Below are 68231 nucleotides of genomic sequence, written 5' to 3' on the forward strand. Positions count from 1 at the left end.
GTGACAGAACAGTTTACAAAGGAAAAATCATCTATAATCCTTGTTTCAACACACTGTCTTCATCTTTTCAGTGTTTTCTTCCAGTATTCCCCTCTACACACACACATACACGCATATACACACACATGTACATATGCACATATGTATGCGTGTACACACATATATTCATACATATGTCTATATACATATGCTCTCTTTTTATATATATTCTGTCTATATATATAAATATACACTTTCTAAATGTATATGTATATACAGGGGACCCTTGAAAACATGGGTTTGAACTGTGGGTCCATTTAAATGCAGATTTTTTTCAATAAATACATTGGAAAAACTTTTGGAAATTTGTGACCATTAAAAAAAACTTGCAGACGAGCCACATAACCTAGAATTATCCGAAAAGTTAAGAAAAAGTTAAGTACATCATGAATGCATAAAATATATGTATATATACATATTACATACAAAATACACGTTAATCAACTGTTTATATTATCGGTAAGACTTCTGATCAACAGTAGACTATTAGTAATTAAGTTTCAAGGGAGTCAAAAGTTATGCTCAGATTTTCAGCTGTACAGGGGTAACTCCTGAGTTGTTCAAGGGTCAACTATACATACTCTGTCATAGATAGATAGATACGTAGATAGATAGACACTTTCTAAGTACACACATACACGCTCTCTCTATACATAAAGAGATAAGGAGATGGATAAACAGAGTGTGTATATATATATATATGCACTCCGTGTGTATACATAGATTTTACATATATATAAATATAATTTAATAAGTATCTGTTCACCCACCGGGCTTGTGTTTATCATTCTTATTGTCTGTCTGGATAACATCCCAATCTCTGGGTTTATTTCTCCTTGGATACTGAACGTTTAGTCCATTTTCAGAGTCGGATTCACTAATTGTGCGGCGCTGGCCGGCCTGGGCTCTGTGCAAACCTGCCCCTGGCACACGCTGTCTGGAGGGGATGGTCAGAGAGCAAGTGACCAGGCAAAGGGGACTGTGCCCTGAAGGGATGGAGAGGAGGCCGTGGCGAGAACAAGGGGGTTCCCTGAGACTGGGATCTGTTATGCTTGGGATGGGCGTCCTCTGGTGGGTGGTCTCTGTCGGAGGGCTGGGGGGCTTCAGCGGGGTTGCATGGAGCTCACCACTGTGGACATCAGTTACCCGGCAGCTTAGAGCCAGGCTGCAGGAAAAGCCGCAGGTGGAACAGAGCGGCCACCAGAGCCCCCCTGGGGGCCAGGTCCCCCCTGAGCGCCTGTCCCCGGGACCCCTGTGAGACCCCTGCCTGTGGTGCTGCCACCAACCTCCCAGAGGGGCTGCAAGTCCCGAGACAATTAACAGAGGTGAGGCGACCATCCTGGAAGCTGCAGGTTGACGGTCAGATGAGCAGAGCTCGGCTGACGGGGTGAATGAGGCTGCGTCCAGTCCAGTTCAGACCACCAGCCAAGAGCTCAGCCCCGCTCGGTTATCTCGACTCTGACCGTGTCCAGAGCACTGTCTGCTCCCAAGCCCACCAAGCCCCCGACACGTCCACCTGCACCGGGCTCTTCACTGCTTGTTAGCGATGACCCCCGACCCCGTCCAGGGGTCCAGCACGATACGGTATGAAATTCACACCCCTTGTTCACAAATTGTTATCAATTTCAGAACACTGACAGCTAAGCCTCCAACCAAGTGGGGGAAAATAAGACCTTTGCCAGCCTCGTGCAGATGGAAAGAGCGACGTTGGGGTCATGGCCAAATCCTGTCCCTGTTAAAGAAACAGGTACTCGTGACACTTGCTAAGGTGGTAAGGAACTTTATTCTAGGGGGACCCCTGCAATGGGATTTGCAGGAGGGTAGAGAGGTCCGGCTCAACTCTGAATACAACCTGGAAAGTGGGGATTTATGGCCAAGGAGGAAGGTGAGGCCAGTGGATGGAAATTACAAAGAGCAAACGCTGAGGTGAGGGGATGCGGCTAAGCCCCTCGACGGGACCCTTCCTGAGGGTGGGCCAGGTGACCAGCTATTGAGGGTGGGGATGAGAAATGCAGCAGATATCGAGAGACATCAGAGTCCAAGGGTGGGGTTTCCCCGAAACTGACTTGGCAAGATTCTTGCCAAAACTAAGGACCAAGGGCAGAGGCCAAGTCTGAGCTGATTCAGAGGAGCCTGAGCGGAGTCCGGTCAAGGACAGCGTCTGTGTCCCCACCCAACCCGCATGTTGAAGCCTCAGCCTGCAGCACCTCAGAACGTGGCTGTACTTGGAAGCAGGATCTCACGGAGGTGGCCAAGATAAATGGGGTTGTTAGGATGGGCCCCGGTGTCCTCATGAGAAGAGGAGATCAGGACACTGACCTGCACAGAGGGACAACCATGTGAGGACCCAGGGAAGAGACAGTGGTCTACATGCCCAGGAGGGGGACTTTGGGAGGGACCAGCCCTGCCGCACCCGGACCTCGGACTTCAGCCTCCAGGACTGGGAGAGAATAGACGTCTGTTATTTGAGCCCCCCGGTCTGTGGCACTTTATCACAGCAGCCCAAGAAACGAGCCTGGGGACAGGATGTACAAATGACACCGCTGACTGATGCCCTCTCACCCACTGGGCAGACACACGCTTCAGGGCGTTACGTAGCCGGCAGTCGTTCGGTGCTGGATGAGCAAGACCGGCTTCCAGCCCCACAGACAGACAGACGGGAGCAGGGGATGGGCGGTCGGCCCCTGAGGAGGAAAGCAACGCGCAGGGGCTGCAGCAGGGCGGGCCCTGCACTGGACAGTCGTCCTCTGGTCCTCATGTCCACTACGCTTAAAATGCGGGACAAACGCAGCACCAGCAAACTCAGGCTGCTGACGGCAGGGAAGGATGCAGCTCACGGCCCCTGCGTGCCTCCTGCTTCCCACACTTCCTTCCACGCACACCACGGACGGACAGACAGACGGACTCGGGACTGCCGCGAGCCCCCCCCCACCCCGTGCTCAACGCCCGACAGTGACATTTCCTGAACTTGTGGGAAGTGACACGGGTGCAGTGCAGGCCACCAAGGGGAGCACTGAGCCCCCGGTGGAGGGTCTCCGTGGACCCGTCCGTAGAAGGCTTCTGATGAGCCGGGTCTCCAGAGCCCAGCGTGAGACCCAGTGGCGCCGGGGCTGCCGCGGCTGTGCTCAGCCGTGCTGGGGCTCCTGGGAGGGTGTGACAACGACGCGCTGGGTGTCTGTGACACCTGGGTTCACCCTGGTCAGCTCCCTGGTATACCCCTCCAGCACTGCCGGGGCACCCACACCACGTCGTCCCCACCGGCCTCCGCAGACTTCATCCAGCCCTGCTTCGTCCTGTGGGTGGGTGGCGGCCGGGGGCAGAGACAGCAGCTGGCCTCTGTGGGGAGGAGCAGCTCTTGGGTAAGCAGGGCCCCCCCAGTCGGGAAGGGCCTCCGCTCCATTTCCCCCCTGCCTTCCCCCCGCCCCGGAGGACCCTGCTCGGGGCGTTCCCCCCACCCGCCAAGCCTCGACTCTGGTCTCCTCCCTCCTCTGGCTCTTCCCTTGTCCACAAATGTGACCTGGCCTCCAAGCTGGGACGCTCCACATGCGGCCACGGCTGCTGTGTCCCTCCTGCCATCACTGCCCACTTCCCTCTGTCCCACTGCTGCCCGCCTAGCCGGGCCTGGCCTGGAACAGCTGCCTACTCATTCATATGACACTAGTGTCCTCAGCAGTGGGTCCCTGTTTGAATAAACGACTCAGTCTTGTGGCCTGGGGCAGTCACCCCCTACGCTGGAGGGCATCGGCCAGCCCCTCCCCAGTGCTGTCCTGGGTGGGCCGACATGCCCTCTCCCTCCCCCGCAGAGGCTACCTAATGTGTGCCCGGCACAGAGGGGCTCCAGAGGGTCTGAGTGAGCCACGAGACCCCCAGAAGTCCAAGGGCTGTGTGTCCTGAGCTGGGACCCCCATTCCTGCTGCTACTCCCTGCCGGCCCCCCCGCCCGGGGTGGGGACACAAGCCACAGGTGCCAAATCAGCACACATCCCACCTCTGCCCCCAACGCACATGAGGCCTGCAGCTACCCCTCCCTCCCCAGGGCTCTGACCCCCTTCAGGGCTTCTACCACGGGGGGCTCTGCAGGTGGGGGCTACGACAGCCCTGCCATCTCCTTCCACCAACACCGACCCAGCAGCTGTGCCAGGTCCTGGGGACATGGCTGAGAACCACACAGGGTCCCAGGTCCCGCAGTGGCCGCTTTCAGGGGAGACAGACACCACTAGGAAAGAACTCAGTTCTGACGGGCTGTCTCCCGGTGGTGGGCGCCACGAGCAAAATAAACATAGCGCTGTCCACGGCGGCACACTGTGCCCCCGTCACCTGACCTGATGTCTGTCCCGGACACACCACTCTAGCTTCCAGCCCCTCCCCTGGCACACTCCGGCCCCCTGACCCCTGTCCCGTTTCCTGCTTCTGTCTGAGGTCACCTCCTCTTGTGAGTGATCTGTCACCGGAATGTCCCTCTAGGACCCCTAATGCTCAGCGTATAGAAGAGCCACAGTAAAGGTTTCCCGAATAAATGACTCTGAATGAATGAATGAGGAGCTGAGATCTCACAGGTGAGAAAACAGGCGCGCGAAGCACCGAGGCAGGGGAACTCCGAGCAGAAGGGGCAGCCCGTGCAAAGGCCCTGGGGTGGGGATGAGCTTGGCCCTGCGAGGAGCAGAGGAGGTAGGAGCACGTGGGGGGTGGGCAGAGGTGGGCGGGACCAGACCACGCGGGGCAGGGGCTGTGCTGGGGGCGGGGCAAGGCCCTGGGGGCTCCAGCAGAGGATGGAACAGAGGGATTCTGCTCACAGCATTCTCTTCCCGTTACAGCCAAATCGGCCTACACGACGGGCACCAGAAACACAGGGCAACAGACCCCCACCCCCGAAACAAGCACACTGTACTGGAGAGCATGTCGAACCCACACAAGTGACTTTAATTTCAGCGCACATGATGGCTTTGTGCCACCGCAGGCACGGCTGCTGACAAGCTGACTGTTGACGGCACTCGGAACATCTCAGTTCCTGGTCCTAACCTCCCCCTCGGTCCCTTTCCAAGCCAGTGGCCGTGCGTATGAGGTCTGCTCCGGCTCTGGCAGCGTCCTCCGGTGCCTCCCCTCCTCCTCCCATGCCGCCCGAAGGCTGGGGTCCTGGATCAGGAGGGGAAGGTGGGCGCCTCGGCCACCGGGCGGGACATGCTCTGGATGGCCCACTGCAGGATGCCGTCAAAGGAGTGCTGCGGGACAGAGCAGAGAGCGGGGCTTGGGCCCTGGCCAGAACCTCAGGGGACAGGTGTGCCTGCCGGGCCCACATCCGGCCTGCCCTGGCCTCCGGGGCCACCTGAGTCATAAACATCGTGATGGGAAGGCACCATCCAACCCAGCCCTCCTATTCAAAGGTGCGGAAACAGGCCCGAGGCCCCACCGGACGTCGGTCGGGGGGCACGCCTCATCCCACGCTCCTCCGAGCTTCCCGTAAGCCCAGGCACAGCCACCACGGCTGTTCTGCCAACTGGTGGCCTCTTCCCGGGTGTCTCGGCAGGGCCAGCTCCTTCCCTCACTCTGCCCAGCTCTGCGCAGGGCCTGGCCCTCCAGCGGGACTGGGGGAGCCGTGGGAATGCCCGAGATTCCAACAGAACGGGGGTGACCTGCTCCACAGGGGCTTGTGCCCCACTCTGCCCACCTATATTGGCACCTCGGGTCACCCCTGGCCCTCTTGGGGCCTCTAAAGACAGCTTCAATGTCTGGGACCTGCCCGTGCTTGGCCCAGCACCCAAGGCAGGGCCGCCGTGGTCAGCTGGGATCCCCACCGTGCCACGCCAGGCCCCTGAGGACACGTACTAGCCACCTGGGGCCTGGGGGTGGCTGGAGGACTTTAACCTTTTCTAAAAGCCACCTTTTCTTCCCCGTGATTCTAGCTGTTCATCGTCGGGTGGAGGGGCCTGGGTTGAGGAGGGGGAGGGAGGAATCTGCGAGGGGGCGTGGTCCCAGAGTGCCTAGCTCCCACCCCCACCCCGGGGGAGAGTCACGGCCTCCGCATCAGGCTTCAGTGGCCCTGGTGCCGGTTCCTGCAGCCGCCAGCTCTCCAGGGTCCAGGCCCCCGGGACCTCCAGGGCAGCTAGAAAGGGGAGCAGCTCGGGGCCCGCTCTGGGTCGTTGGTGCGTGGAGGGCCCAGCGCCATCTGGGGTGACGCGGGCCTGTGGTGTCCAGTGTGCCCAGAACAGGGGTCTCCAGCTGCTCCCGTGGCCCGGGAGCTGGCTGCTCCAGAGGCCGTGGAGGCGGAGGCAGAGGGGGGCAGGTGCAGCCCCAGACAGGTGACGTGTTACCTCACTCAGGAGGGACTCCAGGTCATCCCTGTGCAGAACCGGCTCATGAGCAGCAGAATCGTCCCCCGCCTGGAACCCAGAAACGGGAGGAGGTCAACCCAACTTCCGCAGCCCTGCCGGGCTCATCCCCTCGGAAGCAGGGCTCCCTACAGAGGCAGCAGCAGGGGTTAGGGCGGTGTCCGTGCCAGGGCAGCGGGGTGCTGCGCGCTCCTCCAGGCGGGACCCTGGGAACTGAATTCTAACATCCAGCTCCGGAGGCGAGGGGGCACAGGCGAGCTCGGGGCTGCCTGCCCAGGTCCCTGCCACCCCTCTGGGGCAAGGACCAGCTGGAAGGGACCCTGTCACCGATGGGAAACGTGAGGCCCAGACAGGAAAGAGCCTGCTCCCACTCCAGCCCTTCAGCCACCCAACAAGCCTGCGGGGCCAACCGTGCCCCTGAGGGGCGAGGGCCAGAGCCAGGGACGTGGCACACTCCCGCTGGCTCGCAGGCTAGGAGGAGCGAGGCCATACTAAGTGGAGCCATATGCAATCGCCCAGTTTGTAGCTGAAATCAGCCAAATCTCGGCACCTCCTCCAGCCCTTGACGCCACCAGCCCTGGGTGAGGGCTTGGCACGCACAGTGCAGAGGGGTGGGGATGAGGAGCGAGGCTTCCAGAAGGAGCGGAACGCCAGTAGGTGTGAGCCCTCTTGTGCCCAGTGCCTGGGGTGCCCTGTCACCCACTGTGTGTGCAGGGGATTACGAGGCGGGACTGGGAGGTAGGATGGACCATGGACGGGGGCAGGACATCACCACCCTGGGCCCCCGAGGATTCTTCAGGGGCAGGGATGTGGGCAGGAAGGCCCCTGCTGCGGGCAGTCGGGGCAGATGCGCCACCTTCTGCAGGCCTCTGAGCAGGAGACACACAGGACCCCCCCCCCCCCGCCCCGGCTCTGAGGGAGCCCTGGGAAGTGAAGGTTCAGTGAGGCTGGTCACTCCTCCCCAAGGTCCCAGGGCCCAAGGCTGCTGGAGGATTGGAGGCGAGATGACACGGGTGGAGCCACACGTGCTCACTCCTGGTGTGGCGCCTCCTTCCACTCTCCCCTGCCCCCGCCCCACCCCGAGGACGGCGCTCCCTGCACGGGGCACTCTGGGGGGTGCGGAAGGGGCCAGGGCAGCTGGGGGGTTAGGGGAGCTCTGGGCCTGCAACCAACCGGCGGCTTCATAGCCACTGTGGCTTGGGAGGGTTGCCTTTTTCGGCAGATTTAAGTTATCAGACGGGAGTCGATTTAAACAAATATATCGTAAGTACAGAATGAACACACGGTCAGGAGGTTTGGGGCACACCCGCGAAGCTGGCGCCCGGGGCCTCCCCTGGAGATGTGCTTCCCCACCCCCAGCCCCGCGGCGTCGCCCCTCACCTGCGCCCCAGGGCCGGCGGCGGCGGCTTTGGCGATGAGCTTGGGGGTCCCGGGAGCCGGGCGGGCGGGGCTCGGGGCGGTACTCGCGGCGGGCGCCCCCTCCCCGGGGGCCGGGGCGGGGTCTCCGGAGCAGGATCTGCAGCGCAGGGTGGCCCTGGCGAGGGGAGGAGAGGCTGGACGCTGCCGGGGCTGGGGCAGGGCTGGGAGTGCCCTCTGGACACCGGAATCTTAAAGCCGTTGGGGGGCGCCGGGCCTCCCCCCCTCCCCCTCCCCCTCCCCCTCCCGGTCCCGGCCCCGCACTCACCCGGGCCGGGCAGCGCCGGCGGGGTAGTGGCAGCGCCAGTGGAAGGCGGCGGCGCAGTGTGAGCACCGAAGCGCGTCCGCGCCGTCCCCGCACACCCCGCACCTCGCGCCGGGCGCCGGGCCCTGCAGACGGACCACGGCGGGGTGACCGGGGGCCGGGGAGGGGCGCACGGCCCCGGGACCCCGCCCGGGCTTGAACGGCTGGGAGGGGCGCACGGGGTGGGGGGCGAGTCCGAGGTTTCGGGATCCAGGCCTGGAGAGGTCAAGGGCGCCCCAGCACCTTTGGGCTGCAGCTTGGCGAAACTAGGTGCCCCGTCTCGGTCCCCCTTGGTGGACCCGGACCCCCTTCAGGGCTAGTCAAGGGGACGCAGAAGGGCGTCCGCTCCAGAGGAGGCAGGAGGGGCTGGGAGACCTGGGGCTGCGAACTCTGCCCCCTTTATCGTCCTGCCCTTGTGAGGGGGCTTTCAAGAGCGATGAGAGAACGGTCGCGTCCTCTGGAATCCCTCCAGCAGCCCCCTTCCCTTCACCCTCCCCCGCAGAGCCCGCACCTTGTTCTGGGTAATCTAGCAACCCCAAGAGCCCCTGGGCCTCCCTCCAGCCTCCTCCACCCGCCCTCCCCCGGCCAGCCTGGCTGCTCCTGGCAGCCCCCCTCCCCCGGCCCCCACCCCCACCCCTAACCTCCATCTGAATCCTGCCTCCTTACCCCCGCCTGTCACGGTCCTGTTTCAGGCTCGCCTGGCTGCCCCTGTAGACCCTGAGCTCCCTGAAGACAGCCACCCTGACCCCAGCACCCCGCTCACCTGCTGCCCCTCAGGGCCCACACACAGCAGGGGGTGCAGGGCCGAGGGGTCCAGCACAAGCGGGGGGGCTGCAGGAGGTGAGGCCAGCAGGTGCTTGTAGGTGACCGCAACATCCATTCCAGCGGGGCGCTCCCTGGGCGGTCCCCTCGCCTCCTCTCCCGCTGACCTCAGTGCCAGGAGGACCTGGAACCGGAGGGTCAGTTCTCAGAGGTGTTGCAGGGGACTTACCCAGCATCACCCAGGAGTTAATGACCGCTGGGGCCCCGGGAACCGGGGGCTGGTGTCGGGGGAAGGAGCGCCACACTAGGTGGGAAAGGCCCGGGTGCGGTTCCTGGCTTTGTGGTCCCAGCAAGTTCCCTGACCCTTTCCCCATCTAAAGGCGGGGCCCCGTGGCCCTCACGGGCTGTCAGAGTACACACTCGGCGTATGCTGGGGCACGCATCGTATCCGTTGGGACTTTGCGGTAACAGAACACTTAAAACATTTTTGGAGAATGTTATCGGTGGTCGAAGTGCGTCCCCTGTGTTGGGCTGACAGAGCTGAAGGCCCCCAAATCAGAGTACTGAGAAGCGGGGCCGTTGTAAGGGCCGCTTCCCGGTGGCCTGCGCCCCCGTGGCCCCACAGGCGAAAGTGGAATTGATGGGGCCAGGCCAGGGTGGGGGGCACATGGCTCTCTGGCTGGGGCAGGCCCGACCCACAGGAGTGGCCAGGAGGCAGGCAGCCGGCGGACAGAGGGCCTGGGAGTGGGCCTGTGTGTACCGGGGTCTCTGCAGGCGGCTCCTGGGGCCGGGGCTCCTCAGCCCGGGGCAGGTCCCGCTGGGCTCTTCCCTGGAGGCAGCTGGCGCACCTCCAGGTCCCGCTGCTCGCGTTGTCACCGGCCAGAGACATGCAGGGCGAGGCAGAGGGGACGGTAGACTCCCAAGCCCGCAACACAGGGGAGGCCTGAGGGCTCCTCCAGGTCACCCTTTCCGTTTCCCGATGGGGAAACTAAGGGGAATGGGCGGAGCCACAGGGGAAGGGCCTGCCCGGCCGGTGAGCAGGAGAGCCCAGGATGCTGGGGTAGTTACCCCAGTGGGGCAGCCCTCGCCAGCCTGGCACGTCCCCCGCGTGCTTCTCAGATGAGCCCCAAGAATTCCCGACACCCGCAAACCTGCAGCGGCCTGTGCCTGTGCCTGGCTCTCACGGGCCCTGCCTTGCAGGTGGGGCCTCCCTAGGCTGGCCTCGTTACATCCCTGGGACCCTCCCTCGATTCCCCGGGGGGACGGTGCCCAGTAGAACAGGAGCCGGTCAAGGGCAGGAAGGAAGAGAATGGAAGACAGGCAGCATTGAGCGGAGACGAGGGATGGCCTGGCCAGAGCCCCTTGTTTTAGCTCAGAGAGATGTGACCCGGTCAAGGTCATGCGGTGAGCAGGGCAGGGTCGGGGCGAGAGTGCCCACCCAGTGCTCCTCCCCGCACCCAGGTCGCCCTGACCTGCGGAAGCTGCTGGTAGTGACAGCGCTCTCCCGGGGGGCCAGGGCAGGGGGCCTTGTGCTGGACCTAGGATGGGCACCCCCCGGCCCTTGGGGGGCAGCTCTGTGGCCTCTGTGCTCCCCAGCCCGACTTGGAGTCAGACTCTGCTTAGTGCTGGTGGTCAGCTGCTTGTGGCGGTTTGGGCTGGGGGAAGATGGGGCGAGATGGGACGGGATGGCCATTCCTTGCCTTGGGCCTCAAGGCCCTGCCGGTCAGGCTCGGGGGACAGCGTGGCCACGCGGGGAGGTGGGTGGGAGGATCCCGGGCCCCAGCCCCACCGCCCGGCGACCTGAGCCAAGGCCCCCTCCCAGGCCGGCCTCACTGCCCATCCCTGGCGTGGAGAGACTTCTGGGCGGCCTCCCACTCAGGGCGGGCGAGTGAGGAGGCTGCGAGGCCGGGCGGGGAGGCCGGTGCCGGGCCCACCTGGGGATCCGGTGCAGCGGCGGGGTCAGGCAGGCCAGGTGGAAGGCGCGGGGGCAGCCGTCGCAGCAGAGGAGCTCCCCGCCGTCCCCGCACGCCGCGCACTCATCCTCGTTCTTCTGACACAGGGGAGAGACACGCGGCGTCTGGGAGACCCGGGATGGGGGAGACTCCCCTCGCCTGCTCCCTGCTGAAACCCCGCCCTGGCTGCCTGCTCCCCAGGGCTCCCCAAGACCCCTCCGCCTCTGAGGCTCTAGCCCCGAACCCCTCCTGGGCCGCCCCTCTTGGGAAGAACGGTCCCTAAGGGAGGCTGGTTCCTCGCGGGTGCCTGTGCTCCAGGCGGCCCCAAGACCGCACGCCCACACCCACGGGGCGGCGGAGGGGCAGGCCCAGCGGTGTTCCCGTGGGCCCTGGGCACCCGCTGTCCCCTCCGCCTGAGGCCTGCTTGCGCCCTCGCCTGGATGGCACCCACCGTGCCCCCCTGGACGCCACTTCCTTCAGAAGCCCCCCGGGGACTACAGAGCTGGGCAGCCCCTCACAGTGACGGGCGCGCTCATGGTAGCAATCCCCCCCAGACCCCACCAGCCCAGGAGCTCCTGGGGGCAGGCACGAGTCCTCCTGATTTCTTGGTTCCCCGGGGCCCAGCACAGCGCCTGGCGGATCCATGGCAGAAACGGTGCTGGGAGCCCGAGGGCGTACGTGGTGCTTGGGTTCCTGGCTGCTGGCAGGGGACACAGCCACACCAAGGGCCCACCTGTGAGGCGTGGGACAGCTGGCAGCTGGACCAAATGCTGTGGCTTTAAGAGCCCGGGAGGACTCACTTGCTCTAACTTACGTGAATTTTTACAGTTGGGTATTATCAGAAGAAAATACTATGAAAAATAAGGTGCTCCATCCTGTGAGCAGAAGCTTAGACCTCTGCCCTCCCGCCCCTGGAGCGACTGCCCTGGACACGTGGCAAACCGGCAGGAGGCCCCGCCCTCAGGACCCTGGGGGTGCTCTGGGCGTTACCTGGTGCAGCTGGGGCTCACTGGGGAGGGCAGGGGGGCCCGGGGCCCTGTCCGGCTGGCCTGCCCTCGAATCGCCTCCACCCTGCCAGGGAGAAGAGAGAGGGTCACCAGCAGGGGAGGCATTCGGGCGGGAGGGGCAGTCCCCAGCCCCAGCAGAGCTCCCCACCGGAGGTGACCTGAAGCTGCTGCCCCGGGTGCTGGGGGAGGGGGCCGAGGGCCAGGCCTCCCCAGGGGCGGTCCCAGCAGCGCTTACAGGGGCAGGAGCCTGGGTCCCCTTGGCTCGGACCAGGGTCTTCAGGCTGCCGCTTCGGGTCTTGTTCTTTCCCCCACCGGGGTCTTCAAACTTGCTGGGAGCGTAAAACTCCCCCCCAACCTGGATGCACTTCTTGGAGCCACCTGGGAGGAGACGGGTCGGGGGGCCTGGCAGGGAGGCTCTACAGCTTGCTGTTCCTCCCCCACAAACCCCACCCCTGTCAGCTCTGGGCCCAGGGTCCTGGACACAGGAGGGATTCTCTGCTGGGGGAAGCACGTCTCCCAAAGTCTCATCCGCTTGGAGTCTCGGAATGCAGTCTTATGTGCAAGTAGGGTCTTTGCAGATGTTAAGATGGGCTTGCCCTGGACCGAAGTCTAAGGACAGCATCCTTATGAGAAGAGAAGAGGACGCAGAGAGACACAGGGAGGAGGCTCTGTGGCGACGAGCTGGAGTGATGTGACTACAAGCCGGGGCATGGGGGTTGCCATGAGCTGCAGGAAGCAGAGAAGACTCTGCCCTAGAGCCTCTGAGGGAGCAAGCCTGGCCCCGCCCACACCTTGATTTTGGCGTTTCTGTTGCTTTAAGCCACCCAGTTTGTGGCAACTCATCATAACAGCCCTAGGAAACTGCTGTAGGGCTCCTTGGGACCATCCCTGGTGGGTGAGACTGGAGCCCGCATCAGCTCCCAGGGTCCTCGGCGTCCCCAGAGCGTGTGCAGCACACAGAGGGGAGGAAGGAGGAGATGCAAGGATGGGGCGGGCGGGGCCGGGGCCGCAGGTTGTCCAGCTTAGAGTCCAAGGGTGCCCCAAGCCCTGCCCAGACCATCCCCTCCAGAGACGGCAGACCGCCTGCAGGGAGTGGGGGCTGCCTCGTCCATGTCCCAGCTGCTCTGGAGCCACCAGGGAGCTGAGCGGGGACGTGGATCCCCTGGCAGCCCCTCCCCAGCGCCGTCTACCTGCCTCAAACACCTGCTGGATGAGGATCCCCTCCACGGCCCCGCGGGCTCCTGGGACGTCCCCAGATGACACGGCCATGGCTCTCTGGACCGAAGCGGACATGGTCTGAATTCCTGGGGAAGGGAGCACCAAATGGGGGGTCATCTATTGGGACGACGGCTCCTGAGCATGGGCAGTGGGGAGTGAGGGGTGTCTGGGCAGCAGAATCCTTCCTTCTTTCCACGCAGGGCAGGCCGGGGAGGGGGTCCAGCCCCTCCACAGACAGACAGACAGCCCACATGTAAGTGCAGAGACGGGCCATGGAGTGCGTGTGCGTGTGTGTGTACACGTATGTGGTGTGGTCTGGTGTGTGGTGTACGAGCCGTCCGAACCCAGCTGGCAGGAATGAACAGAGACGCTGGGATGTGGCCCTGGGCTGGGCTGGGAGGGAGGCAGGGTCCCCAGGGCCTGCCCTCAGGCTGGCACCAGGGGCCCACGGGAGGTCTCCGGGTCCCAGGTTGCATCTGGTCAAGGGACAGGGGGGATTCTCCGGAGGAAGCAGAGTCCGAGCTGGCCCTGAAGGATGGGGCACTCAGATGGGCACAGGTGGGGTGACCCCAGGCCAGCATGCTCCCAGCTCCCGAAACGGGCCCCTGACCCCCAGACCTGGGGCCTGGCTCACCGTTGCCCAGCGGGAGGCGCTGTGGCTCTGCGTTGCTCTCTGACTTCTTGGAGGGCTTGGCCTTGGCTTGGGATCCTGTGGGGGAGCAGGGACAGCCTGGCCCTCCTCCCGCTGCTGGGCCAAGGTCAGGGGGCAGGTGGGAGAGTGCCAGGTGGGGTCTCCCGGACTCTGGTGCGTCCTCTTGCTTTACCGGGCTCTGGTGTCCACATCAGGAGAAAGGAAGTACACCCACCTGCCTACTCACAGGGCCCGGGGGTCAACAAGGGCTGCGGGGCTCACACAGGGTGTCCATCCAAGTCCCCAGAGGGACCTCTGCCAGGCTGGCTCTGGGCCAAGCAGGAGGGACAGATGCTCCCGGACCAGGTCGGGGAGGGGGTGTGGTCAGGGGGTGTAGGGCTCCGTGAGGGGATCTGTGACCCCACCGGCTCCTCAAGCTGGGTACCTGGGCTGGAGGTGCCCCTCGGGGACAGAGCTGCTGGCGGGGTGGCCCTCGGCTCCTCCAGGGCCTTCCTCTTGGTGGGGGGCCTGGGCAGCAGCACGGTGGCCTTGGGGCCAGCCGGGGGCCTCCTCCCCTTCCGGGGCTGGCTGAGGTCCACATCTGCGGGCGTGTGCAGGGCCGGAGGCTGAGCTTCAAGCCCAGAACTGACGCCCCGTTCGGGCAGGTGAGGCCTCAGCTCTTTGCTCTTAGAAGCCAAGATGGTCCAGGTGATGTCCGGGGCTCCCTAAACAGCCCCGCGCCTCCCCTCACACAGTCCAGCTGGGGCTCAGAGGATGACTCCAGCCGCCAGCCCCAGTGAGGGAGGCTGAGCCGGCCGGGACCCCAGCCCCCCGTGCCCCCCACCTTTGGGGAAGCTGTCCAGGATGGGCTGCAGCCGGGTGTATCTCTCCAGGTTGTAGTCCTTGAAGAGAACCCTCCAGAAGTCCAGGATGACGGCCGTGTCCTGGGTCAGGAGCCACGAGAGGAGCGCATGGAAGGCCTGTGGGCAGCCCTGCTTCTCCTTCAGACGCAGCGTCTCCTGAAGCAAAGTGGGAATGGGGGCCCTGCCCTTCCCAGGTACCCCCCTTCCTGCCACCTCCACTGCGGGACCAGAGGGCAAATGCTGACCCCGAGGAGGCCGCTGGAGACTTGGGCACCTGTGTCCATCCCCTTGACTTGGGGCAGGTGTGGGGATGGCAGGGGGGTGCTGGGGTGAGGTGGGGGTCACCTGGAATTCATCTTAGGGGACTGTGCTCAACCTGGAGGGAGGCTTGGGAAGGGCTGGGAGGGGGCTTTGGGGATCTGGGGGGGGGGGGCACCGGAACTTGTCTTGGAGACCATTCTCTCCGCTGGCGGGTGGGGCGTGGGGCAGGCTGCGGCGTTAGCGGCAGGGACCTTACCCCTGGCCCTGGGGCTTGTGGGCGGGGAGGGGCTTGGGGGCGGGAGAGTGGGGAGGGGAGGGGCTGGGGAGGGCCCCTCTGGAGCGGGTCTTCCTCGACCTTGCCGGCTCCTGGGCGCGGGCGCGGGGAAGGCTGGGGCGCATTGCTGGGTTGCTGGTCTGGTTGGGGCCCACCTGGAATCTGTCCTCGGGGACCACGTCGTGGTCGACCAGCGCGTGCAGCAGCGGGAAGGCGCTGTCCACGGCCACGGCGATCTCCGTGCGGTGCAGCCTCAGGAGGCGGCGCAGCGCCGTGTCCCCACCGGCCCGGGCCTCGCCCGCCATTACGGGGTCGGGGACGCGGGGCTGGGGGCCCCCTCTCCCCGCCTGGGGTCCCGCGGCCTCGGGGTGCCGCCGGACTTGTGGGGTGTCTGGGCCGTGTCAGCCTCCTGGCCCTGGCGCGCCCCCTGCGCCGCCGGGCACCTGGGCGGGCACACCTGGCCCGGGAAGAGGGAGCCCCAGGCGCTTCCTTCGGCCTCCGCGGGTCTGAGCTCACGGCCCGGGTCTCTATTATACGGGGCTCTCCTGGGAGAGAGCAAAGGCCGCTCAGCCCGAGCCAATCAGGGCCCAGGGAGCTTCCTCAGGGGCAGGAACGGAAACTTCCCTGTAACCCGAGTGCGAGATGGTCCCAGCCACCTGCCAGCCCCCTTGTGCACCCTCCAGCAGGCTGCTGGCTTTTCTCTCCTTTTTAAAGAAGCCTCTGGACTCAATTCCCAAAATGTGGTTCCAGCCAGCATCCCACAGGGCCCTGTTCAAATGGGGAAAAGCCAGGACAGGTGTCTTCACCTCACCTGGAGCCCAGTGTCAGACACGAGCAGGGGTGCCCAGGTGCCCCAGCAGCTGGGGGAGGCAGCACGGGAAGCCTCCACGGGGCTGCGCGGGGGCAGAGTCCCTGGTGGGGAGTGGGCACCGCTGCCCCCGCCGCAGCAGCTGCTCAGGGTCCCAAGCCTGGGGCTGTAGGAGGAGGCACCCGCCTGATGGAGGACCTGGGCTATGACTAGTGCATGTCAGTGGGTTCAGAGCTGGGCATCGCCTGGAGGCTGGTGATGCTGGGCAAGTTGCTTTCCTTCTTTGACCTTCACTCCTCTCATTTTTTGTTTGTTTGTTTTTTTATTATTGGGCTATAGTTGTTTTACAATGTTGTGTTAGTTTCTACCGTACAGCGAAGTGGAGTTCCCTGTGCTATACAGCAGGTTCTCATTAGTTATCTATTTTATACATAGTACTATATATATATGTCAGTCCCAATCTCCCAGTTCATCCCACCCTCCCTTTCCCCCCTTGGTGTCCATACGTTTGTTCTCTCTGTCTGTTTCCACTTTGCAAACACAGGTTCATCTGTACCATTTTTCTAGAGTCCACATATATGAGTTAATACACGATATCTGTTTTTCTCTTTCTGACTTACTTCACTCTGTATGACCGTCTCTAGGTCCATCCGCATCCCTGCAAATGGCCCGATTCCGTTCCTCTCCGTGGCGGAGCACTATTGCACCGTACGTGTGCACCACATCCCCTCTATCCACTCACCCGCCAGTGGGCACCTAGGTCGCTCCCAGTCCTCTCATTTTTAAAATAAGCACACTCCACTGGGAGTCCCCAGCTGATAGCCACCTTCTACTTCCTCCAGGTGTGTTAGAAAGTAAAGCTTCTAGAAGGCAGCTGGCCCCATGGACAGACATGCCTGTGTATGGGCCATGGGAACCTCTGTCTCTGTCTGGCTCACAGCTCAGGAAGGGGCGCCCCAGGAGTCTTCCTAGGTGGGGGACAGAGGCTGGGGGACAGAAGCTTCCGGGGGGAAGTAGGGAAGGCTTCCTGGAGGGTTGCAGCAGGGGTCCCTAAGTCCACGAGATGGGAACAGCATCCCAGGCAACTCGTGGGCAGGGGCAGTGGACTGGGGCGTCCAGGGATGCCGAGCTTGCGGGGGCCCAGACAGCATGGCCTGGGTAGGGGGCAGGGATGCAAGACACAGTGGGAAGGACCATCCCTGTGGTCAGCCTGCAGAGTTGGGAGGACTTTTGGAGGAAGCTGTCTGGCCAGGTTGTGTTAGGGAGAGAAGCTGGGCGCCTGGGGACGGGGCTGGAGGGTGAGTGGGGGCTCCAGGAAGCCTGGGGTCAGGGCCAGCACTGGGCTGGGACCGGCCACATGGGGCAGGGGGAGGGACTCGTGACAGATGAGATGGGGGTGTCACCGAGCCTTCTTACATGCGTCGGCCCTCATGTTTTACACTGAGGTGGGAGCCCAGGGTGGGGCACTGTGAGTCCCCTCCTGACCTGGGAGCCCTGCCTTTGTGTCCCCACCTCCAGGCCCGGGCCCCTGACGGTTCAGTTCTGGGCCTCGGGCTGCGCCAAGCCTGGGGCAGCAGTGTTGGAGGTGGAGACGTGAGCTCCGTCAGCCTGGGGCCGGCTCAGGGGGTGGTGGTGAGGGCTGAGGGCATTGTCCTCTCAAGGGCCAGGACCTGAGCGTGGAGCTCTCGGGCTAGCTCTCCTGTAGACTGTTCTGGGGACTGAGTCAGGAGCAGGGCCCTGGCACTGCCCACCTCCAGGGCGCCGAGCCCACAGGCTGCAGTGCCGTGGGTGCAGCCGTGGAGGTGTGGGGCTTGGGGGCCATTCCTGCCTGTCCTGCGTGACCCTAAATTTCACACACAGAAGCACCCAGATGCCAGGGAGCTGTGTTTGTGGCCTTGGGGTGACCGGCCCACAGCCCCGATTCAGCATCATGATGGCCATCGTCACTCTACACCCAGTACATTTTCTCCCTGGGGGGCTGAGTGGTCCCTAGGGAACGCTTTAGTCACAAGCCAACGGTTAAGGGAAATTAAAAACTGCCAAGAAGAGCAAAGTCTTCACTTCACTGTTTAAAGCCCTGATACCCTTGCAGGTGCCTCTGTCGTGAGGCTGGCCTGGCTGCTTCGGGCGTCACGCAGGCTCTGGGTTGGAGATTAGCAAACAGGCTCCTGTAGAGTTTCGGACTTTCCACTACGCCGGGGGTTTCCATAGCAGCCCCTTACCTGCTAGCAACCTGGAGCGGCCCAGGGTGTGTGGAGGCGGCCTGCGCGACCACAGAGGGGCCCCTCGAGGGCCGGCACCACCTTCAGCCAGGTCACTGCCTTCGGGGCCTGAGCCTCAGCTCCTTCTCCAGACAGCAAGCAGCCCAGCAACTTGCCCACCCCTCAGTAGCGAATCTCTGAGCCTCTGTCCTCACCTGCAAGGGAGTGAGCACAGGAGCTTCTACGTATGAGACACGCCGGCCCCACTACACACTAGGCACTGTTCTGAGTACTTTGCAATTGCCCTTGCTTAATCCCAGAACCACCCTGTTTGTTCAACATTATTAGCGTCCCCATTCTACATATAGGGAGATTGAGGCACAGAGAGGTTAAGGAACTTGACCAAAGTCACACAGCTAGTAAATGGCCTTAGATGGATGGTGTCCAGGTCCATGCTCTCAGCACATAGGACACTCCTTGGGTGCCCAGGTCATGTCAGACACTCCCAGCTTGCAAGGAGGAGGAAATGCTCCCTGAGTGATATGCCCAGATATCAGGGAGGAGGAGGCCCCTGTGGCAGGGTGGGAACAGGAGGGGGTCCTGTCCCTCGGCTGCTGGCCTTGGCCCCTCAAGGAAGCCTGGACACTACAATCTTCTCCTTTTGCCCCGGACGGAGGCTTCAGTCTCTGTGGCTCCCCAAAAAGGGCTGGGGTCCCAGGGGTCAGGAATCCTGAGTTAGAATGCCCTCAGTGTCCTCAGAATGCCAGCCCAGGCCTCAGCTGGAGGAGCAGAGCAGGAGAGGCCCTTGGCCTGCCCCCTGAGGCCTTCTTGGGTGGTGGGGCACCCGGGGAGGCTCAGTCTCCTGGTGACTCTCTGCCAGGACTTTAGCACCCTCTTGTCCTCCAGCTAGCTGTGTGACCCTCTCTGCACCTGTTTCCCCGAGAAAAGATGCTCAACATCATTACTCACTACGAAAATGCAAATTAAAACCAAATGAGATACCACCTCACACCCACTAGGATGGCTATTATCAAAAAACAGACAATAACAAGTGTTAGAGAAGATGCAGAGAAATCGGAACCTCACACGTTGATGGTGGGAATGTAAAATGGTGCAGCCATTCTGGAAGAATGTTTGGTGTCTCCTTAATGAGTTAAACATAACATTACCGTGTGACCCAGCAATTCCACTCCTAGGTGTACGCCCAAAAGAATCGAAAACAGATACTCAAACAAAAGCTTGTACACAAATGTTTATAGCAGCACTACTCACAACAGCCAAAGGATGGAAACAACCCAACTGTCCCACTACAGAAGAATGGATAAAGTGGGATCCATCCATACAATAAAATATCGCTCCGTTACAACATGCATAAACCTCAAAAATACTAGACTAAGTGTAATAAGTCAGATATAAGACGCCACCTATTGTGTGACTTCATGTATGTGAAATACCCAGAATAGGCAAATCCACAGAGAAAGAAAGCAGATTTCCAGGAGGTGGGGGCAGGGGAAGGAGGAGTCACTGCTTAGTAAGTATGGGGTTCCCGTTTGGGATGATGAAAACGTTCTGGAAATAGACAGTGGTGATGATTAATACAACATTTTGATGTACAAATTGCTCCTGAATTTTAAACTTCCAAATGGTTAAAATGGTAACTTTTATGTTATGTATATTTTACCACAATAAAATGTAATTAATTTTTAAAAATTCAACTGGGCATATTTGTGTGGATCTATTTCTGGGTTCTCTATTCTGTTCCATTAATCTCTGTGTATGTCCGTCCATCCATACCACAAATATTTGACTACTGTAATTATATGATAAATCTTGAAGCCCAGTAGACCAATTCCTCCCATTTTATTTTTTTTCAAAATTGTTTTAGCTACTCTTGTTTCTTTGATTTTCCATATAAATTTTAGAATAATCTTGTCTCTGTCTACAAAATTATTGCTAGGATGTTGATAGAAGTTACAATTTGGGGAAAATTGGCATCTTTATTACGTTAAGTCTTCTAATCTATGTGTGTATGTTTCTCCATTTATTTAGAACTAAATTGATTTCCTTTATCAATGTTTTGTAGTTTTCAGCACACAAGTTCTATACCTGTTTTGTTATACTTACACCTAAGATTTAAATTTTTGAGCAAATGTAAGTAGTTTTGTGCTTTTAATTTTAATTTTTGTGTCTCTATTCATTGTTAGTATTTAGAAATACAAATGATTTTTCACATGTTCATCTTACATCCTACAACCTTGCTGAATTCATTTTATTTGTTCTAGGAGTGTTTTTATTTTGTTTTGAGATTTTCTACAAAGACAATTTTATCATCTGTAAATAGGAACCATTTGATTTCTTCCCTCCCAAGCTGTATGCCTTTTTCCCCCTTTACTTGCCTTATCGCACAGGCTAGAACTCCCAGTACTATGTTGAATAAAAGTGATGAGAGTGGACGTCCATGCCTTGTTCCTGATCCTACAGGAAAAGCTGTAGGTTTTTTGTAGATGTCCTTTATCAAGTTTACAAAGTCCCTTCTATTCCTATGTTTTATCAGAGTATTTATGATGAATGGGTATTAAATTTTGTTATATGCTTTTTTGGCATTCATTGATATGATCATATGATTTTTCTTCATTAGGCTGTTAATATGGCAAATTACATGGATTGATTTTTTGAATATTGAACCAAACTTGCATCCCTGGAATAAACTCCACTTGGTCATAGTATATCTTGTTGAATCTGATTTTCTAATATTTTGTTAAGGATTTTTGCATTTATATTCACAAGGTATTTTGGCTTGTAGTTTTCTTTCTGTGACTGTCTGTTTGGTTTTGGCATTAGAGTGATATTAGCTTCATACAGTGAATCAGGGCGTATTCATCCTCTTTTATTTTCTGGAAGAGATTGTGTAGAATTAGTGTTAATTCTTTTTTAAATGTTTGGTAGAAACTCCAGTGAAACCATCTGGGCCTGGAGATTTTTTTTTTGAGGGGGGTTAAATTAGGAATTTAATTTCCTTAATAGTTATAGGCTATTTTCTAATTATTTTATATCAGGTTAGTTGTGGCAGTTTGTGGTTTTTAAAGAATTGGTTCATTTCATGTAAGTTGTCAAATTTATGAATGCAGAGTTGTTCATAATCTCCCCTCATTTTCCTTTTGATATCCTTAGGGTCCACAGTGACACTGCCTGTGTCAGTTTTAAAATTGGAAATTTGTGTTTTCTCTGCCTCTTTTTTTGTTTTTGTTTTTATTTTTTGGGGTCAGTCTTTCTGGACATTTGTTGATTTTTTAAAAATTTTCTCAAAGAACCAGCTCTTTGTTTCACTGATTTTCCCTGTTGTTTTTCGATTTTTAATGTTATTGATTTCTGCTCTTATCTTTACTATTCTTTTCCTTCTGCTTGCTTTGGGTTTATTTTGCTCTTATTCTTATAGGTTCCTGAAGTGAGTGCATAATTATAACCCTCTCTTCTAAAGTCTGCATTTAGCGCTATAAACTTCTCTCTCTCAGCACCGATTGAGCCACATCCCACAACCTTTGATATGTCGTGGTTTCATTTTTCATTCAGTGTATTTTTTGAGACTTTCTCTTTCATCCATGGATTATTTAGAAGTGTGATGTTTAGTTTCCAAGCGTCTGGAGACTTTTCTGTTATTTTTCTGCTATTAATTTCTAGTTTGATTCCAAGAGAACACACACTGTGATCAGAGAACACACACTGTATGGTTTCAATTCTTCTAAGTGTGTTGAGGTTTGTTTTAGGTCCTAAGAGATGGTCTATCTTGGTTTATGTCTGTGGACACTTGAAGAGAATGTGTATTCTGTAATCTGGGGGGCATGTTCTGTAAATTTTAATTAGATCCTGCTGACCAATGGTGATGTTGAGCGTCTCTGTTTTTTTGTCTCATGGTTCCATCAATTGCTCAGAGAAGGATTTGAAGTCTCCAATTACACTGGATTTATCTATTTCTTCTTTAGGTTCTATTAGTTTTTCTTCATGTATTTGCTGCTCTGTTGTTTGTTGCATACACATTTGGGCTTGTATGTCTTTTTGGTGGATTGACTGTTTTATCACATGATGATAAAGGGTCAATTTTCATTGTTCTGGTCATTTTCTTTGCTTTAAAGTCTACTTTATCTGGTATTAATGGAGCCATGCCTACTTTCTTTTGATCAGTGTTTGCATGATATACCTTTTTTTGTCCATCCTGTTATTTCTGATCTACTTTTATGGTTATATATGAAGTGAATTTCTTGTGCACAGCATACAGTTGGGTCATTTTTTTAAAACTACTCTACCAAATTCTTTTAGTTTGTGTGTTTAGAACATTTACGTTTAATGTAATTATTGATATGTTGGGCTTAAATCTGGCATTTTACTTTTGTTTTTTGTTTGTTTTCTCTGATTACCTTTTCCTGCCCTCCTGTGGGTTACCTGAACATCTTACAGAATTCTATTTTGATTTACCTGTAGTGTCTTTGAGTGTATCTCTTTGCAGAACTTATTTATTTATTTATTTTGAAGTATGGTTAATTTACAATGCTATGTTAGCTTATGCTGTACAACAAAGTGGTTCAGTTTTATATATATACATATATTATTTTTCACAGTCTTTTCTATGATAGTTTATTACAAAATTTTGAGTATAGTTCCCTGTGCTATACAGTAGGACCTTGTTGTTTATCTATTTTATATTCTTTGCATAAATTTTTAGTAGTTGCTCTAGGTATTACACTATCCATTCATAACTTATCACTATCTACTGGTCAAGATTTTACCAGTTTCAGTAAAGTGTAGAAAGCTTACCTGTCTTTACATCCTTTTAGCTTCCTCATTTATAATGTAATTTTCTTAAACATTTATTCTAAATACTTTTAGAACTACATCAGAGTTATAATTTTTGCTTCCACTGTCAAATATAAATGTATAAAACTCAAGAGAAGAAAGAAAATGTTTTTACTCATATTTTTAGTCTTCTCATTGTCCTTTCTTCCTTTCTGATGTTCCAGAATTCCTTCTTTATCATTTTCTTTCTGTTTAGAGAACATTCTTTAGCCACTCTTTTAGGGTCGGTCTGCTGGTGACAACTTTTTTCAGTTTCCTTTATCTGAGAATGACCTGATTTCTCTTCATCCCTGAAGAAGGTTTTCACTGGATGTAGAATCCTGGGTTGGGAGGGCTCTTTTTTCAGCACTTGAGAAATACTGTGCCCCTTGTTTCTGACCTCCATAATTTCTTTCTTTTTAAAAAATAATTAATTAATTAATTAATTTATTATTATTATTTTTTTTTTTTTTTTGGCTGCGTTGGGTCTTCGTTGCTGCGTGCAGGCTTTCTCTAGTTGTGGCGAGTGGGGGCTACTCTTCTTTGTGATGTGTGGGCTTCTCATTGCGGTGGCTTCTCTTTTTGCAGAGCATGGGCTCTGGGCATGCGGGCTTCAGTAGTTGTGGCATGCAAGCTCAGTAGTTGTGGCTCACGGGCTCTAGAGTGCAGGCTCAGTAGTTGTGGCGCACGGGGTTAGTTGCTCCGTGGCATGTGGGATCTTCCCGGACCAGGGCTTGAACCTGTGTTCCCTGCATTGGCAGGCAGATTCTTAACCACTGCGCCACCAGGGAAGTCCCTGGCCTCTGTAATTTCTGAAATTGGTACCATTCAGATTTTTAAAAAATAAATCTGTATTACTTTTTATCAAACTGTTTTTTTTTTCTATTATAGGCAAGATGTCAGATCTCTCTCATTGCTTTCAAGAATTTTCCATGTCTTCAGTTTTTAGAATCTATGCTATGATATGTCTGGGTGTGTATTTCTTTGGTTCTATCCTATATGTTCAGCTTCCTGAATGTATAGGGGTTTATGACTTTTGCCAAACTTTGGGAATTTTTCAGTCATTGTTTCTTCAAGTACTTTGTAGCCCCATCCTCTTTCTTCTCTCCTTCTGGGACTCTAAGGACACAAATCTTTTATGTAGCCCCGCAGGTCCCTTGGGCTCTGTTCACTTTTTTCAGTCTGTTTTCTCAGTGTTGTTTGAACTGGGTAATTTCTATTGTTCTGTCTTCCAGTCTGCTTATCCTTTCATCTGATCCCTCCATGGTGGTTTAAAAATTTTAGTTATTTAGTTATGTTCATTTGGCCCTTCTTTATATCATGTATATGTATATATATTCATATATATATTTTTTTCTTTTGTTGAGACTTTCTCTTTTTTTTTGACCCTGCGGCATGTGGGATCTTAGTTCCCTGACCAGGGATTGAACCAGTGCCCCCTGCAGTGGAAGCACAGAGTCTTAACTGCTGGACCATCAGGGAAGTCCCCCAGAGACTTTCTATTTCTTAACTGAGAGTTGCTAACTTTCCATTTGTCTCTAATCTGTTTGTAATTGCTCACTGAAACACTTTAAATAAGGCTGCATTAGTCAGAGTTCTCTAAAGACACAGAGATTATATAAATAATACGTATTTGTTATAAGGAGTTGGCTCACATGGTTATGGAGGCTGAGAAGTTCCAAGATCTGCAGTCAGCAAGTTGGAGACCCCAGAAGAGACAAGGTTTCAGTTCAAATCCAAAGGCCAGAAAAGATGTCCCAGCTCAAGGCAGTCAGGCAGGGGGACTTCCTCTCACCTGTGGGAGGGTCAGCCTTTTTATTCCATTCGGGCCTTCGACAGATTGGGTGGCTCATTTTGGCTGTGCCTGTTGGTGTTTCTGCGTTGCTGCCATCTCCAATAGCAGGTCTGGGGTATGAGAGGCAAAAATTACAAACAGAACAAAAGAGGGGACTCATCACCATGTTTTTCTGAGGGCCCTGGCTGGTCTGCCTTCCTCTCTCTGCCTTTCAGAGTTTTCTTATATTAGTTTTGTATATAACATCCAGGGGTTTGAGTTAGACTTAGCAAGAGGAATAGAGAAAAGCACATCTATCATTTTCCCAGACTAACACTGCTGCTTTCGAGTATGTGTTAAACGCACGCTTGTCCAGCCCGTGCACAGCTGCTCAGGTGGTTTTGCCATGACAGAAGGTTCTAGGGTTTCTTCACTTCCTCCTTTGAGTAAAAGGCGTCAGCGAGAGGGCAGCAGACATGCTCCCTTCCCCGGATCCCAGCTGTGCCAGGTGTGCCGCGTGTGGACAAGGGCCGAGGAGCCCCACCCGTGCCTGTCTGAGTCTGGCAGATGGGCCCACCCATGTAACTCACACCCCTATCACCATACAGAACATTTCCATCTCTCCAGAAAGTTCCTTGGTGCCACCTCCTGGAAGGGACCTCTGATCTACTTTGGGTCACTGTGGATTCATTTTGCCTGTTCTGGAACTTTCTGTAAAGGGAACGGTCTGGTATGAAACTTTACCCATTTGACTTCTTTCACTCTGAGTACGTCTGGGTTCTTCCATGTGGCTGTGAGTACTGGTTCTTCATTCCTTCCACTGTCCGGAACTCCCAAGCTTGTTCATCCGCTCACCTGTTGAGGACATCTGGGCTGTTGTGGACAAAACTAATGTGAACCTTCTTGTCCAAGTCCTTGTTGGACCAAGGTTTTCATTTCTCTTGGGTAAGTAAATAGCGTGGAATTCCTGGGCCATAGGGTAGATATGAATTTAGGGAATGCAGAGTTTTCCAAAACAACTGCGACATTTTGCATTCCCACCAGCAACATGTGAGGGTTCCAGTTGCTCCACATCCTTGCAACTCCTGGTGATGTCTGATTATGGCTATTCTGCTGGGTGTATGGTGGCATCTCACTGTGGCTTTGATTTGCATTTCCCTGATGACTAACGTTCTTGTGCTATTGGCCGCTGGTGTATCCTCCTGTGCAAAATGTCTGTTCAAGTCTTTTGCCTGTTTTAAAAAATGATTTGTTTGTATCATTGATTTGTCAGAGTTCTTTACATATTCTAGATACAGATTTTTGTCAGATATTGTGAAAATGTTTTGAGTATTTTCTCTGAGTCTGGGAGTTGCCATTTCATCTTCTTAGGTTTTGGTATCTCCTGGCCACAGCCTGCAGCCCCGCCCAGCCCCTGCCAGGCCCGTCCTCTGCAGGATCAGGACATGTTAAGGGGACAAGAGGATGAGCCCTCGCCCGGCTGGGGAGCCAGCCTGGGACGTGTCGATGGCCTGGCGCTGGGAAGAGCATGACCTTGGAGTGACGGGACGGGGACCCAGCCGTCACTGTGCAGGAGTGGAAAGCGTGGAGGGAGTTTCCAGGTCAAAGAGCCTCTGGTTGGCACAGCCACACCAGTGTCCCCAGCCTCCGCCTGTGGCCCTGAATCCCCCGTGCAGATGCTGGCCACCCACTGGCCCCACTGGGAGTCTGGCAGGCTGGGACCTGGGCCACGGTGGGCCGTGAAAACGCACACTGACACCAGTGTTCTTTGGGGACATCCCTTCCAGCAGGTCCCCACCAGCTCCTGTCCCGTTGAGCGTGCAGGGAATGAAGCAGAAAAGTGACCTGCTCCGGGGTCAAAGGGGAGTCCCCTGAGGATTACGTGTGAGGGTGAAGGAAGGGAAACCCCCAAAATGTCCCTCAGCGGAGACAGGTCAGCATCAAGGCCACCCTCCAGACAATGGCCGAGCCAGGGGGAAGGTGGGGCGGCTGCAGGGCCCTGCACGGTGTTTACTATGTGCTGCAAATTGCAATGCGGTGTGTACAGGGTGACTCGATTATTGTGGTGAAAACAAGAGAAGGAGAAAGAAAACCTCTCCGTCTGGAAGGAGACATAACAGGTGTGAGCCCTGGGGCAGGCGGGAGATGGTGAGATGGGGCTTCACTATTTCACCTGTACACTTAAGTATGGTTTGAATTTAATAACATGCACAGATTAGTTTTTACATGAAAAATAGGAAATAAAGTATAATGGAAAATATTCATAGCACCAAGTAAAATATCAGATAATTAGGAATAAAAATAGGAAGAGATCTGCTGTACCCACATTTTACGTTTTATTTATTTTTATTATTTATTTATTTATTTGCTTGCATCTCTTTTTATTAAGGTATAATTAACATATATAATTTTTTAAAAAGAAGAAACAGAAAGATACACCATGCTTCTGGATTTCATTTCTTAATTGCATTTTAAAAGGCAGTTCTTCATATCTACGGAACAGAAGCAGACTCACAGTCGTAGAGAGCAGACTAACCACAAAGACCATGAATTGCCAAAGCAATCTTGAGAAAGAAGAACAAAGCTAGAGGTGTCACACACCCTGATTTCAAACTATATTACAGAGCTACTGTAATTAAAACAGTATGGTACTGGCACAGAAACAGACACATAGATCAATGGAACAGAATAGAAAGCACAGAAGTAAACCCACATATATATGGAAAATTAATTTATGACAAAGGAACCAAGAATATACAATGGGGAAAGAACAGTCTCTTCAATTAATGGTGCTGGGGAAAACTGGACAGCTACATGCCAAAGAATGAAACTGGACCACTATCTTACACTACACACAAAAATTAACTCAAAATGGATTTAAGACTTGAACATAAGACCTGAAACCACAAACTCCTAGAAGAGAACATAGGTGGTAAACTCCTTGACATCAGTCTTGGCAATGATTTTTTGGATTTGACACCAAAAGCAAAGGCAACAAAAGCAAAAATAAACAAATGAGACTATAATCATACTAAAAAATCTTCTGCACTACAAAGGAAACCATCAACAAAATGAAAATGCAATGTACTGAATGGGAGAAAATATTTGAAAATCATATATCTAATAAGGGGTTAATATCCAAAATATATAAAGAATTCATATAGCTCAATAGCAAAACAACAAACAATTTGATATAAAATCTAGGCAAGGAATCTGGATAGATGTTTTTCCAAAGAAGACATACAGATGGCTAACAGGTACATGAAAATGTGCTCAACATCACTCATCAGGGAAATGCAAATCAAGACCACAGTGAGTTACCACCTCACACCTGTCAGAGTGGCTAGTGTCAAAAAGACAAGAAATAACAAGTGCTGGGGAGGGTGTGGAGAAAAGGGGATCCTCGTGCACGGTTGTGAGAATGTAAACTGGTGCAGCCACCACGGGAAACAGTATGGAGGTTCCTCAAAAAAGAAAAAATAGAACTACCATACAATCCAGCAATTCCATTTCTGGATATTCATCCAAAAACAAGGAAAACACTAATTTGAGAAGATATCTGCACCCCCATGTTCAGCATTATTTACAGTATTCAAGACATGGAAACACCCTAAGTGCCCATGAATGGATGAATGGATAAAGAAAATATGGTGTATGTATACAATGGAATATTACTCAGCCATAAAAAAGAATGAAATTTTGCCATATGCGACAACATGGATTGACCTTGAGGGCATTATGCTAAGTGAAACAAGTCAGACAGAGAAAGACAAATACCATATGATCTCACTTACATGTGGAATTAAAAAAAAAGCAAAGCTGGGACTTCCCTAGTGGTCCAGTGGTTACAACTCTGCGCTCCCAATGCAGGGGGCCCAGGTTCGATTCCTGGTCAGGGAACTAGATCCTGCTGCAACTAAAGATCCCACATGCCACAACTAAGACCTGGTGCAGCCAAATAAATAAATAAATATTTTTTTAAAATCATAGAAACAGAGAAGGTGGTTGCCAGAGGTGAGGACTGAGGGATGCGCGAATGGGTGAAGAGGGTCAAAAGATACAAATTTCCAGTTATAAATAAATTCCCATAGATAGGGATATAATGTACCGGCATGGTGACTATAGTCAATAATACTGTGTTGTTAAAAACAAAAACTATTTTAGAATAGTTTGTATCTATGGAACATTTGTGAAGCTAGGACAGAATTCCCCAAAACCCCACCCAGTCTCCCCTATTATTAACATCTTGCATTAGTGTGATACAATTGTTACAATTAATGAACCAATACTGATACAACATTCACTACACTGATAAGCCATAGTCTACTAGATGCCCTTGGTTTTCCCCTAATGTCCTTTTTCTGTCCCATTTAGTCATCATGTCTCCTTACGCTCTTCTTGGCTGTGACAGTTTTCCAGATTTTCTCTGCTTTTGATGAGCGTGACAGTTTTGAAGAGTCCTGGGCAGGCATTTTGTATGCTGTTCCTCCCCTGGAATTTTCTGGTATTTTTCTCACGGGTGGAGGCAGGGTCATGCATGGGGAGGGAGCCCACAGAGGTGACAGGCCATCCTCATCTCAGCGCCTCCAGGGCAGTACTGTCCACTCCACTCTTGACGTTGACCTTGACCACCTGGCAGAGCTGTGTTTGTCAGGTTTCTCACTGCAAAGTTACCCCCCCCCCCGCCTCACACTGAGCTTTTTACGGGAAGATCGGGAGGCCCAGCCCACACCCCAGCAGAGGGGGGGGAGTTATGCCCCCTCCAGGCCCCAGCTGAGCCCCTCCCCCCCACTGCCCCTTGGCCCCTCCCACCGCAGTAAACCCCCCCCCCCAACCTTCACCCGGCACCTTCAACCCCACCCTTGAGCTCCCTAAGCCCACTGAACTCCCTCTGCCCACGCTTGCCCTCCTGCCCCCTCCCCCAGCCCTAAGCCCCGCCCCTAAGCCCACTGAACTCCCTCTGCCCACACCTGCCCTCCTGCCCCCTCCCCCCAGACCTCAGCCCCGCCCCTAAGCCCCCCACCCCCCACCCCCGCACTCAGTGCCCCATTACTGAGCCCCCCTCGCCCCGCCCGCAAGGCTCTCTTCACCCCTCCCCACGCTGGGGACTCTCCTCCCCCTCCCCCCTCCCCAGACTCCCTAACCCCACCCAACAGGAGCACACCCACACGACCCCCCACCCTTCCAGCCAACACTCAGTGGCACTGAGGGCTCCCCCGACCCTCCCCCCCTCCCCCACCCCCGCACGTCACGTCACCCTTCGCACCCCCCACGCCCAGCGGGCCCAGCACCCTAGGTTCCTGCTGGTTTCTGGAAGGCCCCTTCCCAGGTTCCATGGCCCTCTCCTCCCCGGGAACCCTGAGCCTGGAAACCCTGGATGACGCGGACCCTGACCCAGCCCCGCTGCTGGATGGGGAGCCGTGGCCCCCGCCCTGTGAAATCAGTGAGGCCCTTTCTTCTTCTCCTTAGTCCCCCAGCCTTTGAGGGTTGGGTGGGAGAGACCACAGGCTGGGGTCTGGGGGACAGTGGGGCGGCAGGAGCATGGGGGTGGCTGAGGGGTGCACAGCTAGGGAGGACACAGAAGGAGGCAGGGGCCGTGGTGGACCCTGGGCCATTCGAGGCCCCCTGCCCTCCCATTTGTGGGGAGAAGCGGCCCACCTGACCGTGCCCGCCAAGTCCCCTCTCGAGGTTGGCACTCCCCACCGGTCTTCCTGCTCCTTGACCCTGGGGGTCGAGAGGGGTGAGTGTCATGGTGGGAGGTGGGTAGGGGCTGGGCTGGGTGGTCTGCTCAGTCCCCGTGCTGGGGGTCTGGGGCTCCAAGACGGAGGCTGATGGGACACTTTCTCCCTGTCTGGTGCACGTCCTGTCTCCTGGTTTGGTGTCCCCACGGCCACTGCTGCAGTCCTGGACCCAGAAGCAGAGCACAGCATGGACGTCATCCTGGTGGGCTCCAGCGAGCGGTCATCCCCACCGTCACCCAGGCTCCGCAGAGGTGAGGGCTCATTTAGGTACTGGATCCATCACTTGGGGTGCTGACCCCAGGCCTGGGCAGTGTCTAGGGCTCCCGGCTTCTGGAATACTCCCACATCATTCAGGAGCAAAGCCTCCCCCACCCCACCCCACCAGCTCAGATGTTTAATATGTCACCATGAAAGGTGGAGGGGACGGGGGGAGGGGGGAGGTGGTGCTGATCCTCTGGTTCCTGTGACTTCAGAAGTCCTTCGCCAAGGACTTGTGAGGCTCATCTCTTGAGGTGTTTAAATTAGGAGACAGGCAGAGGAAGGGGCTACTTATTTTCTTTTCCAGATCTTATTGCATATGAAGTCAAGGTTAAGCAGCGAGACATAGAAGGTGAGCATCGCACACCTGCCCAGGTGAAGGGATGTCAGCCAGCTGAGGAAAGACTTGCAGCCTCACTCATTGTCCATCCCTGGAAGAGGGCAGTGGACGCCGCTGGTGCCCAGCTCGTATCCCCTCCACCTGTCCCAAGGACCCTGACACTTCATTTGAAGTGTACACTTCAGTGTCTTTTAGTGTAATCACAGATATGTGTACCCATCACTACAATCTAATTTTAGGGCATTTTCGTCATCCACAGAAGAAACTGGTACCCATCAACAGTCAGTCCTCATTCCTCATCCCTCTGCCTCCCCTCTTTCAACCCTAGGCAACCACGAATCTACTTTCTTTCTCTTTGGGTCTGCCCATTCTGGATCCCCTGCATTTACATATAAATTTTAGGATCATCTTAGCAATTTCTAAAAAAAAAAATAAAAAAAGGAAAGAAAGAAAGGAAAAGGCCAGCTGGGATTTTGAGAAGGATCTGGTTTCTCAAAACCAGATTTGGGGAGGCTCTCCATTTTAACACTATTTAGTCTTCTGATCCATGAACATGGGATGCCCTCCCATCTGTTTGATCATTAATTTCTTTCAAGACTAGTTTGTGGTTTTCAGTGTACACGTCTTGCACTTTTTTTGTTATTGTTAAACTTGTTCCTAAGTCTGTTGCTGTGCCTGACGGCATCGTGACATGTTGCCCTGTGGGTTTTCGCCTCAGACATGTGTATCTGCTGTGGAAGTTTCCAGGTGCACACGCAGCACCCTCTGTTTGAGGGAGGGATGTGCACGCCGTGCAAGGTAAGCAGGGAGGCATGGGGCAGCTCTGTGGAGGCCTTGGAGCAGAGGAGGCAGCCTGGCTTTGCCCTCACCAAGGACAAGTTCCTGGAGTGCCTCTTCTTGTACGACGAGGACGGGTACCAGTCCTACTGCTCCATATGCTGTGCGGGAGAGACGCTTCTCATCTGCGAAAACCCCGACTGCACGCGGTGAGGCCAGGGGCCCCGGGGGTCCAGGCAAGGGGTGAAGGACCACTGCCCACAAGCCTGGGAAACCCTCATTCTTCTCAGCTCCGCATCCTGGAGTCCAAGGGGGTTCACCCCCCAAAAGTATGACTTTCTCCAAAGCTTTCCATTTCCATCTCAAATGTTTCATTTAGTGTATAGCCTTGACTTAGGGGAGGGGGGTGTCAGAAGATCTGTGCTTGTGATTTTTCTTTCTGTTTTTATCGCCAAGACATAGCTGCTCCCTCCGTGGTTAAGTAGGGCAGTGACAGGAAACCCACGCGGCTGGGGTCAGGCAAGGCGTATTCATTCCCTGCTACATGCCAGCCTGAGCTTCAACCGTGGTCCCCTCCCCTCAGTCCTTCTGGGCCATCCTGGTATTTACTGCTGCCCCGCCCCAAGTCTGCAGCCCCTACCCGACCCCGCAGTGGGTGCTCCTGCAGAGATCTTGCCTGGTTTCTCAGGATCTGGAGTTTGGAGGAGGGAGCCAGCTGGCTTAGGGGAGTCTTTGAAATCTGTCACTGCCCACAGCCCCCCTGCTGTCTTCTGCAGATGGCTGGGTTCCCGTCACTCTGGGTCCCCAAAAGGGACCGGTCCCCCTTCCCCGGGCCACAGCCTCTCCTCCCGCCCCTGCCAGCTCCGTCTTTTCACCTGAGCCCGTGTGTGGCTTCCACCCCTCACTCCGGAGCAAGGAGCAGGCTCGCCTCTGCCTGCAGGACCACCGGGGTTTCACCTGGCGGCCAAGGCAGCGGCAGTCCTGTCGCTGTGGTTCTCTGTTTGACTCCAGGTGCTACTGTTTCGAGTGTGTCGACAGCCTGGTGGGCCCCGGGGCCTCGGGGAAAGTGCAAGCCATGAGTAACTGGGTCTGCTTCCTGTGCCTGCCCTTCCCCCGCAGTGGGCTGCTGCAGAGGAGGAAGAAGTGGCGGGGGTGGCTGAAGGCCTTCTGCGACCGGGAGTCGGTGAGGACACAGCGGGTGCTTGGCGTTCCTATCCTCTGGTGACGGGCTGCAAAATGCCCGTCCGCTCCCTTACGCAATGAAGTTAAGGGCTTTTAAGCAAATGCGCTTTTCCCATCTCTTTGTCCGCTAGATGCTCTCTGTCTTCTACAAGTCACTTTCTTTTTTTTAATTTTTTTCAAATTAATTTATTGATGTTTGGCTGCGTTGGGTCTTCGTTGTGGTGCGTGGGCTTCTCATTGCGGTGGCTTCTCTTGTTGCGGCGCACAGGCTCTAGGCGCACGGGCTTCAGTAGTTGTGGCACATGGGCTTCAGTAGTTGTGGCTCACGGGCTCTAGAGCACAGGCTCAGTAGTTGTGGCTCACGGGCTTAGTTGCTCCGTGGCACGTGGGATCTTCCCGGACCAGGGCTCGAACCCGTGCCCCCTGCATTGGCAGGCAGATTCCTAACCACTGCGCCACCAGGGAAGTCCCTCTACAAATCACTTTCGCATGGCAGTTTTGTTTCTTCCAAGCCTGAGAATGAGGCATTTGTAGGACGTAGGAGAGGGGCCCAGCAGAGATGTGCCTCTAGGTCCAGCAAATGGGAGCAAACGCCCGGGCAGGGTCTCCTGCTCCAGCCCGGACAGCTGGCACGGACGTGGGTCCTTTCCAGGATCAAGGCCGGGAGCCGGGAGCTAGGCAGGAGTATGGGCTCATCATGGTGCGTTGAGCTCTGTCCCCCAAAGATACATCCAAGTCCTAACCCCTGTTACCTGTGAACATGGCCTATTTTGGAAATGGGGTCTTTGCAGGCTCAATTTAGTTAAGAATCTTAAGGTAGGGTCATCCTGGATTAGGGTGACATGAAATGCAATGATTGGTGTCGTCTAACAGGAAGGAAGGGGACAGAGACGCACAGAGGGAGGGTGGCCACGTGATGGGCAGGGCTGGGTGCTCACCGGGGCGGCCTGGGGTCTCGGGCTGTCTCCCCTGTGGTGCGTGGCCAGGCTGGTTCTGGAGAGTCGCCACGCACACGGCATTGCTGGGCCACCCACGGGGCCACATGGTAGCCCCACCACCCTGCGCTCCCTGGAACCAGATGGGAGCAGGTGCCTTTATGGTGCTCTTCGGAACAAGGCGCCTGCACTCCCCGTAGAGCCTTCTCTAGGTCCGGTGAGCCGCAGAAGCCCTCCCTCTCAGTGCAGACAGACCCCGTGCTGGCAGACTGCAGGACGGCTTTCTCCTGAGGGAGAAGGGGCTGATGCTCAGAGCTGGTATCACTGCCACTAGAGCCGGAGCAAGCGGGAAGGAGGCACTGCTCCTGCGGCTGCCGCAGGGGACCAGGATGTGTGTCCCCAAGTGTCCCTCAGGGCTGTGCCTGCGCCGGATCGCCCTGCCCTCCTCGCCTCCCCACGCCTCCCCTGGGCAGCCTGCCCTCCCCCACACTTGCCCGCCACTTCACTCGCTGCTTGCGTTGGGCGCCGTCCACCTGCTCCAGCCCTGGGCAGACCCTTCCCCCTGGGGCTCAGGGTCTCCTGGGACCCCCCCCCCCCCCGCCCCCAGGCAGTGCCCCTGCCTAGGCCTGGAATCCCATCCTCAGTTCGTGGGAGGCCAGGCACTCCCAAGTGCAACCTCCTGGGGGTCAGGGGGCGCTGGGGTGCTTGTTTCATGAATGGATCCATCGGGTCTCTGCCGGCAGGGTACCCTGCGGGGGAGGGCGGGTGTTACCCGAGGCCTTCCAGACTCCTTGTCCTCAGCCGGGCTCCTTCATGGCAGGACTCAGGGGCTGGCTCAGGCCTGGCCTGGGAGACGCCTGACACTGGTAACCTTCAGGAGTGCTGTGTGGCTTGAGGCCCACGTTCAGAGCCCGCAGAGGGGACGGAGAGGGGTCGGGTGAATTCCATGGCCGTGCGTATTCAGAATCCCCCAGGTCTGAGACTCTTCCCAAGAAATACAAGGGAAGTGGTTTCTCTCGGGATAGAATTATTTTCTTCCTCCATCAGGAAAATCCCCTCGCACCTGCCTTTCCTTTGCTAGAGATGGCCCAGGTTGGGGGGTTGGCGTGGAGGGCAGAAGCCCTCGTCCTGGGGGATGGGTGGGGTCTCACGGAGGCCTGGGGGTCAGCGCAGTCAGGGCGGGGCCAGCTGCCTCGGCGGGTGTGTCATCATTCATCAGGGGAAAAGCTTCTGCAGAGCCAGAAAGAAGTTTTCTTGTCACTCATGAGCTCTATAACCAAGAGTCATCAGGACATCATGTTTTTTAAAAAATAAATAGGAGAGTCCCCTTGAGATGTACAAAACTGTGCCCGTGTGGAAGAGAGAGCCCGTCCGGGTGCTGTCCCTTTTTGGGAACATCAAGAAAGGTGGGTACAGTGATGTCTGAGGACTGACAATGGAAGATGGGTCTGCCTGGAGTGAGACCCACGGGGGACTGGGGGGGTGGGCGGTGGGCGGGGTCGAAATGTCCCCTATGTTGCACTTGCTGCATGTTTGAGGCTGGGGGCCTGAGGGTCATTTTCAGGAGGGGAGGGTTGCAGGAGCACCTGGGGCTCCTTCCTTCAGCAGAGATGCCTTGGAAAGAAAATTCACGTAGCAAGACGGTGGGTGTGAAATGCTGTAGTGAGGGCCGTGGGGCCCAGGCCCTCTGCCTAGGACAGCCCTGCCCACGGCCACCAAACCTCAGACACCTCCACGTACCTGGCCACCTTATAGGGCTGCCCCACCCCTCGCAGGGTTCCCTGCACCCTCCCTCTCTACCCAAATCTCCCAGATTGCCCAGGCTGGTCACGTGCTGCATTCCAGCCTTGCCTGGGTGTCCTGCCCCTCTGTACCCTGAGCAGACCCCACCTGCTGGTGCCTTTGGAAATCCTGTGGATTCTCCTGGGCCCGGCAGATGTAAGAAGAATCCACGAAAATACTCCTTGTCTCTGGCCAAATGGAATGGGGGGTGGGGGTCCACCCCGCTTCTGGCACTACGTCCCGTGTCTTGCGTAGTGTGGTCACAGCGGCCTCATGCACACCCGTGTTAGGGATCTGGGGGCTGAGACGCACAGAGTGGGCACAGCTTTCCCCTGAAGGAAGCCCATGGCCGCCCAGCCTTCAAGTCCCTGCCCGGACGATGCATCCTCAGTTCAATTTGTTAAGATTCTTTCTGGGCTAGTTGTCCCATGCCCAGGCTGCAAACACCCCTGCAACTCAGCAGTGTCACACAGCCCAACCAGGTGACATCAGCGTGGACTGCCATCACCCAGTGGTTTCCTAACCCAGAGAGTGACATTGCAGCCAGGAGAGCCTGGTTTTGCAACAAATTGCTTGACTTTCTGAAATCAGTGCTCGGCGGAGTTTGCCTGCTCAGCCCTGTCACGCTGTTGAAAAGATAAAGTCTGCTTGCTAACGGCAGCCCTTCAGTTCCACATTCGGTCAAAAACCAACATCAGCCCTGTGTGTCCCCTTTGCTCCCCACGCAGAGCTGATGAGTTTGGGCTTTTTGGAATATGGTTCTGAGCTGGGAAAACTGAAGCATTTGGATGATGTCACCAACGTAGTGAGGAGGGACGTAAGTACTGCTGTGTTTCTCCAGGCACCAACGTGAGAGCAGACGGCGGGGTTGGGGGGGGGTGCTTCGGGGGGGGGGACTGGACGGGAGGAGGAGGAGGTGCAGCCCGGATGCTCTGTCCCCAGCAGGGCCCACCTGGGGGGTGTCGACCCCCCCACGGTGGGAGAGCTGAGAGAGGCGTGTCCGCGGCCCCCCGCTGCCCACCGCCCAGAGGAGAACCATTGGCCAAACCTCCTGCCCGACGTGTTGAAATCCAAGGGGCCTATCCCACCACCTGTGATGGTGCCGCCCAGGAGGGGGATTCCCCCCCCAGCCCTCCCTCTAAAATAAAGTGCTGAGTCTTGAACACAACCACCACTGATTGTTTGAAAACGTTCTCCGAGCGCTGTCATGAAACGTTCTGCCTCCCTCGAAGGCTATTTCCTGCTGTCCTGGACGGCGGCCTTGGAGGAGGGGCCTAAAGATGAAGCAGCAGCTGGGCCAGAGCCGCTGCAGATGGGAGAGGGCCAGGACGCCTCCTCTGTGGCCTCAGGGCAGGAAGACCTGGTCCGTCACCCGCTCGCCCACACAGCCTCTCACACGAGAATTAAAGCCTGTCATCCCCAGAGCCCGACAACCACAGACACGGGGTCAGAGGGGCCGGAGCACTGGCCATAGAAGGTGGTAGCAAGGAAGCAGCCAATGTGGGGGGACCTACTTCGCCCCCCGGCTGCCAGCAGGGCCTCTCAGCTCTGCTCCCCGTCTGGCCGGGGGGCCGTGTCCCAGGGGCCAGCCCTCCTCTCTGGCTGAGACTGGAGACGCCCCCCTCCTCCGTCCCCCTGGGGTCTGCCCTGCCCCAAAGCCCAGGACAGCTCTCTTCTTGCCCCTCCGGCCCCTTCGGACGTCCCACCAGGAAGCATTTCTGGAGCCTGCGCCCACCCGCACACTCGTCCCAGGCCCCCCAGGGCAGGGTCCTCCCTCCCAGGGCAGGATGGTCAAGGCGGGACCGGAGAGTGACACGAGCCCTCCCCAAGTAGCAGAGCTGCAAGCACAGATCAGACACGGAGGGGCTCTCGCTGGCGCAGCCGAGGGTCTAGACACCCGCTCCCGTAACGAGCTTTCACGTCTCAGGGGCGACAGTGGCTCACGTGTGTCCTCATCACTCGGTTCCCCAGCGACCAGTCCTGGCTTCACTCCTTTTTCACGAGGCCTGTAAAATGGGCTTTCCCACCGTGCAGCCCACCCTAGAGATGGGGGTGTCCGGCTTCCGCGTCTACACAGCCACACCTGGCTGCGGGTGTTGGGGGATTTAAAGTGCACACTGGTGGGTTCTCAGGGACAGCGGGGTGTTCCCTCTAAGACCTTGCTTCCTTCACGACCTTTCCTGGGGTCATTTCAGTAGCCACCTTCATGGAGAGTGTTGGGATGCGGGTCCCGGGCCCCCAGCCTATGCTCACCTCCTCTAGCCCCCTTGCCCCTTTCCTGTCCAGACCCCCTGCTGTACTTGCGCCGGTCAGCAGGCTTCACTGGAGCCCGGTGCGCAGTTGCCACCAGGAGCGCGCCCGGGTCAGGGTCAGAGCTGACTGCGACAAGGCACGTGAGGTCAGGGGCACGTGAGGCCGGGGGCTAAGGTCGGGTGTTGGCTTCTGTTAAGTGACTTGGGGAGGGTCCAGGGAAGCCACATCTGCTCTGGACGGGCTGCTGTCAGAAAGCCAGGGATCCAGTATTTGGGTCTCTCAATTGTTTTTCAAGAAGAATGACACAGGCTAGAGTCTCTAACCGGGTCCCTCAGTCACCTGGGCCCCTGATGGGGGAAGGGCATCCTCAGCGTCTCCGCTCAGGTGGGATTGTAGGGGCCTGGACAGGGCTGGGGGGCGGGGGAGGTGCAGCAGGGGCGGCTCGCGCTCGCCAGGGAAGGCTGCCTGCTGCCCAGTGACCCATCAGGGCTTCCACCTGTATTTCCCAGCAACACACAGAATCCGCATGAATCCTTGGGGGCCCCGTGTCACCCTCCCTGGAGGGTCTGTAAGGGCGACGCCCAGCACAAAGGTTCCCAGGGCTCTGCTGAGGGCCGGCCTCCCTGAGATGATAGAGAAAGCGGGGCTCCCTACACCCCCTGAACCAAGGGGCGGGTCTGACCCGGTGGGTTTCACCGCCCCCCGACCCCTTCCATGAGGGTCAGCCTGAATCACACGGTCAGACAAACAAGGTGCCCGGCCCCGGGGGGAGGAGCTCTCTGCCCTCCTGAGCCGCCCGTGTTCTCCTGCAGGTGGAAGGATGGGGCCCCTTCGACCTCGCCTACGGCTCTACGCCCCCGCTGGGCCACGCCTGCGACCATCCCCCAGGTAAGAGACCATGGCGTTCTGCAGATTCCAGAGTCTCCTGTCCGCCACGCCCTCCTCAGGGAGGGCAGGAATTGCAAACTGTCTGCATTCTTAAAAAATCAGCTTTATTGGGGTATCAGAGACATACGTCAATTGTCCGTATTCAGTGAGTACAGCGTGGTGGGTTCTGAAGTGCGTACCCTGTGAGCCATCACCACAACCAAGACAGCGAGTGGGTCCGTCACCCCAGGGCAGCCTGGCGCCCCTCCCACCCTGTCCGCAGGGCTGTGTGTCCCTGTGGGGCGTCGCCCAGCCTCCCGCACCTGCATCGTCTCGTACCCAGCCCGCCTGTGCCCTCGAGGCTGCGGGGAGCAGGCGGCCCCGCCCCCACCAGAGCCCCGCCCTTGCGTCCCAGGTCCCTCCAGGCAGAGCCCAGACCCACCTGATTGCCCCCCACCCCAGCGTGGTACCTGTACCAGTTCCACCGCATCCTGCAGTACGCGAGGCCCCGGCCAGGCAGCCCCCAGCCCTTCTTCTGGATGTTCGTGGACAACCTGGTGCTGACCAAGGATGACCGCATCGTGGCCACTCGCTTTCTGGAGGTGGGTGCGGGCCGCGGCCTCCCCGAGGGACACTTGGGGCCCCTGGGGGGCACCGCTTAAGTCCCGGTCCCGAGGCCTGGGTTTTCAGAGTTCACAGGGCCCGCGAGGGCCGTCTCACCACTGAGGTCCCAACAGTGTCTTTGCACTGCTCTGGATTTAAGATCCCGCCACCTCGGGTCATGTCCTTCTCCTCCCTGCCACCCCATCTGTGCACACGCACACTCACACGTGCACACACATCACACTCGCACACCGCAATGCGCAGTGCACCGGTCAGTCACACACACACACACGCTCAAACCCATCCTGAGGCACCGACGGCCTTGCTGTTTCTGTCCCCAGGCCCAAGTCCTGACCGTTAGAGCAGCCACTTTTGGACTCAGTGACCGGTTTGTCCAGGGCTGACCTGGCCCATCCCTCCCAGCTGACCCCCACACAGGACAGCCCCAGGCCAGGCCCGGGGTCCCCGCAGTGAAAGTCTCCTGGCTTCCCCACCCCTGCTGTCCCCACTGCACTTGTCTTCGGGTCCTTGGCCACCTCCAGGACGTCTTCACAAACCTACACATCTGCCCGCCCCGCTGCCCTGCATCGGGCTTTTTTCACTTAACCGTTACCTTGGAAATCGTTCTGTTGGAAAAGTACCCTTCTCACTCTTTGTTTTGACGTATGTGTTTTGTTTTGTGCAGTTTTACTTTGTATGGATGTGAAAAATGCCTTTAACCTGTTCCCGGGAACAGATAGTTGGGCTGTTTCCAATCTCTTGCTCTTACAAACAATGCTATGAGGAGGGGGCGTGAGTGGGGACGTCTGCGGGGTGGATCCCGGAAGTGAGATTGCGGGGTCCATTTGCCGTTCTCAGGGATGCTGCCGCTGTCCTGGGAGGGTGTCCGCGCAGACCCACCGGCGGCCGAGCTGCCGTTTCCCTCACCCGGCCACGGGGTGTCCCCAGCTCTCTGCCCTCCCTCGCCGTGGCTCCCAAAAGTCCTGTTCTTCTTCCCTCCTCTGCAGTTGGGATTTTCCATTTTGTATCTTACTGGTTTTGTATCTTACCGGTTTGATTCAAGAAACTATTGATCTCTCTACATTAATTTAGCTTCTGCTGCCTTCTTGGATTACTTTGTGGATGATAGTGGTTTATAGTTGATTCAGTTAGACTTTCTAGGTATTTGAGCAGATTATCTGCAAGTTGTGATAGTTTTTTCTTTCTAATTTTGTACCTCAGATACGTTCTCTTGTCTCACATTGAATCACAGTAGTGATGGGACATGCCTGCCTGGTCCCTGACTTTCACGTAAATGTTTCCAGTGTTTCTCTACTAAGCTGATGCTGGCTTTGAGGTCGAGGTTGATAAATTTCACTATGTTAAGGAAATTTCCAGAAGTTTCCCTTGATTTCTATTTTTTGAGCCATTTTATCAAGAATAATTGTTGGATTCTGTCAAATGTTCTTTTTTACGTCTAAGGAGATAATTAAATTCCTTCTTTACATCTATTAATAGGATATAATATACTAATAGATTTCCTAATAGTGATCCGTCCTTGCATTCCTGGAAAATGCCCACTTAGTTGTGGTGTATGGCTGTTTTGACGGATTGCTGAAATCTGGTGAACAGCATTTTCTGTAGGATTTTTTGCTTTGACGAGCACGAGAGAGGTGGGTGTGTGAGGTTTTCTTGTTTCGTGCTATTTTTATTGGGTTGGGATGTCAATGTTAAGTTTGCTTCATAAAAATATTTTAAAATTTGACAGACTTTTCCTGTGCAGTTGCCGGGATTGGTCGTTGTTGCCATTGTTTTAAAACGGGACCAACTCTCCTGTGGGAACTAATCTGTTAAGATTTTCAATCTTTTCTGAGATCAATTTGGTAAGTTATGTTTTCCCGGACTATCACCTGTTTAATTAAAGTCTAAAAATCATTTTCATAGGGTTGAGCAAAGTGGCCTCACGATTCTCTTACTTTCTTCCGCATCCGTGGTTATTTCTCCTTTTTAGGAAGCCTGGAATTTTTAAATACTGACATGTCACCACATACCAGCAGTCATGATGAGGCTTGTAAGGTGATCTGTTTACTGAAAAATCTATGAATAGTAATCATGAGTCCAGACAAAAAGCACAGTCTCCAAACCTGGGTGCCAGCCATCAGCAAACTTGGAGGGCAGCAAGGATACCGGCTCTTGATTGTTTTGTGAGCACATTTGGTAGATTGGAATTGGTCCCAAATCAGAAGTAGGCAAAAAAGAGACCTTTCCGGGCTTCCCTGGTGGCGCACTGGTTGAGAATCTGCCTGCTAATGCAGGGGACACGGGTTCGAGCCCTGGTCTGGGAGGATCCCACATGCCGCGGAGCAACTAAGCCCGTGAGCCACAACTACTGAGCCCGTGTGCCACAACTACTGAACCTGCGCGTGTGGAGCCTGTGCTCCGCAACAAGAGAGGCCGCGACAGTGAGAGGCCCGCGCACCGCGACGAAGAGTGGCCCCGGCTTGCCACAACTAGAGAAAGCCCTCGCACAGAAACGAAGACCCAACACAGCCAAAACTAAATAAATAAATAAATAAATGAATTTAAAGTCCAAATTTATTAAGAAAAAAGAGACCGTCCCACGTGTCCTGTCACTGCTCCCACCTTGCTGTGGAACCACACTCCTGCCGATGGCAATAGCTAGACGTGCCCAATACAGGACTGTCTCTCTCTGCCCTGCGCCTGATGGTACATCCAGGTGTCAGCCCTCCTCCCGGCCAGGTGTCTGGACACGGGAGGAGGCTGATGTGTCCAGGGATGGTCAGACTTGGGAATGGTCCACGTGGGCCTTTCTGCACCCCCCACTGCTCCGAGTCCAGAGAGGTAGAGTCAGGCCACCTGGTTGGGTGTCGGGGACTGGATGGCCTCCCTCCTGCCACGGCTCCCCCCCAGCCCCTCCTTCCGTGACCTTCTGGTGCTTTCTAGGGAGACTGTGGCCCCAGGATCTAGGCACTCCCTTGGCTCCTGTGGGCATCGTGAAGCATCGGCCCTTTAGGAAACACTGCTGTCTGCCCACAAAGCCTCTTATCTGCCTGAGAGGATGTATCTCTTGGCTCAAAGAGCAAGGACTTCTTTGTGCTTCATGGGAATCCACCTCTGCCGTGGAGCAGGCGGGGGGTCCCTGGGCCAGGTGACCTGCGGGAGTGAAAATAATCTACCAGTTAAAAGGTCTAAAATAACATCTCGGCTTTTTTCCTTATAAGGTGATTTATAAGAAAAAAGATGTGACATGTAAGCAATGTCGACTGGGAGACATAATCGGTCTGGGAGGCCCAGGACGCTGTTCTGGGCTCAGGTGTGGTGCCCACGGTGGCTGAGGCCTGTGGGTCCCCCCAGTTCATAGCTGATGTTTTTATCCCTCAGGCTGACCCGGTGACCATCCAGGACGTCTATGGCAGTACCATCCAGAATGCCGTGCACGTGTGGAGCAATATCCCCGCCGTGAAGAGGTATTTCCTGTGCATTTGCGGTCCCTGGAATCTTGGAGGGACACCGGCTGCTTCGGGTTCACTAGGGAAACAAGTCTGAGAGTGCAAGAGAGCGGAGGGTTTTCTACACAGAGCCGTGCCCGGGGCAGCCTCTGTGCCCAGGTCAGGGGCCGCCCCACAAATTCTGGACAAGCTCAAGGTCAGCGGTGCCCCCTTTCCACTTTGGGGGACCTTCTCCCTGTTTCTGCACTGGTGCCTTCTGAGCGTCTCACCTCCGGACGAACCCCTGGATGGGAGCCACGCGGCACGTGTGCCCCGGTCCCGGTCCCCACTCCCCAGGCTCCGGGCACCTGCCTCACCCCGCACAGCCCCACACTCACAAGCGCACACTCGCTCACGGGCTCACACTCATCACACACAGAGCACACACTCACACAAGCCCACATCCTCACGGGCACCCCACTGTGTGCGTTTGGGCCGCACTGAGCTTCTTTCAGCCCCTCAAACAGGCCTGCCTTGGGCTTTCACACACACACATACACGCACACGCATGCGTGCACACACACACGAGTACACACAAAGTGCACACACACACGCGTTCGTGCACAGACAGGCACACACACGCACACACGGCCTTCTGTGCTCCTGGAACATTCTCAGGACTGGCGATTCTCACGCACGCCCCCTCGCCACCCCTGCACACCCACAGCCCTGGTCCGGCCACCCCGCGGCTCTAGGCAGCCTTCCTGCTCCCGGGACCCTGCCCTCCTCCACTGTCCCTGCCACACACTGCCCCCCAGAGCCCTTGAGGAGAAGGCCGTCTCCTCCCCCAAGCCCCACGCATCTGGCCTTTGCCCTTGTGTTGGACCAACGTTGCCTGCATCTTCCAGGACAGTAAGTCATGGGTCCTCCTACTGACAGCGCCTGGAAACTTCTTTTCACCACCTCCCAGTGCCAGCCTTCTCCCTGCTCACGCTGTGGCGCCCACCAGGCCCCCAGCCAGGACTGTAGCGGGGAGGTGGGGAGCCAGGTGGAGCAGATTCTGAAACATTATCTTCTTGGAAGACCTGAGGGTCACCCCACCTCCTCCACGGTGTCTCCCCACTTCTCTCCCCTGGAGGTGGGTGGCAGGGCCTGGGCCCCAGGAACGCAGCAGGTGCTTCCCTTCAGGCTCACATTGTCTCAGTCGTGAGGGAGACCCCCCTCACTGGAAGTAGGGACGGTTTTGCTGGGATGATGGGCAGCTCCCTTCAGACAGCACCGGCCTCCCTTCGACAGTGGAGCTGCCCCACGGAGGCGGGCAGGGAGGGCACCAGGAGGGGCGCTGTGTGTTTCTGGCACCTTGTCCGTGGCCTTCACCACCCCCCCAAAACTGAGCCGAGAAATGTTCCCCGAGTCCAGCGAGGTGCCAGGAGCCACATCTGCGAGACTTGAGTCCCCAGGGTTGCATCACATGACGAGCGGGGTCCCTGCTGCGTGGCCCTCCGGCACAGGCAGCCCGGGGCCCGCAGGCAGCCGTGTTCAGCTCGGGCGCAGCAGAACCCTCGGGAGGGCCATGGAACACCGCTTGACCAGCCGTGCCCGCAAGTCCCGCCCTCCCTTCTCTGTGGCTCTGCTCCGTGGTGGCCTCTCCACCCTGAAAGTGAGACCTGCTGAGCTGGGCCGGTGGTCTGCCCTTGGGGACCCTCTGTGCATCCGTCTCGAGTGACAGGCCCCTCCCTGGGAGGGGTGTGGGAGCCATCGTCCCCTACGGCCTAGGACATGCTCGTCATCCCACCGTGGGGTGAAAAACTCACAGAAGGCAGGTGGGCTCTTTCTCTCAGAGCCCTCGGGTAATCTAGCGAGACCGGCACCCCCCAGCTTTCCAGGTGCCCGCCCTGCCCACGGTCTCCCAGGAGCCCTTGGGTGGGTACCAAGCCCCCGCTCTCCTTCACAGCAGGCATTCGGCTCTGGATTCCCAGGAGGAATTATCCCTGCTGGCTCAGGACAGGCAGAGAGCAAAGCCCCCCACCCAGGGCCCAGCCATGCTGGTGAAGAATTGTTTTCTCCCCCTGAGAGAATATTTCAAGTATTTTTCAACAGAACTCACTTCCTCTTTATAAATGAGTCATTATACTGTGAAAAAAAAAAAAAAAAAAAAAGACTTTTCCTAGAACAAAGACAACGTTCCTTACATTGTCTCTTTTTTCCTTTTCAAATTATTATTTTATTTGCTTAACTTTGGATTTCCCGTAGTTGCTACAGACCCATCATCCCTTTGGGTCTGGAGATACAGGGCCCTGACCCCACCATGACCTTTGGTGGGAGGGGGGCGAAGCCTCGGGTCTAACGGTGGACAAGACCCTGACATTATCGTGCAAGTTGTGCTGCTGGAAATGTTTCTTTGTGCCAGTTGGGAAGTTAAAATATATTTATTATGATCGTTGTGGTTCATTTTTTGGTGTTTTTGTGTATAAGCACAGCCTTTATCTTATTCTGTAGGACACAGGAAAGTATGTGAGAAAGACGAGCAGGACACATTGTTATAACCACGCGCTGCACCTGTGCCATTTGTACACGTAGCCGATGCCGTCACGGCTGCCATGTGCCTTGACGGTTAAAATCACCCACCCTGATTAGAGCCACAGGAAACATCCCAAACCTTTGCAAAGTGTAGATACCCACTCGGTCAGCCAAGTAGGACAGGCCGAACAGAGGGCACGGAGGCCAAGGCCAGGTCCACTCGTGAAGCATGTGACCTTTGGTCCTCCTTAACCCAGAGGGACTTGCCTGCACAAGGCGGGGTCCCAGTTTGCCCCGGGCTCTGGAGAGGACAGGGCCATTGGAGCATTCACAGAGCCGGCTTCAAATCACGTGTGATGAATGCCAAAGGGGCCTTTCCAGGTTAACCAGAAAACTCCCCAAAGGGACCCAGACTCAGATAGGCACAGAGATTCTGCTCGTCCTGGGCGATACTCTGTGACCTGGGGAAGCTTGGGACCAGTGCTGGTGCTGACAGTGGTTTGTGGAAGAAAGGTGGGGTTACAGTTGGACTTTCTGAAGGGTGTTTTAAAAGTATCTTGAAATAGAACAGAAGTTGTGATGGTTAATTTTATGTGTTGACTTGGCTGGGCCACGGTGCCCGGACATTTGTTCAAACATTATCCTGGAGGTTTCCGTGAAGGGTTTTGTGGATTACACTGATACTTAAGTCAGTGGGCTTTGAGTAAAGCAGGTTACCCTCCACAGTGCGGGTGGGTGCTGTGGTCTGAACTCATCTGTTGATCCTAACCTAACCTAACCTCCAAGGTGATCGCATTAGGAGGTTGGGCCTTTGAGAGGTGACTCCAAAATGGGATTAGTGCCCTTACAAAAGAGGCCCCAGGGGGTTCCCTCCCCCCTGCCCACGTGTGGACACACGAGAAGTGTGTGACCGTGAAAGGGGCCCTCACCCGACCCTGCCAGTACCTGACCTGCCACTTCCAGCCTCCAGAGCTGCGAGCAGGACGTTTCTGTTGTTTACAAGCTGCCTAGTGTGTGGAGTTTCATTATAGTGGCCGCATCAGACTGAGACAGTCCCACGCCATCAAAGGCCTAATCTTCCCTGAGCAAGAAGGAATTCTCTCCGAGGACAACTCTTCCCGGGCCTCCAGCTGGCCAGCTCACCCTGCAGGTTGTGGGTTTATCAGGCTTCCATAATTACATGAGCCAATTCCTTGAATAAACTGTCTCTCTTCCTGTCTCTCTCTCCCTCCCTCTCTCCCTCCCTCTCACACACACACCCCACCCCCCACACACACACACGGAGAGCCCTGGCCGACAGAAACATCTTCATCTTCATGAAGACCTTCTCTCCAGGCTAGCAGGAGGACAATACTGGGCTCTGATGTCACAGGTCTCCCGTCCAGGGGCTAAAGGTCTGTAATGAAACCAAGGTCATGGCAGCCCCAGAAAACACGGAGGGCCAGTGGGGACAAGAGCATCTGAACACAGATGAGACCCTCCAGGGAGGCCAAGCTCTGGGACCAAACTGACCACAGAGACGGGCACTCGTGTCGGCGGCTGACGGGACAGGGCTGGGGACAGCTGCTTCCACCCAAGGCAGCCAGCGCCAAGAGGCCCGATCTGCCAGTGTCAGCTCTATGTCAGCATGCTCCCAGGCGGGGCCCAGAGCCTCTCAAAGCAGCTTTATATCTTCTGCTCTCTCTCAAATACCTTGAGATTCTGCCTCTAAGTATTTAATCCCACCTACAGAGGCCCCTTGTGACCCCCTGTGGTCATCTGAATGATGACCCCAGAAAGATGTTCCTGTCCTAAATCCCAGAACCTGTGAATGTCACCTTACAGGGCAAAAAAGGACTTGGTTGCTGTGATGAGATGGAAATGGAGAGACTGCTGGATTATGTGTGATACCGAAGGCCCTCGCCAGGGGTGGCCGAGGACACCTGACCCCATATAGAGAAGGCCATTGCCATGGGGGCAGAGACGCAGCTGCAAGACAGCGGGCGCCTGGGGCACCCGGGGCGGAAGAGTCAGGAAGGACCCTCACCTCCAGCCCCCCGAGAAGCGCTGGTTCAGGCATCCCGCCTCCAGAACTTGAGAGGGTGCATTTCTGTTGTTTTAAGCCCCGAGTTTGAGGTAATGGGGTCTTGCTTCTGCGTCTGCACACAGAGCCTTGAATCTTCAGCACAGAAGCAACTCCAGCTTGGTTCCCAGGTTAGCCTAGATAGCCTTCCGGGTGGGCTTCTCTCTCCGGCCCCCTCACAACACACACCCCCGCCCCGCTGCCTGAGAAACAGTCACGGGTGAAGCGCAAGAGAGGAAAACCTAACCTCACCCGCAGGAAGCCTCCTGAGGGCTGTTCTGTGTGTTCATTCATCTTGAAATCCTCTGTTTATAAGCCACGTGCCAGTATTGGTGTGAATGCTTTATGTGTATTCACTCACAATCACCACGTATCAACTTAGCTGCTTTATGAGGAAGACATTATAACTATCACCACTTCGCAAACGGGGAAACACAGGCACAGAGGGGTTACCAGTCTGAGGTTCCCGGGGCTGATCTTCTGCCCACTCCCGGGGTGTCCCTCCCCGCCGCCGCCCCGGTCCTGCTCGGATATCCCCTTCCAGCCCAGCTGCACTCCCTACCGCTTGCCTGCCTGCTCAACAAACAGCGCGTTCCTTGGGCCCAGGGTGCCCACTCTTGGGTGGGCCTGGCAGCAGCACTTGGCCCTCCGGGGTCCGGGGAGGAGGGCTGCCCAGGAAGCCACGCCTGACCCCTTCCCCACAGCAGCCGGCCGCTCCGCGGTGTTCGCCCCCTGAAGCCCCCCACGCTCCCTCCCCCGCTGCCCTGGGGCCGTGCCCCCGCTGCACGGTAGGGCTGCAGCCCAGGACGCCAACTAGGCACCTTTCCTGCCCCGCTCCACGTGAGCCGACACTGTGAGGGAGGCTTTAACCGAGGGGGACTCTCCATCCCCCAGGACCCGAGGTTGCGTGTGGGGTCCACCCCTCCCGCTCCCCAGCACTGGAGATCTTGGTGGGAGCGGGACTGGACCCAGGAAGGCGGGAGGTGTCGGACCCAGCCGGTCCCTTGTCCCTTCCTCCCCACCTGCGGGTGATGCTGGGTTGGCCCTCCCCAAACGTGGTCCTCCTCTGCCAGCTGCTGCCAACCCCGGGGGAGGGGATCTAAGGCCACCGATATCACGCCCCCTCCAGCCCTGCTGGGCCTGATACGGTGACCAGCCCACCACCAAGTGTCCCTGCTGCGTTTGTTCTAGACGCGGCATTGGTTTTCCTGCTCTGGGGATGGGCAGCGTCCTGAGACCCCATCTCTGATCTGATTTATACCCACGCCCGGTTCTCCTGGCCAGATCTTACTTTTCCTCCTGGCCCCCATCTTTCAACCCCTTCCTGATGCCCCCCACCCAAGTTCAGGCTGTCTGTGCCCTCACTGGACACTTGAACGGGAGTCCTGGCCGGGACCCCTGTCCCTTCTCCTCCCCCCCACCAAAGGGAGGATAGATCCTGCTTGGCCTCTCTAAGTCCCCCACCCCAACCTGCAGCCTGACCTGGGAGGGGCGAAGTCCCTGCGCAGGCCCCCCCACCGCCACCTGCAGCCCCCCCCACTCCTCCGCAGCAGCTTCCGTGTCTCCCAGCCCAGCTCTTCTGCTTCCTTGTCTTGTTTGCTCTTGTCACCACAGAAATGTTCATTTCCACCAGGCAGAGATTCTCTTATCTTAAGCTTTTCTCTTTAGGGCTCACATAGGCCGCATGTGGTAGGTGGGCGCTAAATCTTTGTTGAAAGAATGACAGCATGCAGGTGGCTGGGGCCAGGGGAGCCCCCCTGGGCTCTGCCCTCACTTTACACCCTGCCTCTCCTGCTCCCCAAAGGCTGGCCTCAGCACCCCCACCAGCCTGGGCCGCAGGACACACCCTCGGCACCTGCTCCACCCGACGGGAGCCTCCAGACCTGAGGTGGGGAGCCTGGGAGCCCAGGCCCTTCGGGGGCGGCCTCTTGCCTCACGGCTCCACCCACTCACCTCGCCGGCAGGCACCTGGCCGGTGCGGGAGGAGGGCGGGGGAGCACTGCCTCAGCTGGGCCTGCAGAGAGGAGGCCGTGTAGACGGGGAGGGGTGGGCAAGGAAGGAAACAGGGCGTTTGCCCCTAGCTCCGGGGCTCCGCGCCGCCTTTCCCAGACGAGAATAAAAAAAAAAAAAAAAAAAGAGTGACAAGTCCCACACGCTTGGAGGAGCAAAGACGAACTGGTTTCCACGCGGGGGGCTTTTCAGAGCCTTTAATAGGCAAATATGCTGCGGCAGGTGGCCCAGGACTGACAAAGGACGCGGCAGCACGGCTGGGTGCGGGGAGACTAGGGCTAAACTGGAAGGTGGAGCCCGCCCGCCTGCCTTCCCTCCTTCCTGCCACTCATTCGTTCGTCCCAGAACAGTCGTGGAGCTCTGACTTCACCCAGCGCTGGAGGTCCTGACTCTCAGCGCGCCGCGCCCCGCTGGCTCTCAGGCCGCAGGGGCGGGGGGCGAGCGCAGGCGGAGCCGGGGACGTTCTGCGCGACTCCGGGGCAGCACTGAGCCTCCCACGGCCCCTCCAGCTGGGCAAGCCCTCCCGCAGCGCCCTCGGCCGCCCTCCTCCACCGGACCTTCCCTGCCGCCAACTTGCCGGGGCACCTACTGCGCCCAGGCTCAAGGCCCGGCGGACCTGGAGCCCCACCCTGCAACCCGCGGGGCCCCGACTTACGCCCCCTCCTGGGAAGGGCTGAGCTTTCGGGAGTCAGCGTCCAAGCTTCCGTTCCCTCGCGCGGGGCCCGTGGCCAAGGCCGTGGGAGGGACCGGGCCGGGGGTGGGGCCAGGGGCGGGGCCAGGATCGGGAGGGCGCTGAGCCGGCGACCAGCTCAGCGCCCAGAGCCTCCGAGGCGCGGCGGGAGCGTAGCGAGTGCTGGCCGCTCCGAGGGCTCCGAGGGCTCCCGCGGCCCGAGGTCGCTCGTGCTCGTGCTCGGAGCTGTGCCGCGGCCCGACGGCTTCCGCGGCCCGAGGTCTCCCTCTGCCCGAGGTCTCTAGCGCTCCGAGAGCTCCCGCCGTCCGAGTTCCCCCGTGGCCCGGGGTCTCCGCCCCCACCATGCGGCCGAGGAGGTGAGCGTGTGCGCGGACGCGCCCTCTGGGCGCGGGGAACCGAGCCCGGCGGCGCAGCGGAGGCCTCGGGCTCCCGGAGCGGGGGCGGCACCGCGCGGGGCCGCGGGAGGCGCGGTTACCTGCCGGCGTTGTCCGCCCGGCGGCGCGGGAAGGTGGCAGAGCGCGGGTGTGCTCGGGGCGGGGTCCCTGCCGAGGGAGGGAAAGAGGAAAGCTGGGAGAGAAGACGTAGCGACCCACTCTCACTCCCCCCCCCTCCCCGCCCCCGGCGGTGGCCCAGAGGAAAGAAGGGTGTGACTCTGCTGCGCCGAGGTCGCTCTTATGCCGTCTGGTGCCCACCGACTGGTGACATGCCCCCCGCACGCCTGGGTTTTCCCCCTCCTGCATCAGCAAAGGCAAACTGGGGAAGGTGCCGGCCAGCTCGTCACTCCTGGTCTCTCGCCAGCTGAGGGGGAGGCAACAGCTTTTTGCCAAAATGCCCCCTTCAGGGCAGTCTTAGCGTCGGCAGCCTGTGCTTCCCTTGAGGAGCTGGTGAGGCACCCCATCCCCAGGTGTCCCACACGCACAGCCCAGAAGCCCACCCACCCCAGGGCCCCACCCCCCAGTCTCCCCAGTTGGAAATGCAGGTAAAGACTATTCCCTCAAGAACGGGAAATAAAAATACTGCAATGTCACAGCCATCTGCCACCCACACCCCTGAGCAGGGGGCCCCGTCTGTGCTTTCTCCTATCTGACCCAACGAGGAGCGGGCTGGGGCAGGGGCAGAGTGGTGGCAGGTGAGGCAGGGGCCACCGCTGAGGCGTGCACGGCGCAGAGGCTCCCAGACTGAAGGTGCCAGGAGCCTGGGAGTCATGAGAGGGATCTGCTGGCCCCCAGGCCTGAGCTGTCCACCAGCTCCGCTGGAGCCGCCAGATCTGGTTTCAGATTGAGCACGTTCCTTCAGAAGGTTGTCCTGGAGCTCATCCGACCCTGGCGGGGTGGCGGGGGGGCATCTTACATCTTCTCTGTCTCTCAAACTTCAAATACCCCGAAAGTGGGTTTTTTTCCGATTTTATACAATTTCTTAGACTCCATCCGTGCAAAGCCAGGCCACCAGGGGGCTGGTGATTCCTCTCGATATCCTTTATCACGCTCTCATAATTGCTTTGAGGGGCGTTTTATTAGCTTGGGAGCTGGTCCCTTGCAGGGGCTGCCAGCCCCTTGGGGCTTGCCTGCTGGGCAGGGGAGGGGTGGTGCTGTCTCCTCTCCCTGAATTCCTGGTTGCCCGGGAACCTGGGCTGATGGGCTGGCTGTGGGTGTATTCCCGCTGGGATGGTGGCTGTAGTCGGCTCCTGACCGCGTTTGGGAGAAGCGGGGCTCACCTGCCTTTCTGGTTGTTTTTTCCCAGTCCTGGACTTCTCCTGCTGCTGCTCTGTGGCCTGCGAGCTGGTAAGTGCAGACGGTGCTCTTGCTGGAGACTTCCAAGCCCTTCAGTGCTGAGCAGTGAGGCCCGCAGGGTGCAGGTGTCAGTGGGATCCTCCCCACAGCCCTGCTTGCTTTTCCAGGGGCCCTTGTGAGAAAGCGGGGCCCCCAAGCCCAGGATAATGTGTGGCATCGAGAGCCACCAAGGGGAGCGCTCGGCCAGACCCCGTGGTTCTCGTTTTGTGTTGTGTTTGGGGCAGGCAGAGTGCAGTTCCCCCCAAGTGTTTCAGAACCTCCGCTTTCCAGAGGAGCTGGGAGCTGGGCTTCCTGTTTCTCGTGACCGCTTTGCTCCCCAAAGCCACCAGCTTCCAGAAGAGCACACAGAACGGGGCTATGGCACCACAGCAGAGACTGAGGCCTTGCCTGGCCTTCCAGCCCACAGGGCGACGGGTCAGGGCACACGGCCACTTTCCCTGCTGGCATTTGAGTGGTTGTAACAGACCACAAAACCTTGCCAGGCCTTCTCTGATGGAGTTGCAAACACTACTATGATGATGTTGTTGAGAAGCTGATGTTTTCTTTTCAAATGTCTGAATTTTTTTAAAAAAACTTTTTATTTTGAATTCATTGTAAACTCCCAAGAAGTAGCAAAAACAGAGCAGTCCTGGCTGGCCCCCGACATGAGACAGGAAACCAGCCCTGGCGATACATCAGAGCAGCTTACCGCCAGTGTCCCAATTTTTAAACTATTGTTGCTTTCCTATGTGCATCTTATTATTAATACATTCCTTTCCTACTGAAATGAGTCAGAATTGGGGTTTGAGTCTTGCAACCCAGAAGCTCCCCCCGCCACTCAATAGGGTGACTTCAAAGTTACGAGTCAAGTGCGGAAGATGAATTCTGTTCTTTTTGGATGCTTGCAGAGATTCAAGAAGAAGAAGTCAGAGCGATGGTGGGCAGTGATGTCTGGCTCAGCTGCATTTACCCTAAAGGAAACAGCTTCGATTTAAATGACCTTTATGTTTACTGGCAAATCAGCGTGCCGGGCAAACGGAACACCAACTCCGTGGTGACTTACTACCTCTCGGGAAACAGCTCTGCCGGCCACGGTGACAACCACTACAAGGGCCGGGCCCGGCTGTCCCTGGACGGCATGAAGCAGGGCAACTTCTCTCTGCACCTGCACAATGTCACCCCCCAGGACGAGCAGAAGTTCAACTGCCTGGTATTTCGGAAATCCTTAGAATTAGAAAAGATTTTGGAAGTCACGGTCACGCTAAACGTGGCAGGTAAGACGGAGGAGCTGCCAAGCTGATTCCATCCCAGCCTTATGTCCCGGAAGAAGTGTCAGTAAGACCTGTTTTCTGTGGCTCATTCACCCGTGTCTTCCCTTAAAGGAAATCCAGGTCCCTCTAGTGGGCCTCTGTTTAAACCATGTGCGCAGCTTAGGTGGTGGAAATATCGTTCAGCTCCTAAGAAAGTTTTCCAGTAGCCTGGAAGGTGCCTGCTTTCTCACAAGAGCTCCTAAGCTTGCTGTCCTTGCCTTGAAACTCTCCAATTCAACCCAAACTAGATGTTTTAATGAAATTAGGACGGAGTGGTATAAGGCACTAAATGAGATCAGAGTTTAGGAAGAAAATTAAAGCCCCTCCACCAAGTTGCTCGGGGCACCGTTCAGTGGAGAGACGGGTGAATTGCCAGCTGACTGTGTCACTAGACTCAAAGGAGGCCAACCCCCTTGGGGTGGGACGTGAGTGCTGGTCATTGCCCGCCCGGCTCATAGCGCCCCTATTGGTGGGTTGGGGGGCGTGACTCTGGTAGAGCAGGGCCTGTGCTGCTGCCCGGACCACAGCCTTGGTCCCGGCCCTGCTCCGGGGTCCGGGGCATGACGGCTGCCTCCCCGCTACCCTGGCCCTTGGCACTGTGTCCCCCCGCCTCTCTGACCTTCGGAACCTGGCACCCCTCAGCCCATTTCCCTCCCCTGCAGCAAACTACAGCATGCCAGTGGTCAGCGGCCCATCCCAGGACGAGGAGTTCATCTTCACGTGCACGTCCACGAATGGCTACCCGCGGCCCAACGTGTACTGGATCAACAAGACGGACAACAGCCTGCTGGACGACACCCTGCAGAACAGCACCGTGTCCCTAAACGCGCGGGGCCTGTACAACGTGGTCAGCGTCCTGCGCATCGGGCGGAGCCCCACCGTCGACGTGGGCTGCTGCATCGAGAATGTGCTTCTTCACCAGAACCTGACCAGCGGCCAGACAGGTAAGGTCCCGGGGTCTGCACACTGACCCCAACCCAAGGCTGGGGGCCAGGGGTGACTTGGGAGATCTTCTCAGGTGGGAGACAAAGCCCCTCTGAGGTGACTCGGCAGCGGCTTCAGAGGTGGTGACAGGAAGAGGAGGTGACAGGCATCACCGTGCGATGGAGGGCAGGGGCCGGCCAGGTGCTCGGGGCGCTTAATCCTCACGCACGTGGCGGGGGGGGGGGTCAGTTTTGGTGACCCATTTCACAGATGAGGGACTGAGGCTCCGAAAGGTCATGTAACATTTCAGAAGCTGCAGGCTGAGGCGGCGGCAGCGTCAGGATTGAAGCCCCTCCTGCACAGCCACTGCCCCAGCTCTTTGGACGTGTGCCCCCTGGGACGCCAGAACCCTCCTCCACCAGGGGGTCCGGCTGGGCCTGGCTGCCGTCCCAGGCCCCCTGTGGAAGGGCGCAGGCGGGTGACTCCTTCGTAGAAGCCACAGGCTCTCTCAGCCTGTGTGTCCCTGTCACCAGTGTTGAGACTCCAGGGAAGGAGGGGCAGGAGAGCTGGAGGATGGGGGTGTCGGGGGCCTGCCTGCTGCCGAGAAGCCGCCCAGCTGCTGGGAGCCCCCGTGCCCGGGCACTCGCCTTCCTGGAATGCAGGCGCAGCCCTGGGACTCAGCGGTCACGGTTTTCTGGCTGCACCAAAGGCCTCCGCTGGCCTCTGCGTCCCAGCCGGTCAGCCGGGCTCAGGGGAAGGGGAACGGGAGGGCCTCCTGGGGCCGTAGTCTCGGCCCAGCTGCTCTGGGGGACAACTGGGAAGCCTGTCAACCCCCATCACCCCACCCTGTGCCCAGACCCTCTGAATCAGCACCTCTGGGCTGTGCAGGCAACAGGACATGTTGAAAAGCTTCCAGATGGTTCTAAGGTGCGTGGGAGGCCTAGCCACCGTCTGGCTCATGGCTTCTCCGGGTTTTGGCAAACACGGGACACTTGTAACAAGCTGCCCAGGGAGGTTATTGCTTGTCTGCCCATGAGAACCACTCTCAAGGGGCACAGTGGTTGGACACTGGCACAGGAGGATTGGCCCCCTCGTGCACTGCCAGCGGGATGGGAAATGGTGCAGCCGCCGTGAAGAACAGTCTGCTGGTTCCTTAAAAATTAGCATGTGACCCAGCAATTCCACCCCTAGGTATGCACCCCAGAGCCCTGGAAACGAGAATCAAACAAATACTTGTACGTGAATGTTCACAGCAGCTTATTCACAATAACCAAAAGGTGGGATCAACCCAAGTGTCCACGGATGGACGAAGGGATGTGTCCATCCACACAGGGGAGCGTCCCTCAGCCACGGAGAGGACTGAGGCACTGACCACGCTGCAACGTGGATGAACCTTGCAGTTGATGCTCAGTGAGAGAAGCCAGGCACGAAAGGCCACATAGCATATGATTCCATTTGTACGAAATGTCCTGTATAGCTAAATCCAAACAGACGGAAATTAGATTAGAGTTTGCCAGGAGCTGGGAGAGAGGATGGGACGTGACTGCTGATGGGTAGGGGGTTTCCTTTTGTGGTGGTGGAAAGTTCTGGAGTTAGATAATGGTTTTGGCTGCATGACCTTGTGAATGTACTAAATGCCACTGAACTGTTCGTTTCAAAATGGTTAATTTTATGTTATGTGAATTTCACCATCATTTTTTTTAAAGCCAGCAATTAAGCTAGAAAGAATTAAATTAAGTTTAGTTTAAAAAGCCAGGAAGACTGTACTTCCCACCATGCCCATTCCCAGGTGTGGACCTTTAGGAAGGGCTGGGATTACAGATCACACAGGGTGAGGGGGAGTGACATCCCAGGAAGAGATGAAGGCTCACCTGAAAGAGGAAACCCTTCTCTCCGTCAGCTTTATAGCTTAAAAATCACAGAATACCTGTGGGAAAGTTTGGTGGATCAATACTTCCCTTAGCGCTCTCTCCTTCAGGATGAAGAAACCCCCTTTTCCTCCTGACCCTACAAGTCCTGGGTTACTTTCCTTTCCTGCAGAAACGTTCACGGGAACCAAGGACAGCATCACAGAGGACCCAATGGACGACACCCAAGATGCGGTGAACCCGCCCGTTCTCAGCGTCCTTGCCGTGCTGGTCGTGGCCGTGGCCATGGCCGTGGCCACGGGCTGGCTGTGCAGGAGCAGATGTCCCTCCAGAAGCTACGCAGGTATCGGAGAAGCCCGCGCTGCAGACACTGCACATTTATCTTGTTGGGGTGAGGGTTGGCGTTTGCCAGGATGTTTACAAGCTCTGCGTGGTGTTGCTCTCACGGAAGCACGGTTTAACAGTGCTCACGCACGTGAGGATAGCAACCCCAGCGCTCCTGGGTGTGATCTCCGCCTCCGAGATCCTGACACAGCTGCGCCCCAGAAGGGAAGTCCAGTCTCTGGGTCAGGGGGGGGACGGCGGACTCCTAATGTGGACGTGGTGTGTCTGTGGAAGCCGAGTTGCCTTCAGTCCCTCAAGGCCGTCTGTTCAGTTCTGGCCGAGCTAGAAGACAGACCCAGAAAGTCTGGGTTTTGACCGTGTAAAACGAAGAAGCAGAACTCACAGTGGGGAGCAGAAGAGCCTAGAATGTGGACCTTGGGACCACCCAGGTGTCACAAGAGGGCCTGAGGGCTGGGGCCTTGGGGGAACCCCTCGGGGGGGCCAGCACAGTCTCCCCAGGTCGGCCTGGTGGTGGAGGTCAGCGGGCATCCCCAAAGGTCTTATTAACTAGGTCGGGCTCCTCCTGGACTCCTGGGAGGGGGGGGAAAGGGGGTGCGGCTGGATTGCAGAGCCCGTGCACAGTGGGAGCTCTGCCTGACGGGAAGGGTTTCTACATGCCGCCTGGAGCTTCCACTTGGTTGCCAATGCCATCTGCCCAGAAATACTGCCCACGGCCCCACTGCCAACCCAGCCAGGCCGCTGAAGGCCCTTGAGCATCTTGAAGTGCTTCCCACCCTGACCTCTTACGACATCTCGTCCTGGAAATCAGGGCGGCCTGAGGAGCCCCTCACCCGAGCAGGAAGCTGGAGGAGCCGTGGAGTGGGGCGCTGCTGCGTGCGGGGCCCCTGGGGTCTTCAGAGAGGCCCCCTCACGGCCCGTCCTGAGTGTTTCTGATTTGTCCCAACAGGCGCCCAGGCTGCGAGGCCGGAGCTGGAGCTTACGGGTCAGTTTGCCAGGAGGGAAGGAGACCCGTGGAGGAACTGCAGGTCCACGGGCTCGGGCGAGCTGGGCACTCCACTCTCTCTGTGCCCGCCTTTCCGCACGGGTGCTACTCGATGACCAGGAAATAGGCGTTTCCAGTTTCAGAGACAGTGAAACCCCAAGCGAAGGCCTGTCCCCCTGGCCTTCCTTGGCGTGTAAGCCCGTTCTCTTGCTGACACTGTGCCATGGGATTTTCCAAACGTACAGCTACACATACATGTTAGCAGAGAGCCTGGGACCACAGCCCGCCGCCCCTCCCCAGCTGCCCGGCTCGTCCTCCTGTTCTCCCTCCGTCTCAGCCCCACCCCTCGGGGGCGGGGACTCTCCAGCGAGTCCAGACCCTTTGTGCAGGCACCTCTCAGTCCCAGAGCAAAGGCCAGAGTGATACCCGCCCCAGTTTGGGAAAGTAGACACACGCAGGGCCTTCGGTTTCAGTTTCCCACTGGCAGGTGCCTCGGGCTGCCAGGGTCTTTGTGGTCAGGCCGGCGGGCTCCGTGCCTGAGGCCAACGACCATAGCTCTGAGCCCCGTTTCTCCACCTGTGAGAAGGGTCGTCAGGGGAGGGTGGGCCCGAGGTGAGCACGACCCACACGGCAGTGCCCGCCCACCTGTTCACCCAGGTGATTCCGGGGCACGCGGCTGCCTGGTGCCGCAGCAGATTCCCTCCCGAGGCCACTTTCAGATGATGTGGGACACAGCTTGCCAAAGAATCCGGGCCTGCTGACCTGAGAGTCCGACGGGGCGCCCGTCTGCAGGCGTTTTCAACCCTGTTTTCACCGTCCTGGTTCCTGAGAGGATGAGTGTCTGCTTCCGGAGTGAGAATGAGCTGACTCCGCGCACGGCCCTCTCCCCTCTTTCCTTCCAAGAGCACGTGTGACGAGAGCTCCCCCAGGACGTGCCACCAGTGGGGACGTAGGACGGCAGCTTGAGAATTGACCCGGGCAGGCTGGGCAGGGGACACCATCTGTGCCCGTATTGGGGCTGCACGCACACTGGGCCACCTGGCCTTGTGGGGACACGCGGGCGCCCCCTGGAAGGACCACGCTGACCCCAGGGAGCACGTGGCGGGCACTGCCCTGATCCCAGCGGCCCTTTCAATAGGTGGGCAACTCCTCGGGGATACACGTGCCCCCAAGTAGGTGGGCTCCCCACCTTCGCTGCCAAACACAGAACAAGAAAAGGGCTGTGACGGCTCCTTCCCGCCGCCAGCCCCCGAGAACCTGCAGCGCTTCTCAGCAGCCTGGACCGGACGGGCTTCTGAGGCCGCTCTCTTCCGGGATGACCTGTGCCAGGCTGTGTTCGCTCCAGGTGCAGGGGCCACGCGCTGACTCTGCCGGTCAGTCTCCGCCCCGAGGACCCGGCATCTGTGCACACGTGTCCTGAAGCACTGAGCAGTTGGCACCGGAAAAACCCCTGGAATTCATGTCCCTCCAGAATGCTCCCTGGGAGGAAAACCCGACCTCATTTGTTTTGGTCAAAAGCTAGGTTTCCCTCCTCAAAAACACAATGAAAAAAACAACAACAACAACAACGAAAAAACACAGTGGAATTTTGGGAGAAGGTCTGTGCTGGGCGGTGCAGCTGGGCATGGTGGCCCGGGGCTCAGGCTCCGCTGCAGGGGACAGGCAGGCAGGGCTGGGACACATGTCTCCAGCAGACACCAGCACGGACAGGTGACAGTCACAGTCCTTCAAACCGGGGCCGTGAGTGGACGGTGGGTGGCCTTCCGGCCGCATGGCAGCCTTTCTTCAAACGCAGCAGCAATTCCCTCGAATCTTGCTGGACAGCCCCTGCCAGCCCCGCACCGTCACCCAGGGCCCCTCGCGGGCCTCCCCTGGGGACCTGCACAGTCATGACGGAGACTTCACCTCACGGGCCGGGTTCCTCGGAGCCCGCCGGGCCCCCTGGGTGACTGGAGTGGGGCGGTAGCCAAGTCCACGGAGGCGGCAGCCCGACGCCCTGACCCTGCCCAGGCGGTTTCCACGTTGATTCCTGGATTGCATCTAGCAGTTCACTGTTTCCAGAAGGTTCTGCAAAGGTGGCTGCCAGGTAACCCCGGTGGGCATGCCCCCAGGAAACAGGTCTGTTGCCCCTGGGGTCATCAGCACCGACGGGCACGTGAGGCCTGTGCTCCCCAGACCCAGACTCGCAGCAAACTTAATGAGGCCGGCTCAGCACGGAGCCTGAGCCAACAGTGTCCCAGGAAACTGTGCATGTGTTTTTGTCTGTTTCTGTACCAAAGAGCCTTCACGTGGCTTTTAAATAGGTGTTATGAGGGATCCACACGGACTTTAGCATGAAAGCATTAGAAGACAAGTGTGGTTCCTCAAAGAATGACAGAAGGTGACTCGTGGCACCACGAGCAAGAAGCCCGAGGGGCCCTTGAGTGCAGCAGGTGGGGTGCGTCAGGTGGTCGCAGGCCTGTCCCCAGTGACTGTGATGTGACACCAGGACGGGTGCACCTTGGGGCCCCTCTGCCGTCCTGCCCGACCCTGAGAGGCCCCTGGAGATGGTCGGGGCGGGAGTCTCAGCCCGGCAGGACGGGGCAGCCGCAGGCAGACCGAGTGTGCTTCCAGCTTTCCTATCAGAAGGGGTTTCCTTCTTGGGGAAGCAGCTAGGCCGGCCTCCCGCTCCGGCCCCGTGACGCGGCCGCCCGGGGCCCTCCCCCGTCGCGCTTGTGGGCTCTGCCTGGGCCCCGGGCTCCCGGGCGGTTGAGGCCATGCCCTCCAGGCTCCGGACCCTGAGTCATCATCTCCCCGCTGGGCCCCAGCGGACCCTCGCCGCTCCCTCCGGCCTCTGGGGCCACGGGGCACTCTGCCCAGCTCGTACGGGTCACCCTTGGCCTGTCCCCCCTGGGGGCCGCTGCTTGTTCCTCACGCTGTGTCGTGGACAGCGTGCGAGCGCCACGTTTTGACGTTTCTGGAAGCCTGGTTTTGGAGAATACAAGCAGTCGGCGTGCCTGCGTCTGGCAGCTTTGGTCAGTGTGCGCGCGGGCTTGGTCCACTCAGCCCGTCCTGACTGCCGTCGGGGACCCTGCGCCTGCCCCGTCCGTCCTCGCCCGGGTGGCCCCGTCCCCCAGGGGACATTGGTCAGTGTGGAGGCATTTTGGTTGTCACTCTTGGGGGTCCCTACTGGCTTCTGACGGGTGGTGAGGGGGGACGCTGCTCAACGTCCCACCACGGACAGGGACCCAGAGGTCAGTGACCCGAGGGTGAGGATCCCGTGTCACCTTCCCGGGGAGGGCAGGGCAGCGATCCGCTGTCCCGGTCCCCATCGCACAGGGCACAGGAGAGGTGACTCATGGTTCAGGGCCAGGCCCAGGGAACATTCCAGGTCAGGAGCCGGCTGGGCGCAAGAGTCCGAGGTGCTGGCACTGCCGTGGGGGCAGAGGCCACCTGGCCGTCCCAGCAACCGGAGTCCTGGTCTCTGGGGTCCCGTGGCCCCTGCCCCCAGCGCCCTGCTCACAGTAGCTGCGCAGGGAACACCCACCAGGGAGGCGGAGCCAGGCCGGCAGATGGGGGCTCGTCTGGAGGGCAGGGGACGGAAGGGAAGTAGCAGCCGCGGGACCAGAGCGCCTCACCCTCCCGCAAGGTGAGAAGGCTGGAGCCAGGTTCTGCCTGCAGCTCGGACCCTCCCTGTGACCGCAGCCCTCACCCTGGGGAGGGCAGCCGAGGCTTTGGAGAACCTCAGGAGAAGGCCCCCCTGCTCTGCCACTGCCCCGCGCAGCCCCAGTGCTGTGACGCTGGCCGCTGGTCAGCGGCGGGGCCCGCAGGCGTCTCCGGGTAGTACTGGGGCGTGGCAGGCACATCCTGTGTTCATCTCCCTCCAGGCCAGACTTTTCAGAAAGAGGACGCTTCCAACGAGAAGGCAGCTTACGTGATCTGGGGTGATTCTGTCCTTGGTGACGGACGCCCCGCCCCGAAGCCCAAAGATCATCTGGGGCTGAAGGGGTCAGTCTTGCCCCCCTAGGGTGGCCTTCCTGGCCCACAGCCATCCTGCCTGCCCCGACGTGCCCGTTCTCCAGCCCTGACACAGCCCCGCCCCCTGGATCCCCAGCTTCCCGGTGCCCCTTCCCGACTCCCGAGTCCCATGGGGAGAGCCTCTGTAGTTACTGGTAAACATGGCATGGTTTCCTTGAATCCGTGTTGGTCCTGCCGTCATCAGGGAGAAGCAAGAGGCTGGGGTCTTCAGTGTCAGGAATTCAGGGGCTTGTCCCAGTGACCAGAGGTGCGACCCACCCTGAGCTCTGGGGAGGGGGCTTCTGGCACACCCCTGTTGGGAGGGTACAGTGCACATTTCCTGGGGGGGGATGGGCCCCGCAAGACTGACATTGACAAGCTGCAAGGCCCAGGAGCTGCACAGGCCCCTGGTCAGCCAGCCCGTGTCAGGGCCAGACGCAGGGCCACACCAGGATCCAAGGCTCCAAAGACCCCGATCTGGGGGAGTGACCAAGGAGTGTGCAGGCCAGGAACTGACCAGGATCCTCCTCCCCTCCCCCGATGCCCTCCCTCCTCACCTTCCTGGCCCTTCTCTACCCCCTTTCACTGTCCTGTGGCCTGAGCCCAGCCCTCCCCGCCCCCGCAAACAGAGTGATTCATCGCTCATCCCTGCTCCGTGGGCCTCCTGACCCCAAGGTCGCAGGTGCCCGAGGCTGCTGGGAGGGGGCCGACCAGGAAGGGGGGGGCACCTGTCACACCAGAGTGGGGTTTCCTGGGCCGGGACCAGGCAGGGGGGAGGGGTAGTCCCCCACAAAGGCACGGGCTGTGCTCTGAGAGGCAGCTGGAGGGGGGGACTCAGGAAGCTGCTGGCCTAGGGGAAGGAGAGTTTCTCAGAGAACACAGCTGTGCCCCTGTGATTCAAAATGTCCCAAATGCACTGCCCCGTGGGCTCTCAGCAGATCCAGGGCCGGTCCCCCTCACCTGATCCCAGAAAAGGACACTGTGATTTGGCTAAAATGCAGCCTGGGAGGGCTGCTGGGCCCAGACCCAGGGACTCCGACAGGCAGGGCCTCTGTGCGGGGTCTGCCTGCCATGGGGGGTGGCGGTGGGACTCGCCCAGGCTGTGAGGCTGTGCTCCTGGGAGGGCCGGGCGGCTTAAACAACAGAACCCCACTCCCTCTCCGTCTGGAGGGCCAGAGTCCAAGATGAAGTTGTCGGCAGGGCTGCTTCCCTGACCTTTCCGTGTCCCGTCCAGCTTCTGGTGGCTGCAGGTGGCCCCTGGTGCAGCCCACAGCCCTCAGTCTCTGGCGCTCTGCTTCCCTTACAAGGACGCCAGTCACTGCATTGAGGGCCACCCGACCCAGGGTGACCCCATCTTCACTAGTGACATCGGCAGAGACCCTGTTTCCAAGTGAGGTTCCGGGATGTGGGTTTGGGGACCCTGTGCGACTCACTACAGCTCCCAAGAGGAGGAGAGAGAAAGATGGAGAGATGGGGAAGGGACATGAGGAGGGTTAGGAAACAGCAGAGACGGAGGGCAGGGGGGGCGAGAGGGAGGGTGGGGACCTGGGCACCGGCCTGCAGCCGGCTGAGGTCCAGACCCGAAGGCATGGCCCAGCGGCCGCTGCGCCTTTGCCCCGTGTGACAGCCGCGCATGGTTACAGCCCTCTTCATGCCTCCACTGCAAGGGGTACCCACCACAAGCTGGGCCCGGCGGGCGAACCCCAGCCCTCGCCCCCGAGCGGGCCGGGTCCTGCCCCTGCCCCTGCAGGAGCGTCCTCGTGGGGCATCACAGCGGGGACCACGATTCCCTTTGCACAGGCACTGGCCCTGGCACCCCAGGTCGTCCTCACCATGATCCCCACTCCTGGCCAGTCTCCTGCAGTCGGCACCGAGCCCACAAGGGTGGCTAAGGAGACTGACACAGCCTAGGGAGGGGCAGGCCCGCACCTTGCTCTGGGCCTTCCTTGGGACCTGTGCCCCCGGCCAGCTGGGTCGGGGCCCTTCAGGTGGGTGGGCAGCCCCCCAGGACGTGCACTTGGACGTGGCCCTGCTGCAAAGGATGCTGGGAAACAGAGTCTTTGATCTCAGGAGGCCGCAGGGGTCAGGCCACCAGGCTGAGGCTGGAGGAAGCTGAGGGTGAGGACAGGCAGGGCGGGGGGGGGGGGGGGTCCTTCTAAGTGGCTGACCCTGGAGGAGTGACAGGGAAGATGCAGCCGTGGCCAAGGCGGCTGACGAGGGACCATGAGAGTGACGGGGCTCAGGCTCGGGAGGACCTCGGTCCAGCAAATCCTCTTTAACCCCAAATGCCAGGCACTGTGTCCTCAGTGGCTCCCACCCCTCCCACCTCGGCCAGGGCCAGGGTCACTGCAGACCCCCTGCCCTACAAGGCCCGGTGCCTGTGGCGGCCAGCCTCTACCCGGACCCAGACAGAAATGTCACCATCGGGATTCCACTCCAGACTCCAAAATCAAGAGGCTTCGGAGCCACTCTTTAGTTTTTTAGGGGAAAAAGTTACTTTAAAAAAAAAAAGAAAAAAACAAACCACTTCCTAAATAACAGGGGTGAGATATGAATTGCAGAGCCTGGATTCTGACCAAGTTTTCACTTAATTGTGAGCGAAGCACAGCACGGGAGGAGACGGCAGCACGCCAGCATCCCAGAGAGCAGACCCCGCCGCGCAGAGCACGCTCGGGTCTGCTGTGTCCGGACCTGGAAGACGCAGCAATTCCTGCCCTGAAAGTGGTGTCCTCTCCGGGAGGGACCCCCGGCCTCAGCAACAGCTTGAGGGCTGCTCCTGTGGGGACTCGGTCAGGCAGCGTGACACACAAGACGGGGGGCGGCTGCAGCCAGAGCATAGGAAGGCACGGGTCCCTGACGTCTGAGCCCGCCCGGGAGCCTCGCACCTGAGTCGCCAGGGACTTTCCACCTCTGCCCCCAACCGCTGGACACGTCGGGGCTGTGTGCACAGAAGCGTGTAGCACCTGAGACATCTTCCGTTTATACCCACGTCTGCGATCGTAACCTTGGAACCTTCTACTTTTGTTAAGTGATTGGGCTCTCTGATCATCTTCCAATGAAACTTCCAAATCTGAAAAAGAAACTCACTTCCTGGGTGTCTAAGCAGACCCCTTTGGGAAGGAAAAGTGTTCACGTCAGTGTGTGGATTTAGTGTGTCCTTTTTCGGGGGCCAGGTGGGAACGGGTAGGTGAAGGGGGGAAGGGGGAAGAGCTGGCCAGGGTCAGGGGATGTTGATGGGAGAACCTGCACTTTGTGCTTTGGAGGACCGCAAAATCTCCCCAACTTGGGAGGGATTATTTATAAACCATTACTTAATGATGGGATAAACCTGGGACTCCCTCACCCTCTATAATAAAATAAAGCATCAAGCAGAAAGTAGTGGTAACAGGGCTTCCCTGGTGGCGCAGTGGTTGAGAGTCCGCCTGCCAGTGCAGGGGACACGGGTTCGGGCCCTGGTCTGGGAAGATCCCACATGCCGTGGAGCAAGTAAGCCCGTGCGCCACAACTACTGAGCCTGCGTTCTGGAGCCCACGAGCCACAACTACTGAGCCCGCATGTCACAGCTACTGAGGTCCGCCCGCCTAGAGCCCGTGCTCTGCAATAAGTGAGGCCGCTGCGATGAGAAGCCTGTGCACCGCAACCAAGAGTGACCTCCGCTGGCCGCAACTAGAGAAAGCCCACGCACAGCAACGAGGACCCAACACCGCCAAAAATAAAAAATATATTTTTTTTAAAAAGTAGTGGTAACGTATTGTGACAAAGGGCTCTGAAAAAAGCTGTTAACTACAAGGTCCCAGGTCTGGGAAAGGCTCCTGGCTGTAGATGAGAGGCCCACAGTTCGGGGTGGGGCATCCCACGGCCAGAGGGAAACCTCATACTCAGAGGGAGACCCCACAGCCAGAGGGGGACCTGCCATGTACTGAAGAAGGCATGATCCTGCATTGTTTTTCATTGGGAAGAGTCATGACACAGAATCAGACTTAGTGACTTTGACTTTAGCAAGACGTTCCTGGAAGGACTTTGTGGAGGGGACTGCTGGCTGGCGTCCTGGCCCTGGCAGTGGATTTGGTGCCGTCCTTCTTGGGGAGAGTGGCCCTGTCCACGGGGCGAGTGGGTGCCATGTGGGCATCTGCTCCAGGCAGGGTCTGGGCTTCGGGGTTGACAGATGGTGGGTCACTGGGGCAGGTCTGCACCAGGCTGTAACCATCGTGCACACCTGCCTGGGCCCGAGGCGTCCCTGACAATCGCCGGCCCACAGGCTGGGAGAATCTCAATAAAGCTCAGCCCGGGTAGAGGCAAAGCAACAGACTTGGTTGAAATTACTTCCCAAACTTCCTGTCTGCCTTTAGCACCTAAAAAAGGAAGTGACACTTTCGTAGTCAAGAAGCCAAGTCAGAAAGGACCCTCTTATATGTGCAGCGCTCCCAAAGCTAGCCTGGCACTCCTCCCAGAACCGGGAGAATGGCGGGCAGTCCCTGGTTCCCAGAAGGTGTGAGGGCAGCTCTGCGGCCACAGCGAGGGGCCTGGGTCTGGGATGGGCCAGCCGGGCCCCTCCACCGGGGGCAGTGCTGCACTCTGCCCACCCGCCCACCCAGGACTCTGTGAGGACCAATGAGAAAGAGCTTGTGATGCTCAGGAAAGTGACAGGATGCTGTTAGGATGTTAGGTCTGCGTTTACGATTATACGGTCCTCCTCCTCCAGGGAGACGGGGTGGGGGGCTGCAGTCTCTTGGGGGGCAACACTGTCAGATACTGGGGGGACGGGGAGAGCGGGAGCCTGTCTGCCCCAGTGTCCAGCTGTCCTCAGGTTGGGCTGTGACAGCTCCACCCTGGGGGAGGGACCACCAGGCCCGGCCACCGAGGCAGACCCTCTGGTCAGAGCTGGGGCAGCCTTTCTGCCAGGTGGGCTCAACGCCACACACGCAGCTCAGCGCTGCCCGCATCCGGTGCCCAGATCTGCCAGTTCCAGCTCTAAGCCGTCCGGCTCCCCCTTGGCCTCGCTCCAGGGCCTTCCCAGGGAGGCTGCAAGGTGTCTGATGAGAAGGTGGCCATGAGGTTGGGGGAAGGGCGGCTCGTCCCTCCCAGACCTCCGCTGAAGTCCTTCAGAGGAAGTGGGTCTGGCCCAAGGACAGTCCGTCGGGATGTGCAGCCTGGACGCTCCAGGGTCCATCCCTCAGGCCACAGGGTCCCTGGAGCCCTGGGCTTGTCAGCAGGTGCAGATCACCGATTACCTGCAGATGTACATCCCTAGGCAGGTAGGTCAGGGAGGCAAATGCAGGCATGAAGCAGACACGGAGGTTAAGGTGTAGATGGGAAACCACAGTGGATGGAAAGGTGTGATTAGGTACGTACACAAACTAGTTTTAAATTGTTTGTATCAAATTCCAAAATGCCTGCAATTTTTTTCTGAAACAATTCCAGGCTAGCTGGACCCCACTAGACTCTCAGGCTGACCTCCTGGTTTCACCCCGTAAAGAAGAGATCAGGCTCCTTTGTTCAGACAAGAACACCTAGGGGGGACCTCGAATCACAGGACCGTGCCTGGCTCTTCCCTCCCCTCTGGGTTCAGCCAGTGGGCGTGGGGGCAGGAGAGCAGAAGGGCGGCCATCTCCCCCAGCTCCCTCGCAAGGGGTCAGGCTGTGCCCCGGTCCAGGCCTCCAGCAGGGTGGTGGCCACTCTGCAGGTGCTCACCCAGAGGGCAGAGCCCGTCACGCTCTGTCGCCTGTGTGCATGGCCCCCAGCCTTGTCTCTTCCTAAAGCCACACCGTGACTAGCGAGCATTTGCATGGCACGGAAGTCACAGCTTCCTAATAACATTGTCATGCAAGTGGGACACGCATGATTGCTGCTTCCCGGGGGAGGCCGAGCGTGACCCACCGCCCATCACAGTGCTGAAGCCAGAAATCTTCCGATGCCATAGTCTAGCCTCTTCCTGCTGTGCCCAAGACGCCCCTGCTGCACCATCTGGGCTGCCGGGTGTCCCCCAGTGGGTTAGATTTCGGGTACACACCCCAGGTCCCGTTAAGGCTGCCTGGGAGCTTTCAGCAAAGTTGCAAACCGGGCCAGTTACACCGGAAGGCCTGGGCTGGGCCGCAGGCTAAGAATCGCTGCTGCCGATGCCCCAGGAAACCTGGCTCCCGGGACTGGGCAACGCAGCTAACCATGGCTCCCGCCTCCTAATTTTACCGAAAGAAGACAAGGCCCGGGGGGCTTGCGAGCAAGCCAGTGACTGAGCTGGCCCGAGAACAGGGCCGCCCCCGGCCGAGACAAGCAAGGCACCCAGGGCACAAAAAGTCCAAGGTGGGCTCACCCACGGACCCGAGGCTGCGCTCTTGAACCTGCGTGTGCCTTCCTCCTGCAGCTGGGCTCTCTGGGCACCACAGACCCCAGGCGGTGGGAAACAGCCTTAAACATTCAGTAAGTTTGCAGCCGGTTGTGATAGGGCTGGTAGCTTGCAAATAACTGCAGGGAGAAGCCAGGCACACACACGCGGGCTGGCGTAGGGCAGGCTCCCGGGTCTCTGATGCCCACTCTTAGCTCAGGACCCTCCCCCAAATTAGTTATCTGGATCCTTGCATTTCCTGTCCTATTGTCCTACCCGGTGAAGTGCTGTTCTGTCCCCCAAAATCCCCAGTACAAACTGGCCGAGGGCACTTTCCCTAAACAACGCCCCTCTGCATGGGGCCCATCATTTATTTGCCAAATCCAGGAAGAGATTGTCGGTGTCCTTTCTTTTTTAAAGACTGTTGAGTGCCTGCAGACCTTCGCTCACAGCCTCTCCCCTGGGAAGTCCCCAGAGATGGCATTCTTTGCTCAAGAAACGGTCCTCAGCTCCTGGACATCGTTTCTGTGACTTGATTTGCAGCAGCTCCTTTCGATTAAGGGAATTTCCATCTGTTGGTTAAAAACACTTTTTTAACGGCCTC

General features: G+C 57.5%; 3 protein-coding genes and 1 long non-coding RNA gene across 8 annotated transcripts in view; 2 read left to right on the top strand and 2 right to left on the bottom strand.

The window, feature by feature from the left end:
• Positions 1-4937: 4937 nt before the first annotated feature.
• AIRE (autoimmune regulator) lies at positions 4938-15537 on the bottom strand. Of its 3 annotated transcripts, none has more exons than XM_082393486.1 (14): positions 15208-15537; positions 14499-14673; positions 14100-14255; positions 13658-13732; positions 12996-13109; positions 12041-12183; positions 11789-11869; positions 10781-10896; positions 9607-9706; positions 8848-9030; positions 8049-8170; positions 7745-7898; positions 6347-6415; positions 4938-5257 (listed from the first exon to the last, which is right to left on the bottom strand). In XM_082393486.1, the coding sequence occupies exons 1-14, from the start codon at positions 15355-15357 to the stop codon at positions 5177-5179; spliced, it is 1719 nt and encodes a 572-aa protein (XP_082249612.1). In that variant the 5' UTR covers positions 15358-15537; the 3' UTR covers positions 4938-5176. The 3 variants fall into 3 exon arrangements, with proteins under 3 accessions (XP_082249612.1, XP_082249611.1, XP_082249610.1); XM_082393485.1 differs by having other exon boundaries at positions 14499-14634; positions 15208-15460; XM_082393484.1 differs by having other exon boundaries at positions 10781-10893; positions 15208-15460.
• Positions 15538-29996: 14459 nt separating this feature from the next.
• DNMT3L (DNA methyltransferase 3 like) lies at positions 29997-47651 on the top strand (the record flags this gene model as incomplete). The annotated part of the gene is made up of 12 exons (XM_082392576.1): positions 29997-30105; positions 30313-30402; positions 30523-30654; positions 30969-31013; positions 31720-31987; positions 32790-32961; positions 35214-35301; positions 36406-36494; positions 38743-38818; positions 39260-39399; positions 42782-42867; positions 44783-47651. The coding sequence occupies 12 exons, from the start codon at positions 29997-29999 to the stop codon at positions 44946-44948; spliced, it is 1461 nt and encodes a 486-aa protein (XP_082248702.1). The 3' UTR covers positions 44949-47651.
• Positions 47652-48987: 1336 nt separating this feature from the next.
• Positions 48988-68231, top strand: part of ICOSLG (inducible T cell costimulator ligand) — a 29105-nt gene continuing 9861 nt past the window's right edge. Inside the window, exons 1-7 of one of the 3 annotated variants that reach the window (XM_082395125.1) lie at positions 48988-50467; positions 51852-51892; positions 52789-53154; positions 53853-54134; positions 56155-56325; positions 57274-57309; positions 57967-60304. In XM_082395125.1, coding sequence (XP_082251251.1) covers positions 50454-50467; positions 51852-51892; positions 52789-53154; positions 53853-54134; positions 56155-56325; positions 57274-57309; positions 57967-58070 — 1014 coding nt within the window. In that variant the 5' untranslated portion in view covers positions 48988-50453 and the 3' untranslated portion in view covers positions 58071-60304. Of the gene's footprint in view, positions 50468-51851; positions 51893-52788; positions 53155-53852; positions 54135-56154; positions 56326-57273; positions 60305-68231 lie in introns of those variants that run through there. The other 2 variants (XM_082395124.1, XM_082395126.1) reach the window with 2 other exon arrangements.
• LOC309630206 overlaps positions 66236-68231 on the bottom strand; it is a 20614-nt gene continuing 18618 nt past the window's right edge. The window contains exon 6 of the long non-coding RNA XR_014245532.1: positions 66236-68199. This is a non-coding gene — a long non-coding RNA (uncharacterized lncRNA). The remainder of the gene's footprint in view (positions 68200-68231) is intronic.

Source organism: Balaenoptera borealis, assembly GCF_965194805.1.
Source record: "Balaenoptera borealis genome assembly, chromosome: 5".
NCBI lineage: Eukaryota > Metazoa > Chordata > Mammalia > Artiodactyla > Balaenopteridae > Balaenoptera > Balaenoptera borealis.

Coding starts and splice junctions, on each gene's coding strand:
- AIRE (XM_082393486.1), bottom strand. CDS start 15,357: ATGGCGGGCGAGGCCCGGGCCGGTGGGGACACGGCGCTGCGCCGCCTC. Junction 13,110..13,657: donor GCGCCTCCCGCTGGGCAACG/GTGAGCCAGGCC, acceptor TCCCTTCCCCAG/GAATTCAGACCATGTCCGCT. Junction 6,416..7,744: donor CCGCCGGCCCTGGGGCGCAG/GTGAGGGGCGAC, acceptor TCTGGGTTCCAG/GCGGGGGACGATTCTGCTGC.